The sequence below is a fragment of the Cupressus sempervirens genome, chromosome 10 (assembly GCF_028749045.1).
Source record: "Cupressus sempervirens isolate cs-2001-9-10 chromosome 10, ASM2874904v1, whole genome shotgun sequence".
NCBI classification, from domain to species: domain Eukaryota; kingdom Viridiplantae; phylum Streptophyta; class Pinopsida; order Cupressales; family Cupressaceae; genus Cupressus; species Cupressus sempervirens.
Window position 1 is genome coordinate 868,109,984 of NC_143127.1, and position 72,089 is coordinate 868,182,072.

The 72,089-nt window shown below is 34.4% G+C and overlaps 1 pseudogene; it reads right to left on the bottom strand.

Annotated features, from left to right (window-relative positions):
• Nucleotides 1-13,154: 13,154 nt before the first annotated feature.
• On the bottom strand, nt 13,155-16,917 carry LOC149536773 (pre-mRNA-processing-splicing factor 8A-like; annotated as a pseudogene).
• Nucleotides 16,918-72,089: the final 55,172 nt, after the last annotated feature.

The window sequence follows — 72,089 nt, forward strand, 5'->3', positions numbered from 1 at the left end:
GAAATGGCTCCCTCATCACTCATGATAAGCAGTACAACTGCTAGACAATGGATCGCCCTTTAGATCATTTTCTAGGCAACCATAATGACAACTGCTATTGAACCATTCTGCAAATTGTGCTAATAAATTTGTATAAAGACAACTTTGAGGAGCCCTTAAGTAGCAATCAAGATGCTTCATGAAACTCCAATAGAATCAGTGCTAGTGTTCAAGAAAGACACATTTTCTAGAATTGGTGGAAATTTTGACCAATTCTTGAAAGTTTTTGACAAAAAATTGGTGGAAATTTTGACCAATTCTTGAAAGTTTTTGACCAAAAATTGGTGGAAATTTTGATCAATTCTTGAAAGTTTTTCACCAATATTTGGTCAAAATTTCAACCAAAAATGGCAACTCAGTCTGAGCAAAGACAACAACTTTTTGATGAATGTATTCATTGAAATTTTGACCAACTTGCAATTTGGTCAAAATTTTGACAAGAAAAATAGCAATGAACCGCTTGGTCAAAATTTCAACCAAAATTCATCAAAAATTGAGTCCAAATTTAATAGTGCAAGCAATGATAAAAGAAATTACCTTGCATTGGGTATATCATGGTATTGACAAAGAGTGGGGCCAATGCATTCAAGTCTTCTAGATGATTCAAAAATCCCCAAATGATGTGTCAAGAAGATCGAATGTACAATATGCATAAACTATTTGACAGAATGCCTCATTGCCAAGATGCAAACCTTATCCTTGCATATATGGCTTTTCATAAGTACAATCATTTGGGGAGAATGAAAAGAGGACTGGCTAATCTGCAGATGATTTTTCTATGCCTAAGACCATACTACCATACATTGTTTGTGTAATTAAATATTTACTAATTACACTTTACTTAAGTTTACTTAGGTTAATGCATTAGCATATTAGTTGTCATGTATACACCTAGGAGTTTTTAGATTCATATGAGTTATCATGTTGACAACACATCAGTTTGCACTCCTATTGAGCACATGTTGTCTACTACATCTCTTTATGAGATACACCTTTGCATTCTTATCCTTGCACATACATTCATGCAAAATGGAAGATAATCCACTCTTGGTTGACATGTGCTTAGTTGTTATTCTTATCTCTTTATTGACTCATAGTCATATTAGTTGCCTCTATATACAAGACACTTCTATAATGTATTCATCCAATTATGTGATATCCAATTATCTAATTAATCCAATCATCTGATATCCATTCTCATTTGATCATCATTTGTCTCTCTTGTGCTATCTACTAAGCTTTTTGATCTTGATATTGAATTATTACCTTAGGAAAATTCTTACATGGTATCAGAGCCATAGGAGTTTCATTGCATAGCCATTGGATAGAGTTTTTTTTACAAGTCAAGATTGGAGCTTGTTGGTGCAAAGCGAATATTGGTATCAAATTTAGAAGGTCAAAAAAACCCCAAATTGACTTTTGTTTCATCAAAATTGGACATTTGAGGTGAAATCTAGAGTCATTTGATTTTTGAAGGTGCAACGATGACGATTCAAGAAAAATAATTACAAAGGTGATTTTCAAACAACGATATCTCCCTCATACAAACTCCTTTTTTCGAGCAATTTTTTTTATTTTGGGGTAGAATTTCATGATCTACTCATTGGTATAGGTTGTTTGTGATATCTATTCCTAATTTTTTTTTTGAAAAATTGAGAATCTTGATTTTTACAATTTCAAAGGCTTTATTCGGACTCATATGGACACATATTTAGGTGCTATTTTTTTTTAAAGTGCATAATTTTTTGTTTACTTTCCAGATCCGGTATTAGTTTGGAGTAATTTTGAGTGGACATATTACTTTCAACATTTGGTCATTTTTGGCCTATTTTGGGACTTGTAATTAATTAGATCCTTAAGAGGTCTTGTTTCTTATCTTGTTGAGTCATATATAGTTTCATATTTTCAGTTGTAAATATAAAAAATTAGAGTTCCACTTTGGGCCAAAATTGGAAAGTGGCTATTGTACCCGCACTGAGTATAAAGTTCCAAATCATTTTTTTAGGGTAGGGATTCTTTGATTAAGTGAAAAGGGCAGGGGGGAGGGTGGGGGGGGGGGGGGGGGGGGGGGTGGTGGTTTTCTTGTGTTCTTGTGTCTCTCTTTCTCTCTTGTGCTTTTTAATTTTTTGCATCATGGGTTCACCTAAAACTCCACTTTTAACTTCACGCAATTATACTAAATGGAAAGATATTTTAAGGAGTATACTAATGGAAAAAGGTTTAAATCTATATGTTGATGGTACAATTGTAAAACCCACTGATATTGATACACAAGTTGATTGGAAAACTAAAGACAACCAGGCTTTAAGAATTATTAGGATTTGTGTTGATAAAGATCTCTTCTTCGACATTTCTAGCTTTAAGGATGCCAAGGGTTCTTGGGAAAAACTTGAAGGGTTGTATGGTAAGGTGGATGAGGAAAAGGGATTCCAAATTGAGGATGATCTACTTCTCTTAGATCCTAAGAATTTTGACACAATTCAAGACTATGTCAACAAAGCCAATGAATTGAGAGTGCTACTTAAGGATTGTGGTAATCCCATGAAGGATGATAGATTGATTCATCAGATATTAAAGAGGCTACCTTCAGAGTATGCATCTTTTGTTTTGAGGTACAACACTCACAAGTTGAACTTGGGAAGTGCCTTCACTAAGCCTTCATTTGATGCATTTGCAAAAATATTGATGTTAGAACAATCCAAGTTGATATATATGAAAATTCTCAAGTCATCAAAGTCCAAGGCATTGGTGGCTAGTAATGAGAACCAAACAAATCAAGGTGGAAAAAGTTTGACCAACAACAAGAAAAAGTAGTGGAAGCCAAAATCACAATCAAAGACACAAAAATATTCCTGCTCAAAACAAGGCAATTGTTCTTCCAAAAAGAAGGGAAAAAACAAGAAGAATGATAAACTATTTTGTGCATATTGCAAGAAACCAAATCATGATGAACATCATTAAAAGACTGAGAGAATAGTTAACTTGGAAAACTTAGGAAGAACAAAATCAATGTGCCAAATGCTTCCAAGGATTCAAATCCATCCACTTCAAAGGGAAAAGGGCAAGCACTTATGGAAAGTTCTTCAAGGGAATGAATTCTTGACTCAAATGCCTCACATCATATGGGTTATTCAAATAGACACTTTTCTTGATTGGAGCAATCTAAGGTACCTCACATCTTTATAGGGAATGATACACAAGTGGAAGTTAAAAGGAAAGGACAAGTTGAGATGGAAAATGAAGAGTTCAAAGATGTTCTCTATGTTCCTAACCTTAGCACTAATCTCCTTTCAATTTACCAAATCACTCACCATGGAGGTGGAAGTAAAGTTGAGTTCCTTCTTAATTTAGTAATGGTGCAAAATCTTAAGGATGATTCATTGGTTGTAGTGGGTAAAGTTAATCATGACACAAGGCTTTATTCTTTCTCCCACTTTGTACCTAAGTCTCCTTCACATGCCTTGTTGACACATTCATAATCACAAAGTAAATTATGGCATGAGCAGTTTGGACATCTTGCCTTCCACTATCTTCATCAACTTAGCTCAAAAAATTTGGTCAAAGGTCTACCTATAATCAACTTTTCTAAGGGTGAATTTTTAACTTGTTCAATGTATATGCATCTATAAGAGAATTTTGACAAATGGAAATCCTGGAGAGCATCAGTTGTTCTTGAGTTGGTTCACACGGTTCTAGTAGGCCCTTTTTCAATGACATCAATTAGCAAGGGTCGCTATGTCCTCACTTTCATTGATGACTTTTCAGCTACAAATGGGTCTACTTTCTTGATCACAAGAATGGAGTGTTTGATAAGTTTCTAGCCTTCAAGAGTCATGTTGAGAAGCAACAAAGTAAAGCCATCAAGGTTCTTTGTACAGACAATGAAATTAGATATGTGAACACAAGACTTAGAAACTTTTGTGAACTTGAGGGTATTGATCTTCAAAATCTTGTAGTATTTAGTCCACAAAAGACAAGTGTTGCAACAATGAGGATTAGAAGCTATAAGTAGAGCCAATCACATACTTAATAGATCTCCACATAATGTCTTAGATGGAATGACTCCTTTTGAGGCATGGTGTGGAAGAAAACCAGTTGTGAAACACTTCAGAGTTTTTGTTTTCCAACATGGGCACACATATCTTCAAGGGAATGCAAGGCACCACCATTAAGGCCTTGTACTTTCATTGGATATGAAGAAAGTGTTAAGGCATATAGACTGATGGATCCTAAGACTCATGAGACAGTCATAGAGAGGAATGTTCACTTAGAGAAATATTCACCTAGCTTATCTTATAATCCTCTCCATACTTCATACATTGTGGAAACTGATAGCAACATTAGTGATAGTGATTCAATAGGTTCAGCTATGGGGATCCTTTTGATAGATGCAGGATGAGGTTACAACATCAAAAATTTCCACATGCATATATTGCTACAATGATAGGTCCATGCAATTTAGTACAGTTGAGTACATCTTGTCTTTTAGTTCTAGCATTAGGGGATGATTACTTGACAGATATTTTAGGTTTCTCTGTGAAGTCCTACATAGTAGATTTGGGAGACATTGTTGATGATATACATCTTCTCTTTAATGAAGAAGATCCTTCTTTAGTTGTTACAAGGGAACACTCTGATCCTCTTGTCCATTCTCTACATGATCAATCTTTCAAGGTTGATATGATTGTGGATCCTTATGTACAACAATTGCAAGAGGTCTCTTTATCATTCAAGGAGATACAACCATCCTTACTAGATCTAAACTTGTTCTTTTTAGAAGTGTTGGAAGGGGTGACCGTCAGTACCAACACATGGATAGTTGAACAATTTTTAGAGACACCATTCATCTTGAGGATTCTTTCTACACATTGGGTAAGGATCTTGTATGTACCTATGACATTATTTGTTCGTAAGGGGAGGAATATTATTTAGTAGTCATGGATCAACTTCTACATTCATTTTGAAAGAACTATCACTGATGGGCATTCTGTATTGAGGGGGGACTACCTTGTCTCCTTTCTTCTTCTTATACTTCTTCTCTATTATGGGGGGGACCTATTCCTCTTATGGGATTGTGCTCTTCTCATACTTCTCTATTGTATATAAATGATGTATGTTGTAATAGGGGGGTCTTAATTACTCTATCCATCCATGCATCTAGTTTTTCATCTCTATTTTTGGGGGAGGGTTTTTCCCATGAGATTTTCTCTCTTTCTCCTCTTTATGAGATATTTCATTACATATCTTTGGTACTTTCATTTTGTACATGGGTACCTAACATGGACTAGTAGTTGGGACCCATATTGCATCATCATCTAGCTTTTGTGAGCTTAAGCACATTCCCCTAAGTTGCACTTAAGGGGGGGTGTTGGTGTAATTAAGTATTTACTAATTAAACTTTACTTAAGTTTACTTAGGTTAATGCACTAGCACATTAGTTGTCATGTAGACACCTAGGAGTTTGTAGATTCATATGAGTTGTCATGTTGACAACATAATAGTTTGCACTCCAATTGAGCACATGTTGTCTACTACATCTCTTTATGAGATACACCTTTGAATTCTTATCCTCTCATTGTTGCACATATATTTATGCACAATGGAGGATAATCCACTCTTGGTGGACATGTGCTTAGTTGTTATTCTTATCTCTTTGCTGACTCCTAGTCATATTAGTTGCCTTTATATACAAAGCACTTCTATAATGTGTTCATTATATTATCTAATATCCAATTATTTGATTAATCTAATCATTTGATATCCATTCTCATTTGATCATCATTTGTCTCCCTTGTGCTATCTATTGAGCTTCTTGATATTGGTGTTGAATTATTTCCTTAGGAAAATTCTTACACATACCATACGATAAGTGTCAGAGTGTTAGACACAATTTTTTTGGTGAAATCTCAATGACCATCCTAACCATGTTTGTCCCTCTTAGCTGTATGTGAATACGCCATTTAGTAATTGTAGCAATACAAATTAAATTGTGGTTTCTTAACTACATTTCTTCTCGTCATTTACTAATGAGTGTTCACTGGTGGTTGTCAGTTTGAAAATGTGGGGTAAACTTGTAGGTGTCGATTTGAAAAGTAGATTGGTAGGTGTCAAATTGAAATGATTATTTTTCCATGGTTGGAAAATATAATGTGCAATGACTAATCATTTTTATTTTCATCTCTATTATTATTTGGCTTTGGTTTCTTGGTGTGGCATGGTGTGACTTCTTCTGCATAGATTTGTGAGAGAAAAGCTCATGTTTTCTACTTTATAGATTTGGTATTTGCTCTTCACAAATCTTGATTTTGCAACTTCTCTGTAAGATAAATATTTCATATATTTTTTCATTTTATTTTACTCATCCATGTCGATTTGAAATGGGAAGGCAAAGATCATTTTGATAAACATTTTATTTGTGCATAGATCGGTGAGTTGATCATTGCATCTTCATAGATCTACTATGATACATAGTATAATTTTATTTACAGTTGCAAGTCAATGATAAAATTGTTGTATCTATTTTAAAAGGTAGGATTTTATTAATATATCACTATCAAATTTTTTAATATATCGAGTTATCTTGTTTATCTATGAACATCTATGTTTTGAGCATTGATGAGGCAATTTCTCTAATCCATCCTCCCCATTCATAGAGAGGTGCTTCCTTAAATAATTATCTTGAATAATGATGCATTTGGCGATATGCCCTTGCATTTTATTTTATGAAGAATAAATATAATGATTTGCTAATTGATTAGTTAAAAATTGGTTTAAAATATGATCCTTAGTGTGTGGATTTCTACACTCGAGGGCTTTCCTCGGGTCTTAAATTCTATATTTTCATTGAGTGGGTTTTTAAGTTTATTTCTCTAGAGTACATATTTAGTATCATCAAGGAACTTTTAATTGAGAAATATGTGTCCTAGTTAAGCTAAAAGAGCTACTACATCTTCAACATTGTTTTTGGATTGAAAGCCAAATTCAAGGAAAACACAAAAAACAAGTCTTCTTTGTTGTTCTTAAGCACTCCTTCCACTACTAGCCTACTCAAATTTCTTTTTTTTTACATCCATTTGAATTATTTATAGTAGAATTTTACAACTATGTGTATTTGAAAAATTAAAATTGTTAATTGTGATCTAATGTGGAATCAAAGTTATCAGATTTCTAAAATTTTCACAAGTAGCAATTTTCAGTCAGTCTATTTTTTTTTGTTTCTTCGTATTTTTAACTCATAGTAGTATACTAACATAGAAGATTTCAAAATTTTCATTTTACTTTCTACCAATGCTTTAGACTTAATTATTTGTGATATTTCAATTTATACATGACCAAAATTATTTGAACATATAAAACATATAGAATAAATTTCATTGTAACCCAAAGCTAGAATAAAAAAATGAAGTGAAGAAAGAAATATAGAAGAAAAATGTCAGAAAATATACCATAGAAAAGAAAAGGAAATAGTCACCAAATCATTTGTACTTCTTTAGAATGAGTGGGTAGATATCCGTCCATGTGGGTTGCTTCCACTATCTTTTTTAAGATGGTCCCATTCATATCATGTTGGTGTGAGTTTGCATGTAGTTATGCATTTTCTCCATTCTACTGCTTATTATTTTCTAAGATTCATGCATACATGTCCAGCCCTGAAGTTCAATAATTAAAACATAACTAGCATTTATTTAACATATATTTAGAGCTATATAAATAGAGCCTTGTTGCCCCACTTTTACCCTATAACCATTTTGCAAAAGTGGAAATTTTGTGTCTCAGTTAAGCCTAAGCATGTCTGGGTCTAGTTTTAATTCCTCTTAGGTGAAAAGAGTTTCCATCAGATTTTTCATCTTCCCTTTCTCCCACATTTCATGGCCGGGTGGTTTTCCTTGATGTTGTGAGTTTATGGGTAGCTTAGTACCTGATTCGATGGCAATTCCTGCAACATGCAAAAGTTATTCACAAAGTTGGGCTTGTTTTTAGATTATAATGTTTTTGATGAAAGAAGGAAGCTTGCAAAAAATTGAGCATCGCCTTCTCCTCGGCGGGTTTTCAACCCATGAAGGTGATTTCTCACAAAGAGCAACAAATGAGGCTCATGAATTGAGGTAAGAAGATAATGAGCTATCTTATGGAAAATCCCTATTCTCACTACAATATTCTACCTTGGGAAACACTCAAGATTCATCATAGTGCTCATAATAATCTTAGGTAGAAAACTCAAAACTGACTTCTCCTCGGTGGGCTTTTGACCCATGAAGTTCATTTTCTGCCAAAGGCAATTGTGAAGGGAAGAAATGAGAAAGTGCCCCTTTTCAACTTTCATAGTCCTTTTAAGTTTTTCCAAACCCAAAGGAAATATTAACTCAAAGGATAAAGTTTAAGGGAAAGCCCGAGCAGAAAAATGAGAATCGTCTTCTCCTTAGTGGGTTTTCAACCCATTAGGATGATTTTTTGCATTCAAGAGAAAATTGACTTTGTAAGTGGATTGGGCCCAAAAATTACACATAAAACATCTTAAGATGATAATGGAAACAATCTAACCATTGCAGGAAAGGTATATTAAGAAGAATTCAATTAGGCGGATATTTCCTTATAGGGTACTTTGTTCATAATTCTCTAAAACTTAATGGGAAATGGAAAAGTATGAAAGAAAGGAAAGTTACTGTTGGGCCAAAAAAAATAGTAAAAAGACACCAAAATATCTGTTAGAGCTCTTGCATTTATTGTTTCTAAATCCTAAAGATCAACGAATGAAGTGAGACTCCTATATAGATGGAAACATAATTCAAACTATTGCTTTTTCTTGAATTGTTATTCTGTTAAATTGCACAATGCTTTCAAATAGTCTATATTTGTGAATTCAATATCCTATTCTTCATCTAGATTTGAAATTTCAATTTACTTCATGCTTAGATAGAATGGCAACCAAGTTTGTGGGTTTTGATGGACTGAATGGAATCAAGTCCACATTGCATAACTTCACAAATACTTCACTCCCTTTTTATGATATGAAAGATTTCCAAAAGAGGCTGAAGTTAGAGCCGATTCATCCCATAACTGAGAAGCTTTGAGGTTGTGGAATAGTAGAGGTAGCTGGTTTCTCGGTGGCAGTCCAAGCTCCAAAATTGATTTATGAATGCATAAATCACTACAATCTGGATACCAAATAGATTGTGTTACCTGATCATACAATATTGACCTCCATTGATAGGCAAATTGTGGTGAATTGTCTCCAAATTCTTGAATAGGAGGAGTTTTTAGACTTGATAGTAGGAGGAGCAGTCTCTAAATTCTCCACAAAGAAGATGTTGTGGAGGAAGGAAATTATGTAGTCCTAGTTTCAAAAACTATGGAGCACCAAGAGTGAGGTCCCCAAAACTCTATTTGGTACTAATCTCAAACCTAAGATTGTAGACATTCTAGTTCTCCTACATAGACTGAAAGGTGAGGTAGAAGCTCTAAATTTTGTTGAACAATATTTCTTTTTGGTACAAGTTATTTTTTTAGACACACAATATATTGATTGGGCTCATGAGGTAAGTGAAAATCTTTCCAATGTTCTCAGCAATGTGAAGTTCTACAACACTTTCTATATGTCTTCCTTTCTAATTTACATGCTAGCATCTCTACAGTTATGGTTGGGCCTTCCAAGAATAGAAAACTTTCCTGATAATGTGAAGTCTTATGAGTTCTATTCATGTTTGCAATTGCATAATAGTTATGCGGAGTATGTCAAAGTTAATGACACATTCACAATAAGAATTTTTAGGGAAATCCAAGGATGCTTAGAGAGGAGATTCAGTCTGGAGGCAATGGAGGTTATTAGTCAATTCAGAAGCTATTTTATTCAATTCTCATCTTTCTCATATTTGTGTCTTGTAGCTTTCAATGGATTCCCCTTGAAGTTACCTAGGTATTCAAGCAACATGATCGTACTGATAGAGATCATGAGGCATGCAGTCCAGGTGAATGTGCTAAGTGAAAGCTTGAAGAAGAAGGGATACGAGTTCCCTATGAAAGTAGGAGCTTTCAGTTGCAAGTCCTAATCTGAAGCAAAGAATATGCTCAAAGTGTTCGGGATGAAATACAAATTGGAGATGTATGAGGTCTTGAGACTTGTGTTTGATTCGAATGGATATGCTATGGAGGTTTGTAGATTGGGAGTGTGATCAAACACATTACCATAATTGAAGATTATTGGGTGGATTGTAAAGATGAATTTGAAAGTCGAGATCATGCTTTCACTAGGCTTATAGTGGAGAAAATAAAGACATATAATATCAATCTTAATGTTGAATGATTGGAGGATGATGAGAAATATATGTATAGTAATACATATCTAACTAAGTTAAGGAACACTCCTATCAATTTAGAGCCTTATGAGGATGCAGACAAAGATTTAGACACTATGATGGCCTAAATCATCAAAAGAACTGGTAAATGGGTGGAATAGACAACCAAAAGAAGTCAGAGTAAAGGCGCAACCACTCGAGCTTCTCTAGCAACAATAATTCCCTCTTCCTCCTAGAGTGCTACACCAAGCGTAACACTAGCTATCTTTCAAGGACCAGCTCAATCTTTGGGAGGAGGCGAACAACCTCTAAACAAGAGCATCCTTATAGCTAAGACTTGTCATGATGGTTGCCTTTGAGTTATTGGAACCCAAACTGATGCTGAGGAGAAGAAGACAGAGGAGCCAAAGGATAGTTTTGTTACCTTAGTTCCCTTTCCTCATGTTACACTAGTCCCCTCTCCTCATGTCACCCCAATTCCCTCACCTCATCATAGCCTAGTTTTGCTAGTAAGCACTACACTTCTGCAACTAAGTGGCTCCCCAATGCAGATAGTAGATTTGGGAGATGGAAAGAGTAGTAGTGGTGAACCTACTAAATCTAATGAGGCAACTAAGAGAACCTTAGAGGTGGAGAAAGGCTAGAGCTCTTCCAAGCTCATTTCTCAGGCCCTAAAGAATCCCTTCTCTTTAACTGCGATGACAATACTCCAGTCAAGAAGAATATGTTTAGCATAGACTCACTTAAGATGGCCTCCAAGGTGATAGGCACTAATTCCTAGTTAGAGAATACTCTGGAGAGGATGAGAAAAAGGAAATATGAAAGTACCCCTGCCAAGGATGCCATATCCCTTGCAATTTGTTCTAGATCTACATTAACCAAGGTGAAGAAGAAGAAAACCTTGTCTATACTTGGACAAGATCTAGAAATAGGGCACCTAACAATGGAGATAGCCAAGCCCAACATAGAAGGAAGAATTGAAGATATGTCTACTGATGATTTTACTCTACACTCAATGGACCTTGCAGAGGCCAGACATGATGCCAAGGCTGGCTTGTGGAAGTGAACCAATGAATTAATTGAGGGACAACTAGAAAACTTGAAGTTGTCAAAAGTTAGGATGAAGACTGAGATAGAAGAGTTGAACAGATTCATCAAAAAATTGGTCACTCCATTGGCAACTATCTTTGGAGTATCAGTAACAAGAAATCCTACTATTGCTGAAGTTCAAGCCCTTGTTTCTCAACTTCAAAAAGATAGGCACTTTGACCAAATTGGTAAAGACTGGACTGGGAAGTTCAAATTAGAAGGAGTCTCTATTATAGAACAAATTGGAAATGTTATCTTAAGATTAGAAATAGAGACAAATAACATCTTACCAAATAGCAATACTTTGGCCAAAGAAACAACGAAGAGAGATGATTATATCTCTCTTCTGAAGATGATTATTCAAATGAAGGAAAACTAAGCCGTTGAAACAAAAATCTTGCCAAAGGGAGACAAACCTCTATTTGAATGGCTTTAGAGCATGCAGTTCAAGCCAAAAATGATCTTATGAGAAGAAAAAGGACTTAAGGAAATAGAGGATAAAGTGAAGAAGACCCAAGATAGAGGATTTCAACTCATGAGGGGACTACATATAGATTCACTGACTTGTGGCCAAGGAAAAGCACTCATTGGGATAAATGTTATGAAGGAGAATTTCTCCAAATTCTTAGATAGTTTGACCGATGTATATTCTAGTAATCAAAATAGAGTTGTGGAACTCCAAAAACTCAATAGATGCATATAAGTGGCCACAAAGGAATTTATAAATCAATTAAATGATGTGAAGGAGTTGGCTAGGGAGCATTCTAAGTGGCTCTTGAGATACACCAACATACACGTGCCTAGGCATGAAGAGCTAATCCCAATCATAGTTGCTGGTAAGGCCTATAGAACAAAAGTAGAAAAGGGGAAGAAGATGAAGTGATTCATATTCTACCCCCTTTTTACTTTCCTATGCAATTATTGCAATACGACAAACTGGTTTCTTGCCATTTGTCATTCTTTGAGGAGATGAATTGATTGAACTTCTATTGTAACGATCATCTCAGAATCCTATGTGTATGAAATTAAAAGATTAATAAAAGGTCTGCAATTTTTGGTGTGAAGTACTTGATGTTGCAGAGTCAATTGAAGGGTATTTTGTATCAACTATTTTTTGTTCCATTTCTATTAGTTGTTAGTTATATGTTTTCTCTTCTATCTGAATTGAAGCAAGGAAAGAGCAGAGTTTCATTCCCCTATTTTGAGGCAGCAAACAAATGTGATAAGTAGTGACATTACATGTTCAAAGAGGAATCTTTTAAACATTTTTCCCCTTTCAATTAAATTCTTCTTCACTGTAGTTTAGATTCTAGTTAATTTAGTTTAGTATTAGTTGTTATGCTATTTTAGGTCATTAAGCTTTGTGAGTTCATAAGATGTGTGGGTTCATGAACTTAATCAACTCTTTAAGAATATTTTTCTACCTAAGTTAGATCTTGTTTAGGTCTGGCTTAGTTTTACCTCTTCTATTTTTGGGTCAAGAACACACCCCCATATTAGTTTTAGGAATAAAACATAATTCATTGCAAATCCACCATAGGGAGCTGTACCTATTAATTTAAAGAAAAGCCAGTCTATCCAGAAGTGGCTTTTCAACTGCTTGTAATCAGATATTGTTCATAATTTGGACATTCAAGAGTCATAATAAAAAAAGAACAAATCTATTTGCCAACAGTCCTACCTTAAAATTAATAGGTACAACACTCAAGACCACATATTGAAGTGAAGTGGAAATTAAGGAAGTTTATTCAGTTGTGTATGCATCCATCCTAAATAATTTAGATCATTCAAAAGGTCACACTCAAGAAAGGACAAGAGAAAATAAACTTGTTGATGTCAAAACCATTGTGGAGGCTTAGATATGAAATAAGTTTCCTTCACTTCTAAATTGTCCAAGGAACTTACTCGATAGAGATACCTTGCAAGTTGGTTTCTATGGTCTTCTATGCAAATTAACTTCTCAAATATTTTCTTTGGAATGATGTATGTAAAAGCGATTTCATATTCAAATTATGAAACTAATGACTAGATCTGATAAAAAAAATTTAAATTGACACAAGACAAAACACATTAATTATACCTTGATATCATCTGAGTTCACATAGATTTGATTGGTTATGAGATATAATTTCATTTTAGATACTAACCTGACTCATTATTTTTTTGTAGAAGGAAAAGCAACCTACTTATATGGAGTTGTGGTTGTAACAATCAATTCACCATGAAACACATTTGTAGTTGTAGTTATAATAGTTGTGAGGTGGCTTGATTCCTTTATCCAAAAAACACATATACCAATGAATTCACTTTTCTACTACTACTTACATTTATATCAGATTGAAACCCATAGTTAATATACCAGAATAACTGATAGAGTATCCCTTGCTTTCCAATATAAGCTATCCATTACCTTTTTTGAGAAGGTGGGGTTATTTCTACTCTAGGTATAATATCCCTAATCTCTAATTTAGTTAAGGAAGATGTATTAACATTATTCTTCTTAGAATAGTTAGATAGGATCAAGTCTCTCAAAGTTATTGCCACCTACATTACCAATATTCAAGATTGTTTCAAGGTACTATTGGTCATTTTTGCCTTCCTGCCAAAATCACCACATTTGAATTCAATGTAGTAACTTTCATAGGTTTTAAATATCCAAATATTCAAAAGGGGCACGAAATACTCTATGCTAACCTTATGATATTTCTTCCCTGTGCATTTTAATGTTTCTACGGGCTCGCAAGTCCCCATTGTCAGATCAAGAGATATCTACGGTTGGCGCTATCTTGCTATGGGAAGTTGCATGTTGTTTTTCCATAGAGATATAGTGCCTTTTGGCTGTGTGTCCAATGGGTCCTCCTTTTCCTTGTTGTTTCTTCGGTGCTGAGTTTCGATAGATCCTCGAAGGGCACTATGGCGCTATTAGAAAATTTGTGTTCCTCACCGTTAGTGACATAGCACCTAGACGAAAAGTGTTACTGCGGTGACATCAAAAGGAAGGTGGGTCCCAAGCATGCCCCATTGAATATCAGTGATAAAATTTGGCACACACGGTGGGACCCTAGGAAATGTGGAAGGATGACTATGCTTGAAACGAGGCTTTGATTCGTCGCTAGCTAGGCAGTTCGTTGATGTTAGTAGTAGCCTAGACCCACGCCCCTTTCAAACACATGAAGATTTCCTCACCCTCGGATCGGTCTGGATCAATAGTAGGCACTATCTCGCTATGGAAAGCTATGAGGATATTATCCATAGTGACATAGTGTCTTGATGACGCGTGGCACATATGACATCATGGGCCTGCCCTTCTCTAGAGTAATATTACAGCTCATCCTTGGTGGTAGTTGTCAGGTGGGTCATAGTATAGTGGTGATATTTCATTGGTCCACTTAGCCAACTCGGTGTGTAGTCATGTAATTTTGTTGATCACTATAGATCTAAGGAAAATCGATGGTAGGTGCTATCTTGCTATGTAAAGCTACGAGGATATTACCCATAGTGACATAGCACCATTATGCCATGTGGATCAGTGGGGCTAGGTCTCACCATGATGAAGATGCCAAGTCACGCCAAGAGGTTGCCAAGTGTTTCATGGGCAAAATTTTTTGAGGAGGCAAGCACAGTATTATGAGGATCTTCCATAATCATTGATCTCATGGAGATCAATGATTGGAACTTTCCCGTAAGATGAAACTATGATGACTTGTTAGACAGGTTGGCATGTGGCTAGTTTCTTATTGGTTGGTACACTAATAGGTCGGATCCATTTTTGCTCACTACCAAATCTTGGAAAATCAACGGTGGGCACTATCTCACTATGGAAAGTTGTGGGGATATTACCCATAGTGACATAGCACCTTGACAACATGTAGCAAGGTGGGGCTAAGTGTTATGAAACTGTAGGGATGGTACCAATTTGGGCCGAGTTGGATGCCAGGTGCGCTGAGTTGGTTCGTGGGCCCAAAAGTTTTAAGGAGATAGCACAGTAATACGGTGAGTCTTCACGATCATCAGATCAATCTAGATCCACAGTGGGCACTATCTCACTATGGGAAATTGCTCAAAGAATACACATAGTGAAATAGCACCTCAGTGACACGTGTCCCAGTGGGTCTGGTGGAGGCAGTAACAGTTAGATGCGTTGGCAGTTAATGTGACTATCGTAGTTGGAGTTTGAGGGTTGGCGCAATTAGTAATGAAAGGAGATGGTCAACCACGTTGGACTCTTGCAAGGTGGCAAGATAAAAGGAGGTTATTGGCCCATGTAGCCCATTTTGGATATAGAGTTTAGTTGACTTGTTGACCCTACTGATTCAGGTGCTCAGGAATGAAGAGAGTCAGGATTTTCTTATGTGATTTGATCTTTGTGATCAATGCCATCCCCTCTAGAATGAATGTTGAATGTAGAAAAGCACTCCACTACCCATTTTTGATCCATCTACCTAGTTAGAGTGGCTTAATGGCACTATTTTTTTCTTTTGAAGGCATTATTTGACACAGAGGATTATATATCATTGCATCTGGATCCGTAGCCAGATCAGATTTTCTCCATGATTGTTCTCTGCAGGACTTAATGCAGTAGTTGTGGAGTAATTGTAGGGAGAGGACATCTCAATTATGCTTGAACTATAAAGGTAAAGTTTTATGAATGTTGTAGGGTTGACTTTTCTCTATTTTCTCTGTTATTGCTCTACAAATTCTCAGTGTAAATTCCCCTGTGCCTCTGAACTACATGATTTTCTATCTTATCTCTTTCAGCGATTGGTATGAAAGTGCAAGAACTCTTTGCCTCGTACTGGTGTTTTGTAGAGATCATGATCTACATGACTGTATCTCCTTGGCCTATGAATGATAATATAAGTGAATCTCTCTTTCCTTGTGTTATTCATCTTGGTCTTCTGATCTGCATGTGATTATTAGATTAAAGCAAGTCTGAATGTGTATATCCCTAGTTTCATTCTGGTTCAATAGTGCATATATGGGTAGAGATTGGTCTGAACACTCTATTTTGGTGCATCACCTCTTTAGATTAGATTAGGTAGATTTTCTTTCATGCTCTCCTTCTCCCTTTTCCTCTCCAAGAGTAGTTAGGTGCATCCTGATAGTAAGAGGAAGCTGGCCTTCTCTAGAGACTCAACCTCACAGTTCAAGTCCCACAGCTTGAAGGTTGTTTCCATATTTCACTAGGTTTTCCTTATGCATAGGCTTTGGAAAAGGGTGCAAGCCTCAGTGACAACAGGTACAATCCATTTGGTGAAAATTTCAACATAACTAGAAGTTTATGTAGAATTTTGCTAATAAAAACACTACAAAGTGATAGAGTTATAGACTGTTTGTAGAAAATATTATGGCTTTATAAGAGGTTGACCTTCATGCATTGATCATCAAAGAGGTTTGATCAAATGTGATGTGCCTCAGTAATAACTATCTTTTCAGGTTTCAACATTTTCTCTTCCTAATTATTAAGTATCAATATTAAGTAAGAAAATGCATTGTAAGGTTATTAAGTAAGAATTTCAATATAAATAATGGAGAAAAATAGTTTACTATATATTTCTTCAATTTTATTGATCCATCCCAACAAAAATTCACAAGTGTTAATATTGAGGTTGATGGTGAAACCAAACATAGACCAAACCTCTTTGGGAAAAAGTGCACTGAAATATTAAATGGTTTATGCATTCAAGAATTTGGAAAATAGAGAAATGATCAAATTTACTATTACACTTCTTAAGGCATAGTATGTTAAGGAGGCACACTATGAAGAACCTCCTTTTAGGTACATAAGGTTTGTGTTAAAGTTTGTAAGAGTTTATTCCAAGAGGAACAAGGTTGCAATATATGTTGACGTGAGAAAGAAAATGATCACTAAAAATATTAGGGAGTATATCTCTTTAGACTTGACAATGTGCAAGGGAGAACTATCTAGGCATTTCAAGGAGAGAATGTATATTTTTACTTTATCTAAATGTTGAGGTGATTTTTTGCTACATATTCTCCCAAGGAAATTTTAATGTTGACCAGTTGACTTATATGTTGTCATTTTAGGAAGGGAGACTTCTTACATTTATTAGAATCTACAACAACTATTTGTTCTCCCTACTCAACTACAAAAATTGTTCTTGAACATTCATTTTTCTTTGAAACAATTATAGTAGAAGGAACATTATGACCTATAAAAAGATATAAGGTGCCTACTTTCACACTTTTTACTACTACAAGGGAAACTTTTGAAACCTTCCAATTTTTATCATTAAAAGTAACTACACAACCCTAATCACGAAGTTGCCCTGCTGAAATTAAATTCCTACCTAGCCTTGGAACATGTCTAACCTCATGTAGTAGCCAATGATTCCCATTTTGCAACTTAATCTTAACTTTTCCCTTTCCAACAATCTGACAGGGTTCATTATCCCCCAAACAAACAAGCCCAAAATCCCCTTGGACATAATTAATGAAATAACCTCTATGAGGTGCAACATGAAATGAAGCTTCTGAATCCAAAACCCATGAATCATCAACACTTTCTAAAGCCAGAAGAAAAGCATCCTCTTCAAATTTGTTACTTACCACATTTTCCTCCTTGTCTCCATCTTGCTTTTCCCCTTCATTTTTATTTTGAGTCTAATAATCTTTCTTTTTATGCCCTAGTTTTCCACAGTACCAACAGTCATTTGGTCCTCTTGATTGAAAACTCTTCCCTTTTGACTTTCCTCTTGATTTTCCATGATTTCCCAAATTACTTCCTCTCTCAGTTATTCTACCTCAAATTTATGTGTTCAAAGTACTTCTAGATGTAGATCCGCCTGAGGTTTTCCTATGAGTTTCCTCACTCAAAATAACACTGATCACATCATCATATTTTATTGTATTAGATCTAGAAATGGAATTACTCACAACCATTACCAAGCCATTCCAAATTTTTGGTAAAGAACACAAAATCAAGAGAGCCCTAATTTATTCATCAAAATTAATACCCACAAAAGATAATTGAATAGTAACAATATTAAACTCATTTAAATGATTTGTGACAGATCCACCTTCTGCCATCTTCATTTTAAATAAGCACTTCATGAGAAATACCTTGTTTGAAGCAGAGGGCTTTTCATACAATTTCACTATGGTTTCCATTAACTCTTTTTTCATCTTCACATTTGTAATACTAAATGCCACCAATGGTGCTAGGCATAATCAAATACTTACAAGTTCCTTTTTGTTTAAAAAATCCCAAATATCATTTGTCATAGATCCTTGATTCTTGGTTTTTCCTTCCAACAGCTTCCATAAATCCTTCTAATAAAGATATTTTTCCATTTTCATCTTCCATTATTGAAAGTTATGCCCATTAAACTTTTCAACCCTCAACTTACCCTCATGTTCCATCACTCCCACTCAATCATGAGACTTTCCTGTAGAGGATAACTAAAAAATAACTAGGCTCTGATATCACTTGATAGGATAAAACCATAGACAAAAATAACAATTACATGCAAATATAAACAATAACATAAAATAATAGATCTCACATAAGAGAACACAAGACACCAAGATTTAACATGGTTCACCCAATCCCTGGGCTACGTCCACCAAACAACAAGTCCAATATTATTGCAATCTAGTGATTACAACCTAATTACAATCCGTAATCCCTTACAACTCAATACCCCCACAAGAAGCAATTTCCACATCACCACAATAATTAAAAAAATTGCTAACCCTAAGCCCTTTTATACAAGTATTTATGCCACTTTAGGGTTAAAATTAGTTACAACATATCGACCATAAAAATTCGATAAAATAATCCTCCCAAAATAATTCTTGGGGGCTTTTCCCTCAAACCCCCAATAGTTATGGCCTAATGACCTTGGTTGTATTGGGGGCTATTGCTCCCAAACCCTTTCTCAAGGCTAGGCCTAACCCTGAACCCCACTGAGGAATTATGGAGTATGTACAACACTTCCCTGATCAATCACCACAATCTAACATGCATATGAACTGGTTATGTTCAATTTCTCTAATATCAACTGATCATACTATATAGAGGGGCTCCAAAATCACTTCTCTACTCAAAATTTCCATTGGAATATGTCCACATTCACCACAACTATCACCTCTTTCTTCTATGTCCCTTTTCTTGATTGTTCATTCTTGCAATAGAGCATTGAGAACATTATTCAAAATCTCATAATTCTCTTCTAACAATTTCAAAGCTTTGTTAAGTGGATTTGTGATACCACTGAGAAGGTCTATATTAGTCTTCCCTTTTCTTATTTTTTCACTCGAAAGCTCTCTCCACATTTATATACATATTTCTACTAACAACTTTATCCCTTTCCAAGTTCCTAATTAGATAATCAATCAGTACCCAATGTTCAATAAGACATAATTTCTAAGAAGCCCTTTCCCTTTCTATATATCCCTCTGAATCAAATGTTGTCCTCAAATCACCATGAGTTAGTCCATATCTCCTAAGTTTCTTAGTAATATAGTCATAACTCTATAATTTCTTGACCATGAAATCCCCAAATGACATTGTATTCGAAAAGAATGATTGTTTTATCTTTGAAATCAAGTGTTATATATTGTAGACTACCAGTTTCCACACAATTTCTAGATACATGATTAAATCAAGTACTATGATGGGGAGGTTGTTGGGGCATCCTTCATAACCATATACTCTAATTGTAGTAAACTTTTCATATGCATACCAGTCACCCCAATTGTGATTTATTGGGATTTGGTCGAAAAACTATTTAGGCCTTAGGAACATTTTGATCTTTGGTGAGAGGGTATGATTGTACTCCTCCTTAGCAATTTCATAAGTGGTTTCACAAAGTTCCCTTCAAAACATATGTAGTCTAAACCTAAGCATGTCAATCCCAAATCTTGATCCATAACTGTACATACTATCTAAAACCCTAAAAATCATACTCCTTAATAGGTATTCCTTCTCATACATTATTCTCTTGGCCGAAGAAGAGAAACATATGCATAAAAAAAGAGTAATGCTTGAAATACAACTTGGACAAATATTTTTGCAATACAAGAAGGTCCTCATTTATCTTGCTAGCAAAAAATGTAGCAAAATCAAAATTCCTAGGGTGGTTTGATTGAATGTCAGTTGCAACAACCATCAAAGATATGTCCATTAATGGAGGGGCATCAAATAGTGGATTGCAAATGTTCTCTAAAATGACCCTTACACCTCTAGTCTTTAGGCGATGGATAGGCATAACATGTACCTTGTATAAGGTATCCATACATAAATACTCATCTCTTAATTTAGGTTTATTAAAATGATTTCGTAACCTATCTCTAGCTAAAAATATTTCTGAATTGTAGGTTTCATAATTATAATAATTACTTTACCAAACTGTGATTTTATAGTCTTCATTTTTGAATCGTATCTCTTTATAATTTCTTTCAACAACTCAGTGTTCATAAATACATTTGGAATGGTGAGTACGCCTAAATTTGTATTCCATCCTTGAAAAATTAGGTATCTTTCTAATCTTTAGTTGCAATGAAACAAAAACAATTCAATCCCATCTTCATTATCCATACATCCTTGGCTTCCACACACGTATCTTCAAATCCCACCTCTCCCACCTTCACTCTTTTGTAATTTGGAGAAGATTGCAGTACCTGGTCCTATAGGTCTTGTTTGAGATGCCTCCCCTCTACTTTATGCCTCTTATATTTATGTTGTTCAATAGAATGCAACATTTAAACATTATTTTAATTCTTTTCTAGTTGCTTTCTAGGTGACAATGGTTCCATTTCATCAAAGTTCTCCAACTTAATCTAGGATAAGAAAAAAAATGGTCATGACTAGATTCAAATCTTAGTGTGTCATTTAAAAAAAAAATTCATTCATATGTTTTTATTGGTATCAAATAACCATTCTTAAAACTCATTTGATAAACCATAGGTGGGTTCATACAAAACCCTCAGTTTTTTCTATTTCTTAAATATTGAGTGGAAGGCGTAACTTAACTTAAAGTTCTAGTTTAAAATCCCTTTTCACAACCTCTATAAGAATTGCCAACCCAAATTTGACTACACATTTACTAGATGAAATGAAACCCTAGCTTGATATCCTTTTAGCTTTCTTCGATGCACTACCTCACTCAAAATTAGAGGTTGGGAACTATACAAGGTTACTCATTATGGAAGTCAATTTATAATTTTATGAGTTGATAGACTCATCAATTAAAGCAGAAGAGAAATGCATCAACTGAAATATGTTTTTGTGTCCATAATTAGAAAAATGTAATTATAATGCATTTTTGATATATTCACTAATATTATATGGTTATGCATCCATCATTACAATTATGAAATAATTCATGTTGAAAGGGACATACCATTATTATAACCATTGAATAAGAATTGCTATCTATCATTTGACAAACCATTTAACCTATATTGAGAATTTTTTGGCACAACCATGTTGGAAACCTCAATTGATAGAAATGTAGTCTCTTCCTTCGACATATCCTTTTGATGACATGAAGGTGGGTCCCTTTATTTATTGTCAAATGAAGTGGCTAATGCATGAACATAAGGTTATGCATCTTTGCAAGAACATACTATCTAAATTTCAATGAAGTTGTGAATAGGCAAACAATGATGTTCTGCACCATCATGGCATTCGAAAAAATAATTTTTGTTGTACCTGTGAATAATTTAATTTTAAATTATCATGTGAAGAATACATAACATTATAGCTTTGCACATTCACTACCTTCGATAATTATAATTTAAATGATCATTCTTACCAACAAAAAAAATAGTTTCATACCTTTATGAGCTTCCATAATTTAGTAGTATGAGATCATTCATACTAGTGAATAATACTATTTCGTGCCTTCATGACCTTCAATATTTGCATGTTAAATGATCCTTCTTACCAGTGATCATAACAATTACATAGGTGTATAGCCACCAATAGTCTTACATTAAATTATCCTTCCACACTAGAACATGCAAACAAAACCCTGGCTTCATACAAAACCCTCACTTGACACGATACCCTAACTTTAACAAAACACTAGCTTGATACAAAACCCTCACTTGATAGGTAACTCTAGCTTGAATTCTTAGTATCTTTCTTCAATGTCATGGATCATGATAAAATAGAGGATGGAAATCATTGAAGGAAAATCTTTAGTCAAATTATAATCTTAGTAGTCAGTAGAGTCATCAATCGAAATGGAAGATAAATGCATAAACTAAACTATGTTTTCATGTCTGTAATTAGAACAAGGAAACTATAATGCATTTTTGATATATTCACTAGCATTATGAAGTTATGTGTTCACCATTACAATTATGACATCGATGACATTAAAACCATCAAATAAGCATTGCTATCTATCATTCGACAAACCATTTAACTAATAATGATTACTTTCTAGCATAATCACGTTAGAAAACTCAATCAATAGAACTTTAGTCACTTCCTTTCATGCATCCTTTCAATGGCACAAATGTGGGTCAATACAAAATAGTTTCACATCTTCATGCCTTTGATTATTTGAAGTTAAATGATCATGCAGAGCGACAATGAAAAGGTATTCACACCTTCGCTACCTAAAACAAATTTAATTTTAATGAGCCTGTGAAGGTTACAATGATATATTTTCATAGTCTTCAACCTTCCATAGCATACTGATCCATAAATGTGTGAATGAGAGATGCCTCCATCTATCTCAGTACCATACATGTGCTATTAAATGGAGGACTAAAAATGGAAAAAGTGGTTGGACAAAAATATAGTACATTACTAAAATTTATGAGACCCACACCTACCAAAACTTCACTAAAATGGGCGATGCATGAAAACACAATGCATTTTCTATTTTTCTCTCAACTATAGAGAAAGGGGAAAGCTATTCTTGGCCTGCAAATTATGGAGAAACATATTAAAAAAGCAGGTGTGTTTATATTTGAATACTTTTTAGTAATAATTCGAATGTCAATTTATAGCATTTGGTATAATGTAATGCATTTTCATGATACTTAAAGTAATTACTTATGTCATGTAGAGTGTAATTTTGTGGCCCTGAAACTACATTTTCTTGGCATGTGCAGTGCATAATCATTTGTAGGAAATAAAATCATCTCCAATTAACAAGAAGGAAAGGTATTGTTTAAAAAATTGTGCACCCATTATTATGCTTCTTGAGTATCATAATGCATGGTAAATATTTTGCATTCCTTTACAATTCATGCCTAAATTTTTAATGATTTTCCACAATGCATCACACACTCAATATTGTGAGAGAGGGAGAAAAAGTAGACAACATTTTCCTAGCAGGGGATTTTGTCCAGTTCCTCTCTTGTGCCTTAGTGTAGATTTGTATAATAAAAATTAATATTATCTTATATTTAATTGTAATAATTATATTTCACTTTTAGATGTAACTATTTTTAGTAGTAATTATTGAACATAGATCTCGACACAATAATTAGAGATTATCTAATAGTAGCCACTTCACTTGTATTAATTTTCTTGCAAAATACAACTTACATATCAAACATCGTTAAAATATAGGACTGGACCAAATCAAAACATGACAATAACATTCCGTATCAAAATTCTGACTATCCATCCCAGTCTTGGAAATCCTTTTCTAACATAAGGATTGCAACAAGCTTCAAACATGGGAGACTAATGACATGTCATATTTTCATTTGAAAAAACCCTACTTGTTACATACAAGACAAAAATGAAAGAAATGAGACTAGAGATTGTTTCAAAATAAAATACTGGAAGCACATGTATTCAGGATCAATTCTAGGTTTACAATGTAGGTGTATCCATAGCAGGTGAATTGCAAATTTAAGATAACCTATTCTAATGACTACCCTCTCTCTATTGCCTCATCATTCTTTCTTCCATCCCTATTCACTCACAATCTTCATTAGGAAAAGCCTTGATATCTTCTACAACCTCCTAGATGGTAATATCAGTCACTATATCCAACCAAGCGACACCCCTAATTTTACTCAGTTCATCTAGGGTCTTTTTCCACCTCAAATATGTTATGGCTCTAACATCAGCAACAAACTTGTTCATGTCCATTTCAATTTTATATAATGTATCAATAATGTCATAGAAAATTGGCACATCCACATCTCCATTGAAATAAGCTACAAACTTTTCATTATTCAAGATATTCTAAAAAATTGTGGTCCACTCTTGCCAATCTCTTAAATTTTTTTCACTATCAATAATGGGGGGTATAAAACCGGGTATAAAACCATGCGTGCTCTCTGCAATAATCTTCATATTAATCTGTATCAATTGCAACTTACCAATAAAGAATCCATCTAAGTCTCTCACCCTACTAATTATCATTCTGGTTTGAATAATAATTTCTTTTTGAAAATCATTTTTATGGGTCAATATGGGAATTAATTTATCAAAGAACTAAGTATATGGGCCCCATTATTAATGCAAAGGAGTTAGTAATGCAAGTAACTTTGAACATTGGTGCTTTGCACCTTGTAAAGAAATAAAAGTGGCATGTACATTATGAGAATCATTCTTTAAAACATCAATCCTATGGCATAAAATACCCTTCATTGGATTCATCTATCTCTGTCTTCTTGAACCTCTGTCATTAATGTCCATGATCACTTCTTGGTATAGAACATCATCTATTTGTACTTTCTTATCATTGACCTTTGTTATAGGCCTGGTAGCCTTTTTCAAAGTCATTATATGTTTTTCCAACTATGTAGTTTTTTGCTTCATCACATAAGTCATTTTCATTTCCTCTTCATATTATTTTCTTATGGAAATAAAGTTCTTGAATATTTGAGAAAGATGATCATGAACTTGATCCATTTTATCTATGTTTAATGCTATTATTGACCTCAACATACCATTTACCTCACCATAATATGTAGAATCTACATTCCAAAAATTTAGACTCCCTTGAGTTGTATCTTTTATTACCATTATTATTTTTTTGTCTATTTCATGGGCTATACTCCATATAGCCATAGTTTGAGAATCTATATTATACCTTGATCATCTTTGTAACCCTCCAGGGCCAAAAAATTTGAAACAAATTGATTTTTCATGTCTCCTAATTTGGTCCAGCATTAAAGAAGAACTCAAATCCCATCTGGGTAGAAATAAAATTTGTCTACTCCTTACCAATTGTATATCCTCCTCCACATTGAGAGTCTTACTATCAAGATCATAGGCTTCCAACTTTTGAACCATTCCAACAATCTTCTCCTTAGAATCTCTTGGTTGCAAAGTTAGAGATAATTTATTCCATTTCAATTTAAACAAGAAACTTTTAAATTCTTCACTAGTTACAAAATTATCATCTCCCAAGAATTCTTGTGCCTTGATGATTCTTGTTAAGTTTCAGGATTTGCACCCAGTACTGAACTAAAAAAGTTTGATAATCCTGACTTAACATGGGAATCACTTCACTTCATGGGACATGCAAATGAAATGAGACCTCTAGATTCTAGGCAAGCTCCTATTGGATATTCAATGATATTTCCAAGATCCTAACTTTAACTTCAAGAAAAAGGGAAGAAATTGCCAAAAATGAACCTAAACCTATAGCCTAAACTAGGAGATGGTGATACACCAAAATGATATGGAAAACTTAAACACACTTGGCGGAGAGGACTATTTTGATGTCCTCCTATCAGTATATAATTTAAATAATAAATAAATATTTTTTTATAAATTAATAATGATATTAAAATAATAATTATAAAGTAATATTACATTCTAATTATATAATAATATCATATCATGTTATAATAATAATGTAATATAATATAGCAATGTATTATATTAATAAAGTATCATAATCTAATAAAGTTGATATATTATTAAATTAATATATATTATAATATAAATATTTTGTGATATTATTATAAATAAATAATTTATATTTTGTGATATTAATATAAAGTTAATATAAATAAATAATTATACAATATTATAAATATTAATATTAATATTAATAATAAATAAATATTATATATTTATATTATCAACAAGATATCAAATTGATATAATATTATATCAATTAACATAGTAGCAAAATGTAAATTATATAAATAATGAATATATTATTAATGTGATATATTATATTATTATAATAATATAATAGAATTATTAAATTATAAGAATATATATAATTATATTATATTATATTTGGCTCAATAAAACATAATAATAATATACATTGTAAGTGTATTACTCAAATTATTATTATATCATAAACATATATTATTAATAATATTCCTATTAATATTATAAACCAGTTACATGAATTGGTTTGTGAAGGAATGTGTCCCTTTAGTTTTAGAGATATTATAATAAGGTCACACCCACTTGATTGGATAGGGAAGAAAATCATTGAATGTGATTCATCTCAGATGAGAAGAATAATTAATCTCCAACTCCAAGAAGAAACAATAGACTCCAGTGAACATGCAAAAGTTGACAGATAGGAAAAGACTATCATAAATGATATAGATAGATGTCTCCTTGTAGATCAACCAAACTGAAGTCCAATGTGGATTATAAAATGAGCTACTCATATTTAAAAAAGGATTCTAGATGAAAGGGGAGATAGAAGATTTGGCAGATAAGCATTGCATAAGATCAATGGTTCATAGTCTTGACAACAATAGAAGACTTTGACAATATCTAGGTTCAAATTGGTAGACAGAAATCTCAATCAAAGACTACATAAACTGGTGCTCATGTTGAGAGCACTAGTGGCCTGAAATATTAGAACTTATTTGGTCTCTATCATTAGAAGGTTTAATGCTATTCAAAGAACTTGCAACATTGATGTGATTGGGCAACAATGAACAAGCAAGAATTTTAAATATATTGCATCCCTTCATGGATCACTCTGTTTAGAGTGGCAGATTTTCAAGGCAATCAAAGGTGCAAGTATTTATTTGCATGATCAGAAAAAATACATACGACAAAAAGGATACAATAGAAGAAAAAAATGAATGACCTAAAAAGGTTCATTACAACTATACAACTATTCGAAATGCAAGAAAAACACATATTCCTATAAAGATTTGCACAAATAATTTATAATAAGGTTTCAATAATGAAACAACAAAAGGAGGAACATAGACACCTCACTTTAATCAATTTCACCTTTAAAGACGCATATTATAACCTGTAAATAAACTTCCTTTCCTACAAACAAGTGCTGGAATGAGACAGAATGAAAAGGAATAATAAAAATTCTCAAGTCATTCTATCAAATCACTCAAAAACACACACAAAACTTGCAGAAAGAAAGAAGGCTTAATAGTGAATACAAAAAATAGCATAATCACACTAATGTCACTTGTATTATATCTCCAGAAAATGAATTATAGATTTTGCAACAAAGTTTAGGACTCAGAAAAGAGGTCACAAAACTCTCTCATAAAATCAAAACCTCTAAAAAATGAGTTGCAAAACTCATTAAGTACAAAATTAACCCTTAGGTCAAATGCAGAATAAAAGCCTCAAAATCAGGGCTTAGAAACTTCCAAAAATGAAGTTTCATAACTCCTAAGACTTTACTAACCCATAATGAGGCCGATGACTCATCAAAAATTACCCCCAAACACTCCAATTGATCACAAATATCTTTAAACTGACAAGGTAAAAGCAAATCTAACCTCAAAAAGCCTATATTCCCTCTAGATGTTCAAAACTAATTTCTGAATTAAAGACCATTACATAGTGATATAATGGCTCTCTTCTTTTACATGACAAATAGAAAAAAAAAAACATCAAATGATTTATAAGGATATCATGTATATTCTTTTCCTTTACAATATTATATTCATACAAAATAAAATAATTTAAAAAATACCTCTTTTTTGCATTTTAACAAGAAAATAATATTAAACTATTTATTTACATCATTTTATATTATTTTTCTTACATTCACAATATTGAAAAACACAAAAAACATGCCTATCACAAAATTCCTAAGGCATCACTTAAACCTCTCTCTCTAATATGACATAAAAACTTTACAAGGGATTAAAATCCCATAAAAATCCTGCGGACTCCAAACCATATACAATATGGAAAAGGCATGGAAACTATTCGAATACCCTAAAGTTGGTCTTTTCCTTCATTTTTGCATTCTAGAAACTTCGAGAGCAAGAAGGGTTTCTTGGTGAATAGCCACCATGGAAAATTTTTTTGTTGGAGTCTATTGCATCACCAAAGGAAAGATTTGCAAATGTTTGAGCTGCCACTGAGCTTGAAGGTAAACTTGCTAGTTCCTTTTACCATGAGCATAGAAGATACTTCAAAGTATTTTAATTGTTTGATGTTCAAGTATTTTGGAAATTTCATTGTTTTAAAACTGGGGAGATTTCTATTATTATTCGTGGCCATCATTGTGCTTTAACTGCTACTCACAATATCATTTGTTGCTGAAGAACTTAAATGAGTCTCTCTCTTTGAAGGTGTTTATTGTTCATTTTTTCCTTCTGGTTTTTTGCTGGCTGGAACATCTCTAACTTTAGGGTTTGTTGTTTTTCCTTTGCTGCTCTTCTTGAATTACATCTTTTTTTTCATGTTCTTTGAGAACTTTTGTTAAAATCAAGCTGCCATTGATGCATTGAGGGTTTTATTGACTATTTTGCTGATTGTTTTATGGCATTATTTGTTGTTTGGGTTTCCTACATACTTAAACATGTATGTTTTAGTTTTTTATTAAAATCACATAAGGGTTTTGAAACTTCAAATATTCCTCTCATGCTTCTTTCCCCACATGCTCCAATATGACTTATACCCGTATCAGTCAACCCCTCTTTGTCAAAGCTTCAAATACTCATTTTGCTTGCTCTAGATTGCACCTAACCTAACCAAGTTTCTCAAAAGACTAAACATTGTTCTCTTGCCTTTGTGTCCACCTTTTGTGGAGCCTATGAGCCTTCTCTTTGGGTTCAAAAACATTATATGTATTGGTGTCATTGACTAGAGGAGGTGGCTGCAATCAATGTAGAATGGCTCCTGCCATCAATCTCTCTTTGCTTTCTAGTAGTTGTACACTGCCTGAAAGACTACAAGGCCTCAATTGCTATATCATGCTAAAGAAGAATAGGTATTGTTTAACCAAATGTTTCTCCTAAACTACTGCTCATCTATGACCCTTGTGATCCAAACTTTCAAACTTGTACACCATGCTTTAAAACTTATTAGGGAAGAGCATCTTCTTCTTTTTGTTAAATTCTTGCATCGAGTCATCATCTTCATCATCTAAATCATATTCGATGATGTCTAAATTTTCTACCTTGTTTCCCCTTCCATGAAAATAATTTGTAGGCTAAAAAATTGTTTGTTCATAATATCTTTCATATGAATCCACAACAAAAAACTGTGGCGTAGGTGTTTCATTAGTATTTTTCCTGACAGGAATTGCTTGCACCAGATTATTTTTATTATCCAATGTAAGGTGGACAAGTTGAGAAGCTTGATTTTCAACATTCTCATCATCTTCAAGGTCCTTAACTGATTTTTAATATAGGAAGTTTCCTATAAATGTCAACTAGACAAGGCCTAATTGATGTCCTACTCATGTCCGCTCATTTCCCAATACCCGATCCTCACCAAGATGATTTCCACTTCAATAGTTCACCATGTATAAATTAGGCTTCTAACTTTATAATCATACAAAATTAATTCACAAGTACATAACAACTGTCCACCCATGGAAAGCACAAGCCAATGTTTAGTAAAAGAGCCTGTAATATCAAAAGCTCCAATACAATCTCCATACCGAGATGTGATGATTTTACATTCTTTGCTAGAACTTCTTCTCAAATGACATGATTGATTTCTACCATAGTAGTGGATGATCCAGTCAACAATGATGTTTTGGAATCAGCAATGGAACTTGATTACCAGAATAAAATTCAGTTGTCACATTTCCCATATTGAGCTGCCAATAGTGCTAAATTTTCTATTGAATCTATTGTAGGAAACTTTCATACTTTTCAATAATGATTTCCATTAAATTATTTTCTACTTGTATCTGCTGTACTTACTGGTATCTTTATCACTGTGCACATTATGAATACCATTTTCATGTTGTATTTACGATCTTAAATGCATTGTCTATAAACTCTACCACAAAAATTATACTTCTCATTGAGAAAAGTGTAAACTTGAGTCTTTCTCCATTTCCCTACAATTATAGTGTAGGTACTATATGGCCTACATATTCATTTTGATGGCTGTCATTTAAAATACATGCTGATTGAAATGCTATTGAAACCTTTCAGTTTTGCCAAGTTGGTGCAAAACTTCTTGGTTCTTTGTGTAACAAGTATGTTAATGTCCTTGCTAAATGAATCTTCAAGTGACATTTTTGAGTTATCCTTACTTCTTCCTTGAAAAACTTATGTAACTCAGCATTAGCATTTAAATTCAATTGATCCTTCTGACAAGAATTTCTATTCTTGATACTTTGATTTATAGTTTTGGCATTATGGCAAGTCACTGTGGTTGTTCATATTTTAAGAAATGCATTGAATCTCGAGGTTTTTAAAGACATTTTCCTATAGCATATCATCCTGTAGGGTTCAAGCACAGGCTCGTGACTCCCACAAATGACTTTTGTTTCATTTCTTTAAAACATTGCTACAAAAATATCTTCCAGCATTGCATTAAATATTGCTTACTTTATTTTATAATGAAATGCATCAACAGATAATATGTGTAGTAGTAGAGATTATGCAGTCATTGCTTAGATCCTTTGGGATCTAATATCATCTTTCTTTCATTTTTTTTAGTTGTTGAAGAATTCAACTTGGAGCTAGATCAACATGCCAGGGAATTCATAACTAGTCAAAGAAAAAGGAAATGACTAGTTATCTCTATTCTCACTTTTTCCTTTTAAACATATGTTATCTGTTTGTGTGTTCCTCTATGAAATTAGTTTAGATATAGTAAGCATATCAATTCATTTCATTTTTTGAAAACATCGATTATATATTTACAAATGAATAATACAAGGACATTTCTTTTTTTTTTTTAATGAAATGAATGACATTTATGTACTTTCCTTGTATGAATACTTAAATTTTACACATGTGCAAAATTTTAGTAAAAATTCTATCACCCATGATTTTGGTAGCCATTTCCAATTTAGTAGGAACCTGTTCATTCTTAGCTTCTTGTTTTACTAATAAATTTTTCCTTAGCTCAGCAAAATAGTGGCTCTTTCTAGGCAATATCTAAGAAGCCTTTTCTCTTGCCTTTTGAGGTATTTATATTAACTTCTATTTTTTCTTTCTCCTTTGGTCCATGCTGATGTTTCGAAAGAAGCCCTCTTCATCTTGATCTTGATCTTCCTCCTTAATGAACACATTAGGTTAAGGTGACATAGGATTTACCATCTCTTTTCCTTGCACTTGGGCTTCTTTAGGAATTTGTGCCATAATTTTGTCATAATTCTTTAAGCAAGTTTCAAATCTATCTAGATACTTTTTGTCATGATAAAAATGAAAAAATAACGGTCAACTCTCCTCATTTCATCCTCAACTCTCATAATATATTTCCCTTTTTTCACTCTCTAAGCACAAAGATTCTCAAACAAGTGAATCCTTATGAGATCCTCCTCCCACAGGGGCTTATTTTGAGGCAAATTATACCCTCTCATTTTTCTCAATGCCACCCTAACTACATTATTTGGATCATAAATCCTAGTCACTAAACATAGGAACTTATATTCGCTAAGAATTGCATCAATAATATCTATGGCTTGTTTTCCAATTGTGAAGTCTTTCTATTTTGAAACTTATACACAAGAAAGTCTCCCTTTTTATGTTTTGGCCTAGGTGTTCTCTATCTATTAAAATGAGTTTCTATAAAAATTCTAAAATTCCCAACCTTTATAGTACAAACCTAGGTAGAATGTGGGGTGAGTGGACACATCCATATAATCTCATGATGGTAGTATTCCCAAGCAATAAAATATTCCACCAATTATGACTCAATTTGAATTCATCATAACAAAAAGTAGGCCTAATAAATTTTTGTACTACCCTTGGGACCCTCTCCATATTAGGCACTATCATTCTCATTATTGGAAACACAAAATCATTGTAAAATGAAATATAGTTGGCATAAGGATAAAACCTATTCCATAGACTACTCCACAATTTCACAGGGAGCATCTCTCCCATTTGGTGTAGAGAACCTCCCTAATTTTTTTTTTGGAGTGGTTAGAGGTTATTTAAGTGGGTGAGTGTGTTTAATAAGTTCCAAGTGTCCTTGGAATGCAACTAATCCAATTATAAAAGCCAAATTGTTCACTAGGTCCTAGGTTTTTAAAAAGTTGCTCATTGAACCAAAAGTTGCTCAATAAGTCAAATATGAGAAGGGATGGTAATTAAGGTATTTTATTATCTAAATAGGTCCTAGGTATCCTATATAGTGTCCTAGAATGGTCCTAGGTAGAACCATTTGGCCAAAAAGACCTAAGCAGCAAAAGTTGCTTGACCAACTTTTGCAATTTTTACAAGAAATTAAAAATGAAATTTCTAGAAGTTGTAACTACCCATGCTCAGGTATATGAGCATGGAAGATCATTTTTGGAAGGTGGGATTTTTTTCCATTATTTTTATGCACATGTGGAGTTTCTATATGAACAAATTTTTGTGTTTTCTAGTGTTTAATGGTGTGGTGCGGTTGTGTATGGATTAGAACAAGAGATCACATTCATGTTTTGCTTAGTTCAGTCTTTCCTAGTTTTTTTTTTCATATTTACATTTTTATTGAAGTCTTAAGGTTTGAAAGCTACAAAATTTTTATTTCTAACTGGCCTAAGTATTGTCTCTTAGGGTTGTTTGTATAAAAATGGGTCTACACTAATCACCGACGGTGGAAAATGCATGAAACCTGGTGGGGTGATAAGTTACATAGTGTACATGGATTTTTGTTTTTTTTTGTTTTTCACTTTTATGATGGGTTTCCAAGCCATGGAGTGATTCCCTAGGGTGACTTCTAGGAGTATGTCAGCCTAGATAGTTTTGGAAAAGATGTTGTAGCGCACACCCATGATCATGTGGGTCAATCCAATAGAATTCCTAGAAGCCCTAGGAAGTAAACTTGAATGTGAAAGTGGAATTGAAGGTTGGTTGGAGCTTTGAAGAGCTTGGGAGATTTTTGTCTACTAACTAGGCTAGAAGCCTAAAACAAAGGCTAGAAACTAGGGCTTGGGAGTAAGTAGGGTTGTGGGTGTTTTGGAGTTCTGCAAATTTGGAATCTTTGAGTGCTTGGGGATAGATTTCAGATTCCTAAGGTTATTCTAGGGTTTTTTTGTAATAATTTGAAGTTTTGGAGAAAAAAAAAGTTACTAGACCTAGAAATCATTAGGCCTAATTAGCCTTTGTGAAGAAATTGAGTTTTCATGAGTTGTTATTGTGACCAGAAGTGTTGAATGAGATTAGGAAGTTAATGGAGAGTATCTATTATACCAATAGACTCCAAGGAACTGGAAGAACAAGATCCTAAGGAAGGGTTAGGGTATTAGGAGAGAGAAGGGCTAGTAGGACTAGTGCCTAGAAAGGGGATATTAAGCCTACGTTAGTAGATAAGTTGGGGAAGAGTCTTGGAGGCTTCAGTTGGTGGAAAGGACTAGAAAAAAGAATCATAGGATGATTGTCAATTAAAAAATTTAACTAGGTGTTTATTTGTTTGGAATGCTAGACCCTCTACATTAGAGTGGTATTAGATCCAAGATTTAGTTTGGTGTATGTCAAACATGGAAGACCAAGACGCTTACAATATGCCACTTAAGACAATGAGCAAGGGTACCATAGTGGATTTGGTCAAGGATCTATTGGCCAAAGCCAACCAGGTAGATTCAAAAAGTAAGAAAATAATCATATAATGGGGAGACAAGAGTGAGGAAGAAAATGAAAGCCTTACACAGCATAGCTCTGATAGTAAGGATCCTGAGGTGGACCATGATAAAAGGTGTTTTTGGATACCTTTAAACCTCTTAATAAAGATAGTATGAAACACATCCCTTACTATAGTGGTTGTTTGAATGGGAGGAATTTCTAGATTGGTTGGAAGCCATAGACAACCAATTTGATTACAAGGAAGTGCAAGAAGAGAAGAGAGTTATCTATGCCAAGGCTAGACTCAAGGGATCAACACTAGTATGGTGGAACATGATGCAAGATGAAAAGGTAGTTGTAGGGAAGAAGAAGATTATGTCTTGGGATAGGATGAAGATTAGGTTGAGGGCTGAATTCCTACCCAAAAAATATTAGATTTAGATCTATCAAAACTTTTAGAACCTAAGGCAGAGAGATCTCATAGTGAGTGCCTCTATTGAAGAGTTCAATAAGCTAAGCCTTAGAGTAAGAAGACAAGAAGAGGAAGTCAACAGAGTGGCAAGGTATCTTAATGGGCTAAGATAAGGGATTCAGGATGAGATCAACATGATGGATCCTGATAGCATGCATACATGTTTTTAGTTGGATTTAAGGGTAGAAGAGAAGGAAAGAAGGAGACATGATTCCCAATAAATGGGTAGAGATAATAAAGGTTTTTGAGGTAGAGGCAACTTTGGTAGAGGACCAAGACTAAGTAGGCTAGAAGAAAACCAATCCAATGATAACTATGTAGGCAACTAGACCAGAACACTTTTCAAAGAGGGGGCTATAGGGGAAGGGGACCATCTAGAGGTATGTTCCAGTCACAATGCAAAGGTAGTACTATATTTACTTGCAGATGTTATAACTATAGCCAAGTGGTCCATACTATGGGAAGATGTCCTGAAAATGATTCCTCTTCATCTATGGTAGAAAGGAGAACATAGTTAGTGTAGGAGGATGACACTCAAATTCTTACATAACCTATTTCTAAGGCAGGACTAGTAGTGGATGGTGAAAATCTAATGTTAAGGAGAACCTTGTTGAAGGTACCTAATGTGGTTGAACCACCATAGAGAAAGAGCCTATTTAAGACCACTTGCAGGTCTCATAGGAAGATTTGCAAAGTGATAGTGGATTCTGGCTCCATTGTGAACATGTAATCTACTATGATGGGAGATAAGTTGATCTTCAAGAGGATACCCCACACTATTACCTATAATCTATCTTGGCTGAACAAGGGCTAACAAATATTAGTGGATGAGAAACCATTTGTGGTCTTTGAGATAGGATAATACAAAGACAAGGTATTATGACACATAATGCCCATGGATGCTTGTCACCTATTGTTAGGGCATCCATGGAAGTATGATGTGAAGGTCATACATGATGGAGAGTAGAATAGCTGTGTGATAACCAAACAACGTTAAAAGTTTTAGATGGACCCTTTGATTGAGCCTAAAGAGGAGAAGCATGTGGGGTCAAGTGTGATGTTGCCAAGTGGAAAGGAGTTCCTAAAGGTGATGAAGAAAGATAAAGGATTGTGTTGTGTAGTAGTGGTAAGGCTTAGAGAAGAAACCAAAGAGAAAGTTCAAATGCCTCAAGAAGTGTAGTAGTTGTTGGAAAAGTACCATGAAGTAGTGGACAATGGGCTACCTAGTGCATTGCCACCTATGAGGGAGGCAAACCATCAAATAGATTTGATACCAAGGGATAACCTACCTAATAAGGAAACCTACAAGATGACACCAAGTTAAAATGTTGAGATTGCCAAGTAAATACAAGATTTTTTGGAAAAAGGCTTTAAAAGGAAGAGTTTGAGCCTTTGTGTCATACCAACTATCCTTCTACCTAAAAAGGATGGAAAATGGAGGATGTGTACTAACTCTAGGGAAACCAATAAGATCACCATAAAATATAGGTTCCTTATGCCAAGAATTGAGGATTTGTTAGACAACTTGGGAGGCTCTTACTACTTCTCCAAGGTGGATTTGAAGTCAGGGTATCGTCAAATAGAGTGAGGCCTAGTGATGAATGGAAGACAACCTTTAGGACAAATGAAGGGCTGTATGAGTGGCTAGTAATGCCTTTTGGTTTGACAAATGCTCCAAGTACCTTCACGAGACTAATGAATGAGGTGCTAGTAGACTTCATAGTAAGTTTGTTATTGTGTATTTGGATGAAATTCTAATCTTTAGAAAGTACAAAGAGGATCATATGAAGCAATTGGATGTGGTCTTGAGGAGGCTACATCAAGAGAAGCTGATGATCAATTAAGAAAAGTGTGAGTTCCTAAAATTTGAATTGTTATATCTTAGGTTTTTTTATTTCCAATGGGTGTATTAAAATGGATCCTAATAAGGTTAAGTCCATATTGGAGTGGAAAACACCTAAATGCATAGGAGATGTTAGGAATTTTCATGGTTTGGCATCTTATTATAGGAAGTTTGTGAGAGGATTCAGTCATGTATGTGCAACCATCCTCAACACCATTAAAGGAGGCATCAAATGTCAATTCAAATGGATAGAGGCAATAGATAGGGGATTTTAGGTTTTGAAAATAAGGATTTCAGCCCTACCTACCCTAAGGTATCTAGATTTTAATCAACTCTTTATTATAGAGTGTGATTCTAGTAAGCTAGCTATTGGAGTAGTTTTAAGTCAAGAAGAACATCTTGTGGCATTTTTCTCTAAAAAATTGGATGAGGAAAAGAAAAGGTATTCTACCTATGAAATTGAATTATATGTAATGGTCCAAGCCTTGAAAAAGTGGAGGCACTACCTCCTTCCAAAAGAGTTCATGGTTTATTCAGAAAACCATGCCCTTAGCTTTTTGAATGGGTAGTAAAACTAAATCAAAGACACCTCATGTGGGTGGAGTATTTTTAGGAATTCACCATTGTGATCAAGCACATGAAAGGTGTGAGCAACAAGGTTGTTGATTCTCTCAATAGGAGAGTCCTATCTATCCAAGAGATTTAATTATAGAGTGTGGAAATGCAGGATCTAAGAGACCTCTACAAAGAGGATAAGGACTTCAAGGAAGCATATGAGGTATGTGATAAGTTAAAGCAAGGCTTTAAAGTAGACTTTACTAATTATATGTTGTAGGAAGCTTTACTATTTAGGGGACACCTATTGTGCATTCCCCAATGTTCCATGAGGAAGAAGATCATCAAAGATAAGCATCGAGGTAGTTTGGGAAGACATTTTGGGGTAGACAAGACACTTGAACAAGTCTCTAGGTACTATCACTAGACTAGATTGTAGACTGATGTAAGAAGGTTTGTGGAACAATGCCATGTATGTCAGAAGGATAAAGGACGAAATATAAATGTAGGATTGTATCAACCACTCACCATACCAAAAAGACCATGGGAGTGCTTGAGTATGAATTTTTTTTTAGGACTTCCTAAGACACCTAGAGGGCATGATAGTGTATTTTTGGTTGTAGACCATTTTAATAAGATTTCACACTTCATCCCATGCAAGCAAATAAATGATGCTTCACATATAGTAGGTATGTTCTTTAGGGACATAGTGAGAACCCATGATTTTCCACTCAACATAGTGAGTGATAGAGACACTAAATTTATAGGACACTTTTGGAGGACCCTTTGGAAGATGCTAGGCACTAATCCATCCTTTTCTTCAACTTATCATCCTTAGTTTGATGGGAAAACTGAGGTAGTGAATAGATCTTTGGGCAACCTATTGAGGTGTTTGACCAAGCAACATAGTCAATCATGTGATCACATCATAGGGAAGGTAGAGTATTATTATAATGAATCTATTAATAGGATCACTGGAAAGAGTCCATTTGAAATTGTGTATGAGACTCATCCCTAGGGATTTTGGAGTTGAGGGATCTTAGCCTATATGAAAAACGAAGTGCACAAGGAGAGTTATTTTCCAAACAGATGAAGGAGTTGCATGAGCAAGTTAAAAAGACATTGTGAAATCAAGTGGAAAAAATAAAAAGAGAAGGGAAGAAAAAACCATGAGAGACTTGCAGTTAAAAGTGGGGATTTGGAACTTGCTTACATCAAAAAAGAGAGACTACTAAAGGGACACCCAAGCAATTTGTTGATGAAGTAGATAGGACCTCTAAAAATACTCCACAAGTTTGGAAACAATGCCTATGAAGTTGAATTTACACTGAACTTGGGAATAAACCTATTTTTAATGTATGTGACTTATTCCCCTACAAATGTTCTCATGCTGATGTTGATCAACAAACTCTTGTAGACTTGGAAGGAATAGGTTGGGTTCAAGACTTGCCAACTCCACAACCTTTACAAGTAGACAAGATTGTGGATTCTAAGGTGATCAATAAGACTATGAAGGGTACCTAAAAGACCTATCTAATGAAATATAAGGGACTACCAAATGCTAAGGCTAGCTGGATGACTAAAGCTAATATTCTAAAGTATGGGGTCACCCTTGAAGACCTCCTAGCTCAAGTGACTTGAGTTCTTTGTCCTAGGGGAGTATGGTGTAGGAAACCTCCCTAATTTTATTTTTTTGAGTGGTTAGAGGTTATTTAGTTGTTTGAGTGTGTTTAGTAAGTTTTAAGTGTCCTTGGAATGTAACTAATCCAATTGTAAGAGCCAAATTGCTCACTAGGTCCTAGGTTGCTAGAAAGTTGCTCATTGAGCCAAAATTTGCTCAATGGGTTAAATATGAGAAGGGATGGGTAATTAAGGTCTTTTATTATATAAATAGGTCCTAGGTATCCTATCTAGGGTCCTAGAATGGTCCTTGGTTGATCCATTTGGCCAAAATGTCCCGAGGAGAAAATGTTGCTCAAAAGTTGCAAAACTACTCAAAAGTTGCTTGGGCAACTTTTGCAATTTTTTCAAGAAATTGTAAATGGTAGTTTTGTAGGTTGTAACTACCCATGCTTAGGTATATGATCATGGAAGATCATTTTTGGAAGGTGGGAATTTTTTTCATTATTTTTATGCACATGTGGAGTTTCTATATGGACATATTTCTATGTTTTCTAATGTTTAATGGTGTAGTATGACTATGTATAGATTGGCACAGGAAATTAAGTTCATGTTTTTCTTAGCTTAGTATTTCTTGGTTTTTTTTTTCATATGCACATTTTTATCAAATTCTTAAGGTTTGTAAGCTAGAACATTTTGATTGTTGCCTAGCTTGAGTATTGCCTCTTAGGGCCGTTTCTACAAAAATCGGTCTAACCTAATCACCCACAGTGGAAAATGCATGAAACTAGGTGGGGTAATAGGTTAGATAGTTTACATAGATTTTTTTTTGTTTTTCACTTTTATGATGGGTTTCCAAGCCATGGAGTGATGCCCTAGGCTAACTGCTAGGAGTATGTGAGCCTAGACATTTTTGGAAAAGATGTAGTAGAGCACACCCATGATCATGTGGGTCAATCCAATGGAGTTCCTATAATCTATAGGAAGTCACCTTGAATGTGCAAGTGGAATGGAAGGCTGGTTTGAGGTTTGAAGAGCTTGGGAGATTTTTGATTGCTAACTAGACTGGAGGCCTAAAACAAAGGCTAGAAACTAGAGCTTGGGCGTAAGTAGGGTTGTGTGTGTTTTGGAGTTTTGCAAATTTGAAATCTTTGAGTGATAGGGGATAGATTTCATATTCCTAAGGTTATTCTAGTGGTTGGTTGTAGGAATTTGAAGCGTGGGAGAAAAATAGGGTTACTAGACCTAGAAATCATTAGGCCTAATTAGACTATGAAGAAATTGAGTTTTCTGAATTGTTATTGTGACCAAAGGTGTTGAATGAGGTTAAGAAGGTAATGAAGGGTATCTAAAATACTAGTAGACTCCAAGGAAGTGGAAGAACAAGATCCTAAGAAAGGGTTACGGTTCTAGGGGAGAGAAGGGCTAGTAGGACTAGTGCCTAAAAAGGGGAGTTAAGCCTACACCATTATATCTATACCTAGGAGGCAAGTTAGGGAAGTGTCTTGGAGGCTTGAGTTGGTGGAAAGGACTAGAAATAAGAATCATTAGATGATTCTCAATTTGAAACCTTAAGTAGGTGTTTATTTTTTTAGAATCCTAGACCCTCTACATTACCATTTCTTCAGTTTGGTCAATAAAATCAGGATTGATGTGACCAATATTTCTGTACAATAGTAGATGCATCAACAATGAATAATGACGAAACTTAAAAATATTCAAATCTCTATTTTGAACAGCTACATATTTTTTATTCACTATATTTGTTATGTGTTTTACAAAATCATATCCCACATTCAAAAATTGGTCCTGTATATTTATGGACATCACATATGAGGCTGTTGGTGTAAATAAGTATTTAATTATTACACTTGATTAAATTTTACTTAGGTTAATTCATTATTTAACTATTTTACATTATTTAATTATTATTTTAGGTGAGACACTTAGGAGTTTGTGTACTCTCATTGAGTTACACAACTCTAATTATGCAAATGGTGTCTACAACATAGGAGTATGCATCATTCACTGAGTTGTCATGATGACAACACAGTTATCTGCACTCCTCATTTAGCACATGTTGTCTACACCACTAATTTGCGTGCTACACCATTGTAGGCTTATCCTCACATCATTGCACTTAATCCCATGCTTAATGGAGGATAACCCATATCTAGTGGACATGTGCCTAGTTGTATGACATATCATGATGCTGACTTCTATGCATTCTAGAAGCTCTCCTGAGGCCTTTATATCCAGGCACTCCTAGTGTACTCTTATCCAGTTATTGAATGAATATCGCCATTCTAATCATACTCTATCTATTTTGGTCTACTGTGTGCTTGTTGTTGGGTGATGCGATGCGCTCCCCTGCCCACAGGTGGTTAATTATGTGGTGTTCGATGTTCACTAACATTCATGGCTTTTGGTGCAACAGAAAATGGGCCCTACAATTGGCATCAGAGCCTGGTTTTGGCCTGGTCATGGGTTCAAATCTCCTCGATGCCTTCTCGACCCGTGTAAGCACTTGGTATGTGCATCGAGGGGGAGATTGTTGCGTGATGTGATGTGCTCCCCTACCCATAGGTGGTTAATTATGTGGTGTTCCATGTTCACTAACAATAATGGTTTTTGGTGCAATGAAAAATGGGCCCTACAATTGTGTTGAGTTCTTTAGTTCTTGGGTGAGTTTTGGCCTAAACCAAATTCTTACATGGTATCAGAGCTGAGGAAGATTCTCATCACGTAGCCATTCAAGACCGTTCATGCTTCAACACCTTGACATGAATCTAGAGGATCTGCAGAAGTTGGGAGCATCTAGAGCCAAATCTGACCTCACCGTTGTGTTTGAAGCATCAATTTGGTGAAGATTGACTATAAATTTGCCTATATTTGGTGAAAGTTGATTGAGGCAAATTTTTTTAGCAAATCAAAACTCAGAGGCCCCAATTTGCAGATTGGGTATGATTGTTTCATTGATCTAATTATTGGTTATTCAGATTTGCATTTATTTATCTTTGCTATTTTTGGATATTTTTCAAATTTTTAATTTTTAGAATCATAGCCAAGCAGACAAGAAAAATTTTGCCGAACTGGGCAGTGACATCCTGACTCGGCTATGTATTTGTTGGTGGAGTTTTTTAATTATCGCAAGGTTATAATTCATATTGCGGGCCTCTGTATCTACCCACGCAACCTGTACTATGCACCAATTTCACCAAAAATTTTCACTGACGACCCCAACATCTGACAACTGACCAAGAACAACCTTCATCATTATATTCTAGTGATGCTTGGCTTTGAAGTTATCAACACGAGCTATTACATTTATAAACCCGCTTGTTATGCTCTCCCACCAATGTGGGACAAACTCTAAGAAAACTGATGCAGAGAATTACATTTCCTGGCATCAAAAGTTAGAAATCCGATGTCCAGTTTGTACCTAGACACACGACACCATCTATATCGCTACCTGAATAGTGCACAGAGCTGCACATAGTTGGATGACACGTGTACCTGTAGTCTACTAACCCGCCTGTCCCAATCAATAGTGACTGGCCTGCCCACGCCAATAGTACGAAGTTGAGTCAGCAATCTACCATGACTATAGCCAATGCATCATCCTACATTAGCAGACATGACATCTCTGTTTGTATAATCCGTACATGATGACATCATTATGACATCACTACTGGCCAAGTTTTTGCTGACGTCACCATTTTATGATCTTAAAATTGATGCTCGTCAAGACGTCATTCCAAGTCAAATTACAACTATTGAGATAGCCATATGACCATCAAATTTAACCTCGTCATTCGCTGATGCAACCCCTCTCTAGATTCATTTTGGTTTTTGCAGTTTGACTTCAAGAGGCCATAACTTGCACATCTGGACTCCAAATCAGGTGCAATTTTTAAAAAAATTGGGTAGAATTTTCTAAATCTTTTAGTGGTGTAGCTATTTTCTAGTTTTGGTGCACAAATTGTTCAAAATTTGCATTTTTTGGTGATTGTACCTGCATAATCCTACATTTTGCAACTTCAAACGCTCCGTATGGACACATCTAGAGTCAAAAAAAAAGTTCTAATTTTTTAAAAAGTGCATATTTTTTCATCTACTTTCCAGATTTGGCATTAGATTGTAGTGTTGTGTGGACACAATTGTCACTTTCAGCAATAGGGCCCTTCTTTGCTTTGTAATGCTTTAGAATTGTAGCACATTGTAAAGTTTCAGATTTGTACTCCATTAAGAAGTTGTAATAAGAAAAATTAGAAGTCCATGAAGGCCAAAATTGGCAATTGGCCCATTGTATTTGCACTATTGATAAAGTGCCCAAAGCATCTATTTTTGGGGGGGTTTCTTGATTTAGTGAAAGGTGGGGTGTTCTTGGTGTTGTGTTCTCTCTTTTCTGCACTTTTCTTTCATTTTTTGCATTATGGGCAACTCTAAGTTTCCTAAATTAACTCCTCATAACTATGCTTCATGGTCAATCAAAATGTTGTATCACTTAATACATAATGGAGTTTCACAATTTGTAGATGGTACTCTTCCTAAACTAGTAGGTGATAATGTATCAACAAGTGAAATTTCAAATGGGGTAGCCATGGATAGGAAAGCCCTAGGTGATATATGTTTGGGGGTAGATGATAAAATCATGTATCAAATCAAGAAATGTACTACATACAAGGAAGCTTGGGATACCCTCTAAAGCCTTTATGGTAAAGTGTCTTAAGAGGATGTGTTCAAAATTGAAGATGAGCTTGTCTCCTTAAATCCTAAGTCATATGAGTCCATCAAAGATTTCATCATCAAGGTGAATGAACTAAGGACAAAGCTTACTGATTGTGGGAGTTCTATAAAAGATGATAGACTAATCTATCTCATCCATAACAAGCTGCCATCAGAGTATTCCACATTTGTATCTTCTTTTAACACGTCAAAGACTACCTTAGGGTCTACCTACAAGAAATTCACTTTTGATAAATATGCTAAATTGCTGGATGATGAAGAAAAGAAGTTGAAATCAATGGTGATTCTCAAAACACCTTAGTCCAGAGCATTGGTGGCCAATGAGGGTTCTCAACATTCAGTTGGACAATCTTTGAATAAAGGAAAGGGTAAGAAGAAATGGAAGAGTAAATCTGAGGATGCAGAAAAGACAACACCTCAATCCAATCAACAAGGAAAGTCCTCAAATTCCAACAAGAAAGGGGACAACAATAAGGAGAAGAAGAAGTGTGCTTATTGCAAGAAATCAAGTCATGAAGAGCATGAGTGTTATCTCAAAAAGATTGATGAATTGACCAACATCATGAAGAAACATAATGTTCCATTGCCTAATGCTTACAAGGAGAAAGGGTCTTCTTCAGATTCAAAGGGCAAAGTGAAAGCATTCATGGCAAATGCAAACTCTTCAAAACAATGGATATTTGACTTAGGTGCCTCATATCATATGGGTTCTTCAAAGGAGGATTTTTCTTCATTGAATCACTCAAAGGTACTGCACATCTTCATGGGGAATGATAACAAAATGGAAGTTGAAGGGAAATGAAATGTGGAAATGGAAAATGGAGAGTTTCAAGAGGTTCTCTATGTTCTAAAACTAAGTTTGAATCTCCTTTCAATCTACCAAATCACTCACCTTGGAGATGGACATAGAGTTGAGTTCCTTCTAGACTCAGTTCAAGTGCACAGTCTTAAAGATAATTCCTTGGTTGCAGTGGGGAAAGTGAATTATCACAAGAGGTTGTACTATTTCTCTCATTTTGTGCCCAAGTCTTCTTCAAAAGCCTTGTTAACTCAATCTAATTCAAACATGCAATTATGGCATGAGCGGTATGGTCATCTTGACTTGTGCTACCTTCAACAACTTTGCACATACCAAATGGTGAAAGTTCTACCTCAAATCAACTTTTCTAAGGGTGAATGTTCAATAGATTTAGTGGATATGCATCCAGAAGGGAAGTTACAAGGAGGGAAGTCTTCAAGAGCAACAGGTGTTCTACAAATGGTTCACATGGTATTAGCAGGTCCTTTTGCATCTTGACAGGTTCACTACATACTTATCTTAGTTGATGACTAAACAAGGTTCACTTGGGTCCACTTTCTTCATAATAAGAATGAAGTGTTGGACAAGTTTCTAGACTTCAATACTCATGTAGAACAGAAATCTAGAAAGGCCATCAAAGTACTCTACATGGATAATGGAAACATGGATGTCAACAAAAGGCTTAAGGACTTTTGCAGAGATGAGGGCATTGATCTTTAGACTCCTTCAACATTCAGTCCACATAAGATAGATGTTGTAAATTTGAGGATTCACACTCTTAAGTCTATGGCAAGTTGCATGATTCATGCCAAGTCTCTAGATTCATCATTAGAAGTCGAAGCAATCTCTAGTGCCACTCACATTCTTAATCATTCTCCTCATCCAGCCTTAGATGGAAAAACTCCTTTTGAGGCATGGTGTGGTAGAAAACCTATTGTGACACACTTTAGAGTCTTCGGTTGTCCTGCATGGGCAAAGAGATCTTCTAGGGGATGCAAGGCACAAACATCTTAGCCTTGTACCTTCATTGGTTATGAAGACTGTGTGAAGGCATATAGACTTCTAGATCTTGAGACACATCAGATTTTTGTGGAGAAGGATGTACATTTTGAGGAAGGTTCACCCAGCTTGTCCTCTACTCCTCTTCACACATCATACAGTGTGGACATTGATAGTGGTTCTACCGATAGTACTTCAATAGATTCAGACACATGGTGAGAGGTCACTTCATCAGCTCAGTCCACATGCATACATCAACACAATGATAGGTCTAGCACAATAGGGTACATCCAATCTTCCAGATATAGGTTCAGTGACAAATTTGGGAGATAGTACTGATAATCTGCCTCTTCTTCTTGATGTAGAATTTCCTTCTTTAGTTGTCATGAGGGTTCCAGACTCTCTTTTTCATTCTCTACATGATCAATTGTTCTAGGTTAAAGTGATTGTGGATACTTATGATCAATAGTTGCAACAGGGTTCTTCATCAGTTGTAAAGACAGAAAATTCTTTGGGACAGGTTCTTCAGCTAGTTGAGCAAGTTTTAGAGACATCACTTATTCATGGGATTCTTTCCACACACAGTGGAAGCATCTCATTTGTACCCTTGGCATTGTTTCTTCCTAAGGGGAGGAACACCATTCCGCAATCTTGGATCAGCTTCTTCATCAGAGCAATCATTGTTCAACATTCTTCTTTAGGGGGGGAGCCCATCTTGTCTCTCTTCCTCTTCTCATCATTCTCTTATGTATATAATGGATGTATGTTGTAATGGGGGGGTCTTGATTACTCCATCCATCCATGCATCCTTCTTTATCTCTCTTTTTGGGGGAGGGTTTTTCCCATGAGGTTTTCCCTCTTTCCCTGCTTTATGGGAGATTTCATATCATTATGTACATGGGTACCTAACATGGCCTAGTAGTCAGGACCCATATTGCATTTCATCCTAGATTTCGTAAGCTTAAGGGAATTCCCCTAAGTTGCACTTAAGGGGGGGTGTTGGTGTAAATAAGTATTTACTTATTACACTTACTTAAGTTTTACTTAGATTAATGCATTATTTAATTATTTTGCATTATTTTATTATTATTTTAGGTGAGACACTTAGGAGTTTGTGTACTCTTATTGAGTTATGCAACTCTAATTATGCACATGGTATCTACAACACAGGAGTATGCATCATTCACTGAGTTGTCATGATGACAACACAATTATCTGCACTCCTCATTTAGCACATGTTGTCTACACCACTGATTTGCATGCTACACCATTGTAGGCTTATCCTCACATCATCACACTTAATCTCGTGCTTAATGGAGGATAACCCATATCTGATAGACATGTGCCTAGTTGTATGACATATCATGATGCTAACTTCTATGCATTCTAGAAGCTCTCCTGAGGCCTTTATATTTAGGCACTCCTAGTGTACTCTTATCTAGTTATTGAATGAATATCGTCATTCTGATCATACTCTATCTATTTTGGTCTACTGTGTGCTTTTGTTGAGTTCTTTAGTTCTTAGGTGAATTTTGGCCTAAGCCAAATTCTTACAGAGGCACTAGATGCATTCATTTTCCCATCAATGCCCAACACTTTGTTCACACAAAATACTATTTTTTGAAAAATACTTGTGGAAGTATTTGAGGGGCATGAGCTTGTCTACTTTCTTTGGGATTTCTTCCATCTATTTCTTGTACGTTGGGACATGAATTAGCATAAATCTACCTATGAAGAAGTTCTTTTGAGATTGAAATGTTCTTTCCACCTTCTCTAACTCAATCTCTTGTCCCATTGGTCCCTAGAGTCTGAAAGCTTCAATGAATGTGTTTTTGTCCAGCCTACATAATATACTTCTTTTAGCATTGTGGAATGAATAAGAAATAGGGTTGTATGGTTTAATGAGAGTCTTCACCAAATCCATGTCAATGAATGCTTCTAGTACTACCAACTTCCCTAAATTCCTCTCCCATGGATTTGAAGTGGGAGGCTATTTCAGTCTATTTTTTATAAATGAACCTGAACAATTTGTAACCATTCATGTTTGGGAATTTTGCATCCTATAGAATACATATGGGTCTCTTAGCACATGCATATTAGCCAACTATGTATTTTAAGAGCCAGGTAAAAAATTTAGCCACTCTTCCACAAATTGGCTTTCTTTTCGCTATCTTGTTTGATTGGATGATGCTGAAATTTCATCCACCTCTCAATCAGTGTTGGGAGATCCTTGTTCTGCCATATTAGAACCACTTACTTTTGCAAATTTCACTAAATCCCTTGTTTGTGAATTCTACAAGCTTTGAGAAAGAAATGAAAAACTCTCTGTAATGCTAAACTTTGGAAACTACTCAGTAATGCCTCCCTAAAAGGGACTAAAAGAGCCAACATTTATGACATTAAATTCTCATTAAATTTTTCATGTACAAATTCAATTGAAAATGGTTAATTTTTTTGGATCAAATATTCTAGCCATGTTAGGACACCTAGATGCCCAACCTCACCGAGATAGTAGTTTTGGGATTTGGGAATCTATTTTAATTCTGATAGCAATGATGTTAAAATGATTGCCTAGACCCACACATTCCTTTAGATGCAACTTGCTCTAAATTTTCAAAGTAAAATTTGCAATGCCATGCTTACCCATTATGATAATCATCATCATCCCTTCATAACTCTTTATCCTGAATTGCCTTAGATTCTTACGAAGTCATTGTCCTCTGATTCATGAATATCATAGCCTCACCATTGTCTATCTCAACATTCTTTTGGTCCTTGCCAATTTATGGTTAACCATTTTGTGTATATCTCCACTTCTAGACCAATTATTGGAAACACAACCTAACTACTGTGATGTACACTTGGTTCATCTTTACCATTTGAACTCTACCCTCATGATGTACCACCTAAAATTTTCTATCTTTATTGCAACATTATGTTAGTTAAGCAAGTAAGGCATGTTAAGGTGAAGATGTTGTGCCTACTTTCTTTTATCACCAATCGCAACTATTATATACCTTTTCCACTTAATCGTAGATCATCTTCTATGTTATAATAAAAGAGAACAATTGTAACATCACTACCTTGGAAAAATGGTTATCAAAACTAGCAATCTCACTCTATGATTCTTGAGCAAATACACATTGAAAAGTTAGGCACTTTTCTATATTGATAGATCATAACAAAAGTTTTTAACTTTGAACTAAGAGATATTACAATCCTAGGTACTTCACTACTTCATTAACTAGATAGTGAGAAACCCTATACCTCTTGTGAAGTTGCAAACTATGGAATGAAATAAAAAGGAAAAGGGTTAGAAAAATCAAAATAAATGGACCCTTTAGGATTTATATGAGATACAAGATGGACCTAGGATTTTAAATTAAACATAGGGTAAAACATGATGAGAAGGAAAAAAGAAAAAAACCCTATTTAGTAAGATATGGCAGATGATAAATTTAATTGCATCGCAATACAATGTCTATTTGTGTCATCACTCTTTCTATTACAATCATTCATCTATCATAGAAAGAAACAAATTTTCCATAAAACATATGAGTTTCAAATAATTCTTATAAAATGATTGTTACCATGGCTATAGATGAGAAAATTGTACAATAAACCTTAGTTGACCTAGTTATAGCCAATTTTTGAAGGCAATGGTCATGAAGTTGTGTACAACTAACTATGTTTTTATGTGGCTTTCCATATTTTATACTTCCCCTTCTCAATTGTAGTCTCATGGAATGGAGAGAAATTGTAAGTGGGACCTTCTTGTCCAACTTGAAGTACAAGATGGATTTGATGGAGTCAAACCTTTTTTAATGGATGAAATTGAGTGGATTCCAATTGGGTATGATGAAGATGGGTTAAAGGAGTTGTGTGCAACAATTCCACTACATAGACTTGATGCATTTCTCATAGGGGAATCAAAGTGGGATGATGTGGAATGTGCATTCATCAATGTGACCCATAGGGACTACAACAACGAAGAGTACAAGGAAAGAAAATTGAAGATGTATTCTAGGTGATTACAGAGATAATCAATACTTTGTGTTTGTTATGAAACTATAGCATAACCTTTACTGTTTACAAATTGACTATTCTTTATGTGCAACTATTGGTGTTCATTTTGGCTAGAAGATAATAGGAAGAAATCACCAACAAATAAATGACCCCATGAATTTAAGAAGAAAAGATGGCATCATTGTCACTTCAATGTTAAATTTATGTTTGGTAAACCGAATGTCACTATTATCATCTACATCGATATGTTACACGTAGATGTTAAAGGTTTAGATTGTCATGGGATTAATGATCCAAGTAATGAGACATGGGTTTATATGGCCTTGAACCTATCTACCAAATGCAAGGATTACATAGAGGGCCTATTGGAAATGGATGTGAGTGTGGATGTTGTAATGAACACACATCTAAGTGATCCATATTTTGTATGTATATTATAGAAGAGGGATAATTTCCTCACTCAGAAGGATGTCATGATTGCTCTAAAAAGAGTTAAGTCTAGTTGAGTACAAAAGCATGCTAATGATCCAATTAATATTATAAAATGGAAAGAAGTTGACATAACTAATTTCTTTTATTGGCAACAACTAGTGAAAGATGGCACACCTTTCATTATGGGTATCCAAACCCCATGGATACTTGATACGATGGTTAAGAAATCTCACAAATTTATAATATTCATGGATTCAAATTTTGGAACAAACAAATATAGGGTGAGACACATTTAATTTTTTTAGCATGTACTAGCACTATGTTCTACTTATTTGCCAATAACATGTTGCAACTCATTGTCAATTGCTTACTCCATTGTAGTATCAACTATATACTTTTATCGTCTTTGACAACTGTCACTTAGGGGTTCTAGTTACATGGGATCTCTTGTCTCATAAAAAGATAGATGACATTGAAGGGTGGATTTATTTCATGTATAAATAAGGAAGGAAGGCTAGGAATGAATGGACTTTTAATGCCTTCTTAACCGATGATGCTAGTGTAGAGATACAAGCCATTCAATAATTGCAAGAATCTTTATCTTTGACTGCATGTTTGAACTATTTTCACCTATATATCTTACAAGTTAGCCACCAAAAAAGCCATTGAATATCATCTTCATGTCTTCTAGGGATGCTTTCAAATGTTGTATCATTTTGTGCATTTGGCACATTCGTTGGGAATGATTGTAGAATGTGGTGAAGTATGCATCCAAAGATAGAGTGAAGTCAATGATTGAATGACTTGGGATGATTATGAAAACAATGAGTGAGAGAAAGGATAATACTTATAGGCTATTACATGAATTTTCATTAAATTATCTAATCAACATGTATTCTTAGAATAAATCTGGAGGAAATGGTGCCAAGGGGATGGTCGTACACATAAGACATTCCTGTTTCTTATTTGGGACTATTTGTTAATTTAACATTTTTGTTCTCTTCAATATACTAAGTTTTCATAAATTATAGTCTCCTATTCTACACACAAAAATGTGGGCCAAAATATACATACTCTTCCCACATGCAAATCAAGACACAAATGCTGCCATCAAATCTTACCATTGCACATTGTAGATGTGGTACCTTTGAGACCATCAAAATAAATGTACGCATCAGATAGATAATCTATGCTTCAACCTCATATATAGGATGTAACCATTCTACAAGGAGAAGGAGAAGTTACATGACTCTAGTTTCATAAAAGATTTTAGAGAGCCAAACTTGTAGAAAAGTATAGAGAAGTCAAAGGAAATTATTGATTATGATTGCTTTGCTGATGAAAGAAGACCTAGATACTATTTTGTGAAATCCTAGACTATGTGCAACCATTCTTATCTTGTTAGGAGACCATGTGATGATTAATTGTATGTGTGTGATTGCCCTTCAGCCCTACAGGATAACACATGCAAGCACATGTTGAAGGTTTTAGCTATGATTACTGGCAAGTATATGTGTTATCATCATCTACTCTTTTGTGTAACTATGGTTGCACCTTGGATTTATCTATTGATCGAATGCCTCTAACAATAGAATTATTTAACCAATTTAAGGATAGAGAGTCCACCACCCAAATTGTTATGGAGACCACTCCCTCTACCAAACTAACTTCAAACACCCCTAGAATGGAAAATAATGTCCAATCCCCTAATCAAAAATTATTGAGTGGAATGAATCTATGACATTGCTAAAGTATGCGATGCAAATAATGTGATAGGTAGACAAATAAGAGAAAGCATTCTTTGAATGTGTGATATAGTTTTGGAATGATCTAGACATGTCTGATGCTCTTCCATTCAATCTTATTCCCAACACTAATCCATCTATAACTAGCATAGTATAGATGCACCCATGGTTTAGTGCAACCAAGGTAGCAGTCCCATAGATGTGACAACAACAATATGCCTCTCAACATGATAATCTCAATGAAAATTATTCTTCACAATCATTCACGTTTCCCACTAAGGGACATAGGAGGGATAGGACTAAGAAGGACTCCTTACACATAGCTCAAGTCAACGACCATGCTCCATCTACTTTAATAAATGTTGGTGAGCACTTCATTTGGGATTTCATTTGTGGGAACCACACACCAAATACCAATCCCTTTAGGCTTCATAACATCTCATGTTTTTTTTTGTTACATTCTCACTATGAACTTTGTGATGAATTAATGTATATAATTGGAAAGTATGCCATGTTAATATCATGTTGGTTTTGACATATGAGTGTCTACACACTTAAGTCATTTACAAGTTAGAACTCAGTTCATGCCCAACAAGTAATGCATGCTGAGCATAACATGTCAGATAGTGCATATCGAGTGATATACTTAGTATGTGTTGAGTAAATAGTTTGTGCTGAGTCACTCAAATGCTGAGAAGATATATGATGTCGAGTGATTTAGATTTTGAGTAACCAATGTATGTTGAGTTGTTTAGATGTTGATTTACAACATTGAAATTGCAATTAACGACAAGCAATAGAGACTTCAAGTGTTGAATAATAAAGTTTTGACATAGTTGTTTGTAAAAGAAAAAAATACTATGTAAACCATTTTGGAGCTGAATTGAGGATTTTTTACGATCCTAGATGATAAGAACAAATCTTAATTAAGAATCCCTATGCAATGCATTCAACCAATTAGTTAATGGGAAGGATTAAGTAGCTAGATGGATGAATTAAAATCATTGATTCATACCTAACCCCAGTCACCTAGGTCTTCTTAAGAAAGAAAAATCATAAACTTTTTAAGAGTGTGGAAGGAGAAAAGGAGAAAAAGTTTGCATGCACAAACAAAGCATCCATGATGGCTAAGGAGTTGTGAATTGATATACATTATAGAATATATTAGAAGAGAACAAAGGAAACAGGTTAGAGGATAGGAGAGATACATTTGATCAGAGGAGTATCAATAATACATGCATAGAGGTGATCTATTATCTAGTAGCAAAGTGCTAACCGCAGGGTCATTGCTGAGACATTCTATCAAGTGAATTAGTTAAATCTCTTAATAGAGTAGTCTTAAGAGGCTATTATAAATCCTTTAATAGGGTGCTTACTTCATTTTTAGTTGAAGTCCCTTTACCAAGCACACTTCTAACAAGGTGTTGAAATCCTTTAATAGGGTAAGATCTAACAATCTTGTAAGCCTTTTACAAGGTAGACTTGTTACAGGGTAGATCATGTTTCATTATCAAACATTGTAACCTTCATTAGATAAACTTTATTATTGCAGTAGTGGAGATTTTTGAGGCTCATCCCCACCCTAGTTTTACCTTCTCATTGGAGGGTTTTTAGGTAACCAAATATCTTGTGTTATACATGTGTTGAATGTTATTTTCTTTCATACTATGGATGAATATGTGTAGCTAGCTATTTTAGTTTACATGAAAATTATGAGATGGTTGTGTGGTGAATGAATTTGTGGTTAAAGATTTGAAGGACTAATTTACCCACCCCCTCTAACACCCTTCTCAGAGTTTAGTTTCCCTATTGTATTTCCAATAATTGGTATCAAAGCTTAGTTCTCTAGAAAGGAAAGCTTTGCACCTTTGAGGAAAGATCTTGGTGATGGAAGTCTACAAGATGGAAAAGACTATTGAGAACCAGAAGATTGAAATATAGCTTTCCCTACATCAACTAAATGAAGCAAGAGATGAGTTGAAGTGATCATTGAAGAGAAGAAAAGAGATAGCTATTGTAGAGAATGACACACATTACCAAGAGATTGACACTATTGGATTATTTTTAGATAGAAACAAAAGTGAATTTAATGCAGTAGTTGCAGATCTAATGGAAAAGAATGGAGTCCTAATTGAAGAGGTTAAAAATATCAAGATAGAAAAAGAAGTTCAATAAATATTTCTATGTGAGGTGATCAAGCAGAAAAAGAAAGATGAAGAAGACAAAGTCATGATTGAAGATGAAAAAAGGAAACTGACCAACAGATTGGAAGAGAAAATATCATAGGTGAATAGGATTGCTCACATGTAGCTAGAAACATTGAATCAAATGATGATTTCAAATCATGAATTGAATGGAAAATATATCGAGATAACAACATTGAAGTTGTAGAATGAACAACTAAGAAATGATCTAAAAAAGAGAAAAATAATTTGTTGAATGTTTCAATAGACCTAATAAAGCCATCACATATTTTGAGTAATTTATGAGTTCTCCTAGATCTAATAGTGATACTGCAAATTGGGTTACACTAGTACTAAAGAAGGAGAATCATCCAAAAGTGGTGAACAAAGGAACAAAAATGGTAAGAACTACAAACCTACTTGCCATAATTGTGATAAGATAGGACATACTACTAATGTTTTTAGGAGCAAGACTGCAAATTAGAATCCTAAGCAGAAGTTCATGGGTCACTGCCACAAGTGCTACAAGTAAGGATATTAGGCACATGAATGCAAAAACAAGATCTTAATCACACAAAGATTTTAAGGATATTGCTATAATTGTAAGAATTTGGACATAGAGCATATAAGTGTAGATCAAAGCCTAATTGGTCATCATACAAGCAAGCTAAGGTAAACCATATTGACAAATCCTACAATTGGGACTACAATACAAGGTATATTTGTTACTATTGTCAAGAGTATGGACATGTTGCAAAAAATTGCATTAGAACAAATTTTAGAAGTGACTACAAAAGATGGATGAGTCAAACTACATGTTTTAGCTATTTGAAGATTAATCCATAAGCAAAAATTGTCCAACAAGCTCAAAAGCACCTAGCAGTGAATTTAATAAAGGAAAAGGGAAGGTTGAAATTGAAGAAGTCAAAGTGTAGATGAATAAGACATGGAAGAACAAGGATGATTTCAGCACATCAATTTCAGATGGGATCACTTCATCCAATGGATCAGGTGATCATGCCATTACCAACTAGGAAATCAAGAGGTATGTATGTGACTAATATTTCAAAGTTCAATTATACATCATTTCCAAGGATTTAGTTCTGAAAGATTATATATGCATGAAGAAAGATACAAAGTATTAGTAAGAACTTAGAATAAATCTATAAGTTTTCATGTTGCTACCAAGTATGAAAAGTTTCACTGTTGTTGCCGAGTGAAAGTTAGTTGATGTCAAGCTATCGAAGACAATAGTGTTGGCCAAGCTCGTAGTTATTGGCAAGTGTGAAGAAAACTAAATGGAAGTCAAGTGAGTCAGAATTGCTATTATAGTTGAGCTTATAGCTATGTAAGCACTAAGCATTACATGCAAATTTTTGAGGGCTATATGGTCAATTTTTTGATTCATTTGACATCATTTAAATTCAGAGAGAGCACAAAGAGCTTAAGACAAATTAGAGAGATAGTTCCAAGTGTTTGTAGACTAAATTCAACCATTGTTTGACACCATTTGTTAGATTTGAGAAGGTATTTATCTTGTGTCAAACTACATTGTTTGAAGTTTTGCAAACCCTAGGTATCAAATATGGCATCTAGTTCTTCTACTTCTAAGGTTAAAGAGGGAAAGGAAGTTTTTAATGTTCAATTAATCAACAATGAAATCAGATAACCAAAATTTAAAGCAATTCTTAACATTGCATACAAACATTTGGTGCATTATCCATGATACCACCACAAGTTTTAATGATTCAAGATGTAAGGTGTTGTTAAAAATTTAAGGTGGGTAGCATAGGTGACATGGCGATAAGAGATATTTATGGAAAATTGTATGAGAATAGTGTATTGAAAGAAGTATTCAAAGCTATAGAGAGAAAAGGGTTAACTCGTTCCTTAGATTTTCCAAATGTGTTCAAAATAGAATGCATTAAGATTTCTCTTATAGAATTCATGACAATTCTATATGGTTGGATGATGGCCCTATAAAAAAACCAAGTGGATTGTACAGAGGGTAACAGGGTATCTAACCATAGATAGACCTAAGACCATGAGAAGTGATGCAAAATAGGTTATTGAGAAAAATAAAGGGGCAGTATGGAATAAGAGAGGAATAATAATTGATGCCATCATAGATCCCCTAATTGCTTTTGTAGTAAGGATAATTGCACATAAATTCTTTCAATCTAGCAGATTGAACAATGTACCTCATATTGTTGTTGATGTAGGCTACAAGATAGTCAAGAAGTATTATTCTTATGACCTTGTCAAGTTGCAGTTGCAATAATTATTAGAAAACTTGGGATTCATAAGGAAAACCAAGAGTTCATAGTGCAAGTTTCATACAATACTTGTATGTATATTTTTCTATGTGCAAAACTCATTCCCTTATTTTGGTAAAGTTGCATGGAAAATAAATAGATTTATTGCAGTATAGATAGAAGAAGACATTGAGCAACTTGGAGAAAACTTTCAGCCTATAATGACTAGCTACTTTGAAGACTTTAATAAGTCAATGAAACAAAGACATAGGAATCCAATCTCACTAGTTGAGAAGCACTTCAATGATGTTTTCTTTCTAGGTTATACTGATTTCACATATGTATAGGCTACAATTCAAAGGGTGAGATGGTTAAAGCCTCTAGGTTATGAGATAAATGTGGATGAGGAATCTACTTTATTGGTTGAAGAATTAGATAAAGATGCTACAACTTTTGGTAATTATGATATAGCCAAGTCAAAGATGACCATGGATTTGAAGAAAACCTCTGTAATAAGGAAAAAGAACAAAATTCTTAAGAAGCTTAAAGAAAAATTTGGTGAAGGGGCAAAAGAAGATGACAATGAAGAAGGTGAAAATATACTTGCCCAAGCACCACTAGCTACTACTCAAGGTCAAGGAGAAGACCAAGATGAAGAAGAAGCCAAGCTTGATGAAGGTGTCGAGAGAGAAGAAGCCAATGAAGCATCTATAGCCAAATAAAAGAAGAAAAGAAAATTTAAAGCTCCAATAATTAGCAAACCAAAGAAGGTTGTAAAACCTACACAACTTAAGCCTACAGTTCTTGCTACTAAGGAAAACACAAGGGCTACTACTAAAAAGTTTCAAGAAGTGCAAAAGTCAAAAGGGAAGAGACCCAAAACAACTACATGGGAGGATGAGTCTTAAAAGAGACAAAGGAGAAAGCACATTGGTACAACCAAGTTAGATGAAGAGAGGACAAAATATAATGACAATAACCAATTTAAGTGGTAAGTCACAATCCTTATTCTATTTTGGACAACCTATGTAAAAATATAAAGAATAATGCTGACTTATTTGGATTCACACATGATGAATTTGGTAAGCTTGGAAAGATTGAGATGAACCAAGTGGAAGAGTAAATATATTGCATGATGGTGACATTCAAGAAGACTTCAATTGAGCTTTCCAACTCTATACCTAAAATTTTATATGCAAGAGTTGAGAAAAAAATGGCAATATAGTCTCACTATAGAAAGGAAAATCAAAGAGACTGCACTTGCTCAAGTGATACCAGAATTGAATAAGGCCATAACATCAAAAGCCATTAACAAATATAAAGGGAGATTTTTTCCTAAATATAGAGCATTCAATATTTTGTAAAAGGACATTGAGGATGTTGTTTAGAAGTCCACTTAGATATGGAAGTCAATAAATGGACTAACAACACCTAAGTTAGTTGTGCAAACACCTATTGAGGTAGGTGAAGATAAAGGTGAACAAGAAGTAACTGAGGTTACTAAAGATAAAACTAAGAAAGATGCACATGTGGAAGGCACATAGATAAATGTAGATACATAGACAACAATTGAAGACGAGTAGTGAACAAAATAGAGTATACAAGATATACAAATGTTGAGTGCCAGTCCACAACATGTTATAGATGCCAACACAGATAGGATAAAAATCAACGATGTTTTTGATACTGTAGCTCAGAACATCAATCCCCTAATAGATAAGGACATGAAGAAGATATTGTAGACACCACCATGAAAGAACAATTATGTATTCATCCTATATTATTGAGTGTAGATGAAATTGAGAAGGTAGAAAAGTCATCTACAAAGGAAGGAAATCAAGCCATAACTCAAACACCTCAATTTATTGTGGTACAACCTACAATGGCCATTGTAGTGTACCAAAGGAAAGAGAAAAAATGACAAATATTAGCACAATGGTGAAAATGTGTTACTACAAGAAGTTGTTATAGAAGCATAGGAAGGGACACAAGCCCAAATAGGTTAGGAAGATACTTCTATACCTACAACACAAACTCAGGGTGTAATTGAGATTGAAAAGTAGGAAAATAATAGGACTGAAGAGTCAATCTTGACTACTAAGCTTGAGGAGCAATTAGTAATATAGACATTGGTTACTTTTCCAGAAATTGCTACTTCTCCAAGTCAAGCTCTTCATAGGCCAATTGTAGAAGCTACACCACTGTAATCATCAAGGCCTATTCCTAGTGCATCCAAGGTAGATGAAGTTACATCATATGGTGATGTCAACTTGGATGAGGTGATAGTATTTCCAAAATTTGATCTTGCAACAATCTCTATTGAATGTATGAGCATACTTTAGGATGCTCTTGAAAAGAAAAAACACCAAGAACTACTCAAAAGGGAGTATAGGCAGAAGCAAGCATTGCAAGATATCAAGGAAATATATTTTGATGCATTCAGCCTGCGTACACTTGTACAAGACAAGCCTATCATGGAGCAGTTAGCAAATATAGTAGAGCTTGTAGATGATATAAACCTGGATTCAAATATTAAACTACTTGAATGGTCTAGGAGGAAATTTTAAACCCAAGTAATTGTTGATATATGATTGTGTTAGTACCTGATATAGACATGACTTTAAAACTTCAAATGTAGAGTATTGAACCACTTCAAACTAAAGTTCGAAGTAGTTTAGAGTGGTTCAAAATAGTTCAATTTTCTTATGCAATTTTAATGATCTATTTTGAGAGGTTCACATGTATGATTCAGTGGCTTGATTTCATTGGTTCAAAATGGTTCAATGGCTCATTGGTTTGACATGCAGATTTAGAATCAAAGTTCAAGCTCAAATTGTGAAGTACAATGATTTAGGTAGAGGTATAGGGATCATTTAATTTAGGTTCAAGTGACTTCACAAGAAGTTTCACTAGATCTATCAATTTCATTTAGGCTATGTCAATTCAATGCTCAATCTTCAAAGTTTCAACTACACAGCCTGAACTCTCATGAAGTTCAAAATGATCAAGAAGTCTAGCTTAATTCAAGACTTAGCTCATCAGTCATGAAATTATGAGTTTTAGTAAAAGTTCAAGTACAAGATGTTAGAGTTGCCTCTTATATATATATATATATATATATATATATATATATATAACCCCAAGCTAGAGTTTCAATGCTTCAATTATTCAGGATTTCATGGTGGATATTGAGAATTATAGAGCAGCAAAGGTAATAGTGATGGATATTTGAAGTCCATAACAAGAACCCAATAAGTGTGGTGAAAAAGTTTTTATTAAAAAAAAAACTTGCTTCAATTGATGAGAACCCAGCTCGAGACTCAATGTATTTAGAAGTGCACTACCATGGAGAAAACATAAGAATATGTTGCACCAAATATTGATCACGCATAAAGGCATTAAAAAGAAAACTGAAACTCATCTTAATATTAAAGAAAGACCCAAGCATTTGAAAGATAAGAAGAAAGTCATAGAGTGCTTGCAAATTTTGATGTTCATAGCATGATGCTTGATTCCCAAATAATATGTATGAGAATATCAAAGTGATTGTAAATAACTCAAATAGATAGTGAGTATGTGGTGATAGTGTAATGATTTTAAGCATTGATGATGGGTCAAAATGGGCATCCAGAATCATATTAAAGTGATTGAGTTACACACATGGGTCAGATGTTCTTTGGAGTTTGATGGAATCCAATGAAATGTGAAATAAATATATTGGATTAGTGTGGGCTTTAACAAAGATAATTTTTCTATCAAGAAGACCTGAGTTGAGTTTAGTCACCTGATAAAAGTAAAGAAATGCACCATAGAAATGGAATGACTAATATTTTGAAGACAGGTTCCTGACAACAAAGACACAATGTGCAAAGTAATCAGTGTATGTGATGGGAGTTATCAAACCAAAGCAATAGGTATGATGATCAAATGTTTGATAAGACATGGATGCTACTCTAACTGTCTTTGCCATCTTTATAATGGTGAAATAACTACCATTATCATGACACATTTTAATCAAAGAAATGAGATAGAAAAGGATGTATTTCACATGAGACACCTATTCAAAATTAATTCATACTATAGGGATGAATATTGGTGGCATTTTGACACCATACTCCTCCATAGGTAGATAAACCCACAATTGATAAAGTTTGATCAATCACCCTCAAGATGTTAACATTCGATGGCTCCAAACTTGAAATAGGAACCCTTGGGTAACAAAAAAAAAATGATGAGCACAAAATTCTTAATCTAATATTGGGTACTTCTTATAATAGAGGACCATAAGCATGATACTCATGGGATATTCTTCCTAAAAGTTATTCAAGCTGTGGGTACACTAGGAGATAAATTAAGATGTGCATCCATATTGGCAATTGTGAGATGAAAATCTCTACAGCTATGAAAGAAGTTTTGGTTTGAGCTTTGCATGGGCATGAAAAAGATTTAAATTACTATTGGATAAGTCCCCAAACCTATGCCTTTTTGGGTCCTTATGATAAAAGCCACAAATCAACACATCAAATTTCTTCCTCATGGGATGATAACAACAGATTCAAAATAAGAAATGGTGGTGATCAAGGTAAATGAAATAGTTGAGATTGAATTAATGCTAATACTACTAATACTGTAAGTATCTAGCCATCCAAGTATAGGAAAAAGTTATGAATATATATATTATCCTTTATGTGCTCATTTCTAAGTCGCTAATCAAAAGAAATGTTCATCTCTTAGTGTGATCCAACCCAAGAAATTTGAAGCCATCATGATGATTGAGTAGTAAAATTGGTCCACTTGTCATCACTTTTTAGGGGAGGCTTGTGTTCACATATCATGAGCAACACTTATGACATTTCAATGTAAAAAAGATAAAAGAGGACCCCTATCTTGGAACAAGTGTATTTGAATTAATCATGTAAACCTAACAAGTAATAATGATACATATCATGAAATCTGAAGAGGAGATAATTCAGAGGCATCAAAGGAGTTTTTCCAAGAATTAGTTAATGAAACTAACAGAAGGAAAGATAACTATGCAACAACAAATGAATACGGGGTTCCACTTTGTTTTTTGGGCTATAGAACAAGGGATTTTGATTGAAAGTTTTATTTTGTATTTGTTTAGAGAGAAAGAGCAGAGTTTTGTTTATTTTTTTGAACTGTGAGTTGGAAAATGGGGGATATTTTGATTTTGAATGTATGTAGGGGGAGGGAATTTAGGTTTCCTTTTAGTTAGTGATTTAGATGCATGATGTAATGAGAACTTTGTTGTTTTGACATTTTTAGAGGAGGGAGACTCAGGAGATAGTTGCATACCAGAACTTTGAATTTGAGCAATTTTCTTTCCATTGATCATTATCTTTGTATGACTTTCAGTTTTCTCTAAATGCATTTGTGTCATGGCTTTCTGAATATATTTGATTCCAAAGTGTCTTTAGAGCTCTGATTCTTTTCTTTCTCAGTCTTTATTCTCTTTGTAACATTGCATGGAAATTGACTTTGTGTCATTTGTTACCTATTTTCCTATAGTCATTTAGCTTTCTGCATCTACTTTGTGTTTATAAATAGATGCTTGTAGTCCTTTCTTGCTTTCTGGTTAAAAGCATCGATAATTAATTCATTGTATATCTTATACGAGGAGCTGTACTCGATAAAATTTAGAGGAAGGTTATCAATCCAATGATAACTTGTCCAACTGTTGGTGTTGATTGGTCCTCTTACTTGGGCGGTCAGGGTTATATTTGCATGTATTTTCTTGGAGGACAATCTGTTCACTAACAGATTTTTGGCAACTCCTCTCGGGATTAAAAATAAAAGATTAGCATTAATATCTATTTCCTTAGATTTGTTATTATCTTTGTGTGTGGATTTTGGTGACTCTGTGTTTTGAACTTGTTGAATCTTTGTTTTTGGAGTTCCAACATGTGTTATGGCAGTAGTTGCAACACAACCATGGGGGGCTTAGATTGAATAATTTTCCTTGGCCTAGTATTCAACCTTACCCAAAAGATCATGGGAATATCTTCCCAAGTTTGATGGAGATAAAATGCAAGATCTGACTGATCAGATCAAAGTAGTTACTATTGCATGTGGGATTCTTGGTGTACAAAAAGAATATGTGGTCATTAGACTGTTTGTTCAAAGCCTTGTGGGAAATATCATGGAATGGTTTTAGAATCTACAGGATGGATGCATCACAACTTGGGATGATCTTAAGGAAAGATTCCTTGAGAAAATTCAACCCACAATTGATTCTTATCAATTGTTGGTAAATCTTATTCAAATTCAGATGAAGGAAGATGAATCTATAAGGGAGTTCATTGATAGATTTAATTAGACTGTTGGTAAAATTGCTCTAGCCCACCAACTAAATGAAAACAATCAAGTATGCTTTTTTATTGTTGCTATGGATGTTGAAGTCAAGTTTTGGTTACAATGCCTTAGAGAGCAAAATTTGGTAAGCAATTAGGTTGGATGATAGCTTGATTCTTAGTTGGAATTCACCAATGAAAGAATACCCTTGTGGACAACAACACTACATTGAGGAGGAAGCTACAAAGAAGAAGCATGTTCTTGAAGAAATTAAATCCACTCCCAATGTTTCTCTTTTTCAAAATCTAACTATTTTTAATGATAAAGATTTCCAAGAATCCTTGTTGGCTGAAGATAATGCTTTATAGATGACAAGATTCTACTTCCTACATATTGAAAATGATGAGGAGTGTGTTTCTTGATCAGATGAGCTAATGACTAGCCTGAATGCACTGATTGCAAAGGAAGAACTTGTTGTATATGATCCAAATAAAGGGTTATCAATGGTTGTCCTTTCTTCAAAACATGAAGGTTTTGCTTCTAAAGTTGCTAATGCCATCTCTATTATTGATTTTGATCAGCATGATATGGCATATCAGCAAGAAAAAAAATTGACAAATAGCAAAGAAGAGTATGATATTCCTCTCCCTGAATCTTTCTCATTCAAATATATATCACAACTAGAGGGATGCTTGCAATCTAAAGTAGTGACAAAGCAAGGAGATCTATCAAAGAATATGGTGGGTCAAATCATGTAATCTTTGATTTTGTTAACAAGCACTGATGGTAAAGAAACTTCACAAGTTAAAACACCCATGAGTTTTGATGAAGCAGAATTGCAAACTATTGTACAACATTTCATTCCTATCATGTTGCAGCAAACACAAGTGGAATGGGAGGCATGCCATTTTTATGATGAAGTTGGTATTCCCAAAGAGCAAGAGTTCCTACAACACATGGTTGTTAAATCCATCTTTGCAGTCGTCACAAGATGTTTACCAATGCTGGTGCATTCTGCATATCAGTCACTCTTCCACATAGGCATGTATTTCTCTAAACTAGTCAATGGATTTCCATGAACAGATGAATGCATTCTCAGAGGTACGGGCTACTTTTTGTAAACAATTTTTTGTTGTGTGTAGTTTAGCTTTTCCGCTTTAGCTTATTGCTACTTTGTGCTTGCTGGTAGTTTAGTCATTTTGGCTTGTTTGCTTTGCCCTACTCCCCTCTGCCCTCTCTACAAGTAGCTCCCAATTTTCTTGCTAACTTTGTTGCCCAATGGATAAGGCACTCATCCTTGTACCAGAGATTGTTGGAGTTCTTTATTTTGCATAAAAAATAGTCCCTTAGTTAGAGCCCATATTAGTACCTAATACAAACACAACTTTAAAACTTCAAATGTAGAGTTTTGAACCACTTCGAACTAAAGTTTGAAGTAGTTCAGAGTAGTTCAAAATAGTTCAATTTGCTTATGTAGGTTTAATGATCTATTTTGAGAGGTTCACATGTATGATTCAGTGGCTTGGTTACATTGGTTTGAAGTGGTTTGATGGTTCATTGGTTTGACATGCAAATTTAGAATCAAAGTTCAGGCTCAAATTGTTAGGTCTAATGATTCAGGTAGAGGTATAGGGATCATTTAATTCAAGTTCAAGTGACTTCACAAGAAGTTTTACTAGATCTATCAATTTCATTTAGGGTATGTCAATTCAATGCTCAATCTTCAAAGTTTCAACTATAGGGCCTGAACTCTCATGAAGTTCAAAATGATCAAGAAGTCTAGCTTAATTCAAGACTTAGCTCATCAGTCGTGAAGATATGAGTTTCAGTTAAAGTTCAAGTACAAGATGTTAGAGCCACCTCTTATATATATATAACCCTAAGCTAGAGTTTCAATGTTTCAATTATTAAGGATTTCATGGTGGATATTGAGAATCACAGAGTAGTAAAGGTAATAGTGATGGATATTTGAAGTCCATAACAAGAACCTGATAAGTGTGGTGAGAAAGTTTTTATTTAAAAAAAACTTGCTTCAATTGATGAGAACCCAACTTGAGACTCAGTGTATGCAGAAGTGCACTACCATGGAGAAAACATAAGAATATGTTGCACCAAATCTTGATCACACACAAAGGCATTAAAAAGAAAACTGAAACTCATCTTTATATTAAAGAAAGATCCAAGCATGTGAAAGATAAGAAGAAAGTTGCAGAGTGTTTGCAAATTCTGACATTCACAACACGATGCCTGATTCCCAAATAATATGTATGAGAATATCAAAGTGATTTTAAATAAATTAAATAGACAATGAGTATGTGGTGATAGTGTAATGATTTTAAGCTGTAATGATGGGTCAAAATGGGCATCCAGAATCATATTAAAGTGATCAGGTTACACACATGGGTTGGGTGTTCTTTGGAGTTTGATGGAATCCAATGAAATATGAAATAAATCTATTGGATCAGTGTGGGCTTTAGTGAAGATAATTTTTCTATCAAGAAGACCTGAGTTGAGCTCAATCACCTGATATAAGTAGAGAAATGCACCATAGAAATGGCACGACTAATATTTTGAAGATGGGTTCTTGATAATAAAGACACAATACACAAAGTAATCATTGTATGCGATGGGATTTATCAAACCAAAGCAATAGGTATGATGATCAAATGCTTGATAATACATGAACACTACTCCAACTATATTGGTTGTCTTTATTATGGTGACATAACTACCATTATCATGACACATGTTAATCAAAGAAATGAGATAGAAAAGGATGTATTTCCCATGAGACACTTGTTCAAAATTAATTCATACTACAGGGATGAATATTGGCGGCATTCTAACACCATACTCCTCCATAGGTAGTTAAACCCATAGTTGATAAATTTTGATCAATCATCCTCAAGGTGTCAACATTTGATGGCTCCAAACTTGAAATAGGAACCCTCAGCTAACAAAGAAAACAATGATGAGAATAAAATTCTTAACCTAATATTGGGTAAATCTTGTAATAGAGGACCATAAGCATGATACTCATGGGATATTCTTCCTAAAAGTTATTCAAGCTATGGGTACACTAGGAGATAAATTAAGATGTGCATCCATATTGGCGATTGTGTGATGAAAATATCTACAGCTATGAAAGAAATTTTGGTTTGAGCTTTGCATGGGCATGAAGAAGATTAAAATTACTGTTGGATAAGTCCCCAAATCTTTTTCTTTTTGGGTCCTTATGATAAAAGCCACAAATCAACACATCAAAAGTTTTCCTCACAGGATGATAACAATAGATTCAAAATAAGAAATGGTGATGATTAAGGTGAATGAAATAGTTGCAATTGAATTAATGCTAATACTACTAATACTATAAGTATCTGACCATCCAAGGAGAGGTGAAAGTTATGACTATATATATCATCCTTTATGTGCTCATTGCTAAGTCACTAAACAAAAGAAATGTTCATCTCTTGGTGTGATCCAACCCAAGAAATTTGAAGCCATCATGATGATCGAGCAGTAAAATCGAGCCACTTGTCATCACTTTTTAGGGGAGGCTTGTGTTCACATATCATAAGCAATGCTTATGATATTTCAATGTAAAAAAAGATAAAAAAGGACCCCTATCTAGGAACAACAAGTGTATTTGAATTAATCATATAAACCTGACAGGTAATAAGGTCACATATCATGGAATCCAAAGAGGAGATAATTTAGAGGCATCAAAGGATTTTTTCCAAGAATCAGTTAATGAAACTAAATCGAAACTGATAGAAGGAAAGAGAAATATGCAATAGCAAATGAATACGAGGTTCCACCTTCTTTTCTAGGCTGGAGACTTTGGGCTATAGAATAGAGGAGTTTGATTGAAAGTTTTATTTTGTATTTGTTGAGAGAGAAAGAGCAAAGTTTTGTTTAATTTTCTAAACTGTGAGTTGGAAAATGGGGGATATTTTGATTTTGAATGTATGCAGGGGGAAGGAATTCAAGTTTCCTTTTAGTTAGTGATTTAGATGCATCATGTAATGAGAACTTTGTTGTTTCCACATTTTTAGAGGAGGGAGACTCGAGAGATAGTTGCATACTAGAACTTTGAATCTAGGCAATTTTCTTTCCACTGATTGTTATCTTTATATGACTTTTAGTTTTCTCTAAATGCATTTGTGTCATGGCTTTCTAAATATATTTGATTCCAAAGTGTCTTTAAAGCTCTGATTCTTTTCTTTCTTAATCTTTATTCTCTTTGTAACACTACATGCAAATGGAATTTGTGTCATTTCTTACCTATTTTCCTGTAGTCATTTAGCTTTTCATGTCTACTTTGTGTTTACAAATAGATGCTTGTAGTCCTTTCATAAATTTTGGTTAAAAGCATCCATAATTAATTCATTGTATATCTTATATGGGGGGTTGTACCTGATAAAATTCAAAGAACATTTATCAATCCAATGATAACCTATCCAACTGTTGGTGTTGATTAGTCCTCTTACTTGGGCGGTCAGTGTTATATTTGCATGTATTTTCTTGGAGGACAATCTGTTCACTAACATATTGAAAAGATCATTTGAGTAGAAAGACTCTTGAAGAAGAGTGTGTGTTTCAATCATTATTTTGTCATTGATGTCAAACCTACTACATGCTGGTAAGAAAATTGTTTATATGTTTCAATTACTATCACTTAGTTGATTAATGATGAGGATTTGATCAACAAGATGTAACAAAATTTCCTAGAGGAAAGGTTGCTTTATGATTATGTATTGAAGTGCAACAATAAGTTAAGATAGTGATAACATAATGTATTGATGATCTACTTGAGGTTAAAAAATGACTAGCTAATCTTAGAAAGTTGAAAAGAATAAAGTTAAACAAAGTTCATTTGCCAAGCTTGACCAAGTTGATAGTAGGTGCCGAGCAAAGCTAGTGCAAGCCAAGAAAAAAGTTAGTTGGAGTTGAGTGAAAGAAAATTCTAGTGGATGTCAAGCAAGTGATGTTGAGCACTAGCAAAATCTAGTTGATGTCGAGTGATTTTATAGTAGATGTCGAGTAACACAGTATGTGTCAAGCATCAGTAAATTGATAATGTTGAGCTATTATATTATGAAAAAGATTGAAGATTCACCAAATAAAAGTTGACAAATTTATTTTCTTGGAACTTGTGAATCATGAGGAAGATAAGGTTGATGATTTGGTGGCACATAATCTTATGTAAACTTTTTTGGAGGCAAATTCAAATGGATTCTAGGAGAAGTTTCTAGAAAAGACAAGATATGGGGTAGATACATTGTATCGTACATAATCCACCAAAAAACCTAATTTTGGTGATGGATAATGAGAGGGAAAAGTGTTCTAATTTCCTATATGTAGGGATGTTTGATCATGAAGCAAAGAGGTTAGAGAGTTTTGATGCAAAAATCTAACAAGGAGAAGGAAGGAGGTTTGCTTCATCAAGTGACCCAAGAGAAGAAGTCTACTATGGCGTACTAAGAAAGAAGGCTTAAAGAGGATGAATGCTTGAAGGGTGAAAAAAATCTCAAAACTAAAAAGATTGGAAGCCAAGATGAGTTGATGACTAAATATTGGTCAATAATCTGCAAGTAAGGTTGTAAGTTGTATCAGATCAAAGCTCTATTGTTACTTTCTAACAATTGTATCAGCCTAGGGTAAATCCTTTGGAGTAAGATTGACTTAACAGTCATTGCAAAATCCTTTAATAGGGTGGCATTCCAAGTGAATGGCCTAAAGTCCTCTAACAAGGCTCACTTGTAAAAGGGTGATTAAAATCCCTTAATCGGGTCACATTTAACAATGTGTATTGTAACCTTTAACAAGGTTGGCCTTCAACATGGCATCACTTTAGAAGAGTGAAAAAGGAGTAGCATGTCATTGGTAGTTTTTCCCAAATTGGGTTTTCATGGTAAATCATTGTGTCAAGTGTGTTGATGGATATGTTGTGTTTTATGCTTTACATTCTTGCATGTTGATTTAATGGTAATATATCAGTTTTAGTTAACACATAATGAATGCATGCATGGTTGAGAATGTTTTATGGGTTCATTGAATTGTGGAAATTTTTATTTGTACATCTAGATCTTGAATAACTGATTCACCCCCCCCCCCCCCCCTAGTTATTCTAAGAGAATTCCAACAATTGGTATCAAAGAAATTTGTTTAAGAGGATTAGTTTTAAGTACTAGAAGCACAAAGATCAAGATGTCAAAAAGAGAGGTACCAAAGCTCAATAGAGACAACTTTTTTGCATGGGAAAGTTTGATGAAGCTACATCTTGGAAGACTTGGAGATTATGCACAATCTTGCATTTTAGTAGAACATGTTGATCTAGCAGGATCCCTAACTGTTGAAGATTTGAAGTAAAAGAAAGAACACAATCAGGTGATGATGGAGATTGCCTCTGCCCTAAGCAATGTTGAGTTTGATGATATCAAAGGCCTTAAAAGTGCTAACAATCTATGTGGGATGCCCTAGACACCATCTATGGAGGCAAATTTTTTTTTCAAAGAGCCAAGTCAGAGAGCCTTAGAGGTAAGTTTGATGACATGAGAATGGAAGAAGGTGAAAATATTTCTCAATATGTTTCTAGAATAAAAGAAGTTGTTAGTGCAATAAAAGGTGCTACTGGTAAAATAGATGATAATACTGTGCTAGTAAAGTCTTCAGAAAATTGTTGCCTATGAATGCCATTAGAGTGTCTACAATTCAAGAGTTAAGATGTATACTAGGAAATGATCTAACCCTTTAAGGTTTGGTAGGAAGACTCACTACTTTTGAGTTATCTAATTTGACAACTACAGACCATAAAGTATTGAATCAGCTTTCAAAGAAAAATTATTACTGAAAGATTCTAATGAGGTGAAGAAAAAGAAGATGAAAAGGAAGATAAAGTATGCATCCAGTGATAGTAACATAGATGAGGAAGACATTGAACAATTGGAAGCATTACTGGCAGAAGATTTCACAGAGGAAAAGGCAAGTTCAAAGGTAAGTTTCCTATCATTTTTTTTAATTGCAATGAAGTTTTTCATATTGGTGCAAGATGTACACAAAAGAAGAATGTTAGAGAAGGGAACAAGCACAAAAACAAAAGAGAAGATGATGGAAGAGATTATAGAGACAAAGGAAAGAAGTCATGCTACATTACTGATTAACATGACTCTAATGAAAATGATGATGAAGTGGTAGATGTTGCAATGAAGGACAAATCGGATGAGGAAGAGGCAACTGCACTTATGACTTTTGTGAACAAGAATGACAAATGGATCATTGACAGTGGATGCTCACATCACATGACTATAGATAAAAGTAAGTTCATTACCTTAACCTATTATGATGGAAATAGTTTAAGTGTGTCACAATTGAACAATTTGGGATGAAAAGTTGAGTTTGGAAATAAATCAGCCAAGATATATGATACAAATGGAAACTTGATTGGAAAAAGTGATCAAACTAGGAGTAATCTATTCTATTTGGATGTAGAAGATGCTACTAGTGTTATTGCAAAATTTGATGATGTATGGCTTTGGCACAAGAGATTATGTCATGTAAATTTTGATAATCTGACTAGTATCAGTAACATGAAAAGAGTTAGAGGCTTGCCTAAGTTGAAGAAACCAGAAAAAATAATGTGCAAACAATGTCAGCTAGGCAAGATAAAAAAAGTCAAGCTTTAAAAGTAAAGCTTATACCTCTAAGGAAATACTTGAAATTGTTCATACTAACTTGTGTGGATCTATTGAAGTGCGAAGCTACAAAAGAGATAAGTATTTAATGTTGTTTGTTGATGACTACTCTAGGATGATGACAATCATGTTTCTAAAGCAAAAATTAGATGCTTTTCAAATGTTTAAATGGTACTTGGCAAGAGTTGAAAAAGAAATAGGTAAGAATTTGAAATTCTTGAGATCAAATAGAGGAGGTGATTTCACTTCACATGAGTTTGAGATGTTCTATAATGAAAGAGGAATCAAGAGACAAACAACTGTACCTAGGACCCCTCCAAAAAATGGAATTGCTAAAAGAAGAAACAAGTCAATAATGGATTGTGCCAAAACATTCATGATGGAGAAAAATGTTGCTCTAAAATACTGGAGAGAAGCTATAAGTACTGTTGTATACACCTTGAATTGTGTGCAAGTATAGAAAGGTACTCACTCAACACCTTTTGAACTATGGTATGGTCATCCACCAATGTGAAATACTTTAAAGTATTTGAAAGAAAATGCTATATTTTTAAAGATGTTAGGAGTGGAAAGTTTGATGCAAAGAGTGAAGAAGGTATATTCCTTGGTTACTCCACAAGAAGTAAAGCTTATAAGTGTTTAATTACTAACACTAACAAAATTGTTGAAAGTGAAAATGTGAATTTTGATGAGTTTACAGAAGCACATGAGGTTGAACCTACAAAAGAACTGGAAGCATACAAATCATTTGTATATTATTATGAAGGAATGTTTGCTGAAGAAGATGCCATAAATCATGCAACAAACCAATAGCAAGTCTCAACAACTGCCAAGTCACATCCTTTGAATGCCAAGTTGCATTCAGATGCTGAGTTACAGAATGAGGAGAATGCACAATCTGACTTTAAGATTAGCACACATGAAAGAGATGCTGAAATAGTTGACAGAGATGCACACAGTGATACTAAAGCTGAGAGATAGAATGCAGCCACAAGAACTGAGCCTAGACTATCTAAATATGTCAAAGGACACCATCTTATAGATCAAATCATTGGAGACAAAGATGCAAGGTGAATGACAAGAAATAGGTTGAGAGGTGAATCATGTCTATTAAGCATGAAGGAACCTAAGATAGTGAGAGATGCATTGGAAGATGATGACTGGTATAAGGCTATAGAAGAAGAAATTCAATAGATAGAAAAGAACAAGACTTAGAGTCTAGTTCCTAGACTAGAAGACAAGAATGTGATTGGCACAAAATGGGTATTCAAAAACAAGTTAGATGAGAATGGTGAAGTGGCAAGAAACAAAGTAAGACTAGTTTGCAAAGGGTATGCACAAGAAAAAGGAATTGACTATGGTGAAACATTTTCCCTTGTTGCAAGAATGGAAGGAGTAAGAATTCTACTTGCTTATGCTACATACAAAGGTTTCAAAGTTTATTAGATGGATGTCAAGTTTGTATTTCTGAATGGCATAGTAGAAGAAGAAGTCTACATAGAACAACCAAAAGGCTTTGTTGATAAAAATAATAAGAACATAGTATGTAGATTGCACAAATTCCTACATGGATTGAAACAAGCACCAAGAGCATAGTATGAGAGACTTCATAATTATCTTGTTAAGATTGGATTTGAAAGGACAAATGATAACAACAATTTGTACATGAAGATAGATAAAGAAAAAGGTATACTACTATCTGAAATATTTGTTGATGACATAATATTTGGAGGACAAGATGCTTTGTGTAATGATTTTGCAAATTAGATGAAGCAAGAGTTTCAAATGCCAATGTTTGGTGAGATCATATTCTTTGTGGGATTACAAGTTTATCAAATGAAATAAGGTGTATATATCACTTAGTCAAAATATGTCAAAGAGATATTGAAGACATTTGGACTTGAGGATTCAAAACCAGTAAGTACACCTATGATGATAGTACTCAAGCTATCAAAGAATGATGATTCAACTAAGGTCAATCAAACATTATACAGATTCCTGATTGACAAATTGCAATATGTAAAATTGTATTAGATGTGGGAATAGTTGCAAGATTCTCTACTAACCCTAGAGAGAATCACTTGATGGCCGTAAAAAGGATAATGAG